Consider the following 71,306-nt stretch of genomic DNA (forward strand, 5'->3'; position numbering starts at 1 on the left):
TCAAGAGCCTTCTTCTTCACTCAAAGGGGAATGTGGCTGCAGTAACAGAACACAGCAGACCAAGGGGCTTCGAACTGCAGGACTGGATCCTCTCCCTGTTCTCCAGGCGGCAGGGGTGGGGTCAGGGTCCACCCGGGCTGGTCCCTTCTGGAGGCCCCAAGGGAGATACATTTGGTGCCTCTGTCCCACTTCTGGGCTGCTGCTAAGCTGGGCGCTCCTGTAGTCCTTGCCGAGGGCTCGCCTGCCTTCCCCTGCCTTCCCCGCTGCGGGTCTGGGTCTCCTTCCTGTGCCTGCAAGGACACCGGTCACGTCGGATCGGGGGTCTGCTCTGGCCCCTGTGACCTCATCTCAACTAACTACATCTGCAAAGACCCTATTTCCAAATAAGCTCACGTTCTGAGGTTCCAGGTGGACCCCAATTTGGGGGGACACTAATCAAGCCAGCACGGGCACCAAGCACCAACAGGGTATGTCTGTCACCTCGCTCTGCATGTGGCAGCAAGACCCGCCCGTGACCACATGCTGGAGAACAGGACACACGTCTGGAAGGTGGGGAGTGTGCTGCCCGTGAGTCCCGGGCGAGGCAGCCCAGGACTTGTCACCCCAGCAACGGACGGAGGACCCTCCAAAGCCTAACCCAGGGCAGTGATTCACACAGCTGCCCGGGGGTTGGCCTTCGGTGCAAAGGCAAGAGTTCTGGGGTTTATGTCAGCCGGCGGCAGAGCCTTCGGGGGTCAGTAACCCCCCCCCCCCATCACGTCAGGAGGGTTCCGTGGGCTTTGGCTTTGAGAACCACACCCGGGGATCCCCTGGGCGTCCCCGGCAGGGGTGAGGCGGGAGCAGTCTGGGCCGCGTCTGGGAGCCGGGACACTCTTGCCCGTCTCAGATCCACAAATACTCGTCCCCGTGAGCTTTGTCTCCCTCGGAAAGTCAGCCGATAGAGCCCGGCATCAGCTGTATTCGGCTCCTCTCCTTCCGGCCTGGGTAGCATTTCCGGGGGTCTGAGGACCCGGGCGCCAGTCCGGACCTCCTTCCCTTTTCCCTCCAGCCTCCAGCGGAGGACTACTGGGCATGCGCGTCATATCCGCCCCTTCGGTCGCTCAGGGCGGGCGTGGCCTCGGGTCCGGGTTTCCGAGGCCCGGGAGGAGCCGTCCGTCCGAAAGGCGGGGAGAGGCATTGCTGGGGACAGAATGGCCCGGGTCCTGCCCCTGAGGCCTCCCCCTTCCCCAGAGGCTGACCCGGGAGGGGGGGGTGCCCCCCTGCACACACAGGAGCTGGGAGCCCCCAGGCCCAGGCGCTGCTCCCAGGAGGAGCCCGCTGTGGGCGGGATGGGTCAGCGGCCAAGGCCGAGCCCTCAACTTGCCGTCCCTGCCGTGGCCCCTGAAGATGTTCGGACGCAGAGGAAAACAACGTCCCCCAGGACCCCCAGGGAGGGGGCAACTGTAATGGACAGTGGGGGGCCCAGAGGGAAGACGTCCTGCAGTCTCAGCAACGAGGAAGCTTGTCAGGTGTGAGCCCGGGGGGGGCCACCTGAACTGCGAGCCACCTCACCTTGTCTGTTCTGCTGGACTCTGACTCTGGACAGAGCACTTCTACTTAAGACAGCATTTGCCATCAGAATTATTACAAACAATAGGATTCTTTCACGTGCAAGTGGCAGAAACTCATCTCAAACTGCTTAAGCCTCAGAGGGGACTCAGCTTAGGTCCTTTATGAGACTAAGACCGAGGCTTCAGGAACAGCTGGATCAAGGGTGCGGGTACCAGGATTTTGTTTCTTGCTGTCTTTCAGCTTTACTGCTTCCTCTACAGGGGAAGGTACCTTAGCTCTCACAGCATCTCCAAAAGGGACGCAATGGCTGTTGGCACCCCCAGATTATAGGACTCTTGGTGCTTGTGATTGATTTCAGCAGGAGAGAAGTCCCCTGTTTCTTAGTGTCTATATTTGTCTGTGGAAAGGGGCTGGGCCTGGGCCGGCTGGGGTCTCATGCCCACCGCTATACTGAGGGGTTGAAGGTCATTCCCATGTTGAGGAGGGCAGTTCCCAGAAGGCAAGAGAAGGGGGCCAGAGATGCTGAGTGAACCAACTGGGTTCACTGCTGGGTGTTTGGAGACCAGCCTCCCACAGGGGGCGAGTTACAGGGGCACCTGCTGAGAGCTCGGAGACAGGGACCAGCGGAGATGGAGGAGGAATATTGAAAGAAAGAAAAAAAAAGAGACTCTCAAAACCCCACACACCAACAACCTCAGAACTCTGACTCTGAAACTTGGAAATGTTACCTAAATTCTGACAAGAAAGGGCTTGTACATCTCTTTGTGTTCAGAATCGGCTGCTGGAGAACACAGAGCTTTCTCGAGGCTGTGCCCTGCAGATTCATTTCGGATTTGACATTTAAGAGAATGTTCCACCCACGGCTTTTCTTTGCGAGACGAGAGTATCTGTGAACTTAATATTCAGGTGGATAAATAGATTGCTTGGAGAAAATGATCCCCTCTGAAATGCTGTCCCCTGGCACTTTTCTTTTTGTTTTGTTTTGTTTTGTTTAGGAGAACTGTGAGGGAAAGAAAGCAAAATGCAGGAATCCTCTCTGACATCCTCACTGCCCACGATGTTCCCAGCTCAGATGAGGCGTGAGTTCTCTCCGTCCCCACCCTGCTGCCTCTGGGTGGCTGTTCACCCGGAGCCCAGAGAAGTGACTCCTCACGGTGCATGGGTGAAGTTGGGGGGGGGGGGAAGCTGTGGTTTTGTTTTCGCCGGCTTTCAACTGAAATGTAGCATTTCCTTTGATTCTTGAGTGGAAGCAAGAACTCAGAGCAGCATTAGCAGGACTGGGGATTTTAGCACCAGCGGGATCACAGGTGTTTCATACCACATGATTACTCTTGTGGAATCTGGAAGTAATGGTTCCTGATCATCTCTGCCCTGAAATTGCAATCATTATTAGACCCGCCACTGGATCTTACTACGAATGCACGAGAAAAGAGCACACACGTTGCTTTTCCACACTTATAATTCTACGCCCATTTTGATATTTGTGGGGCTTTTTTTTTTTTTTTGTCATCCTTCTGAATTTTATTTTACACATTTCAGCATACGATTCTGGGAAGGGGTCCGTAAGCCTCGCTGGCCTGCTGAAGGGAGCCACGGCGTCACCCGGCCACCAGCTCTGTGCTGTGAGTCTGACATGTGTTGTTAGGGGAGCCCTCACACGCACGCTGTGAAGTGGGTATTAACAACCCCCCCCCCCCCACTTAACAGATGGAAAGACCGAGTCTTGAAGGATGGATACCTTCCCCAAGGAATGTATCGGAGCCACCAGCGGCAGAGCTGGAATTCGACTCCAGAACACCTGGCCCCCTCCTCCTGACCACCCCACCCGCTACCCACCTTCAGACACCCAGGAGGCCCCTCTCCTCCCAGAAGCTGCTCTCCCTGAATCACCGGTGAGCGGGGTTTGCCTGAAGTAATTGATTGAACGTTACCCAGAAGCGGAAGCCAACCAAAGAGAGACGAGTAAGTGTTCGGTTCACCATATTTAAAACTTTTCATTTTAGAGAGAGAGAGTGTGCGTGCGTGAGCCAGGGAGAGGGCCAGAGGGAGAGAGAGAGAGAATCTCAGGCAAGGCTCCACGCCCGTCATGGAGCCCGATGCGGGGCTGGATCTCACGACCCTGGGATCACGACCCGAGCCGAAATCAAGAGTCCGATGTTCAACAGACGGAGCCTCTCAGGCGCCCCCAGCTCACCTGATTTTTCAGCGGCAAACACAGAGCGCTACCCTCCTTCTCGTTACTTAGCAAGCACGTTGCAAGTGCTCCCGGGTCAGGGAGAATGTTCGCGTGCGTCCAAGTGCACAGCGCCTGCCTCCCGCTTCATCTGTGCAGGACTGGGTGAGACACTGGGCAGATACGCTGGGGCCGGAAGAGGAGGCGAGGAAGGAAAGGGGGGAGCAGGCCGGGAAAGGAGAGGGCAGAGACGGAGGCAGGAGGCAAATAGACAGACTGTTGTTCATGGGCAAGTCAGAGAAGGAAAGGGGCCCAGACCCGCTCTTCCAGAGACATGGGTTCAAACCCTGCTCTGGCCTCACCAGCTCTGTGAACCGTGTTCATAGACGGAGACCTCGCCCCTGCCTCAGAGATGAGTGCAGGGTTGTCAACTCTGTGTGTAGACACAGAGCGGGGCCTGGCCGTCGGTGGGCGCCCGGTCCGTGGGGACACAGGTGATGAGGGCCTGATGTCACCTGGCATCCTGAGCCATTGCGGGCTTGGGCTTCGGGGACAGAACTTTGGTCAGCGGCTTATCTCAGTCCCGTGTGTTGCCCACCGAAAACCGCTCTCCGTTCTCCACCTGCTCTTTGCTCGGAAACCATCCCCGTCTGGCGTCCCAGGCGCCCGCAGCGGCTGCCACCAGCCAGGCACTGCGGCACCGGGGCCGGCACGATGGTCCAAGAGCGCAGGACCACCCGGCTGTGAGCCAGCACCTTTGCGCCTTAGCACCCGGAGAGGTGATGTGTTGTTCCAGCTCATTCCGCGGGCACGCTCAGCATCCTCAGAGCGACCCCCAAATCGCGGAGGGAGAGTTTCTGCGCCGGTCTTTTGACCCTGGGCTTGAACAACAACTTGGTTTTGCATTTCACAGCCGCGCTGTCCTTTCCAAAAAACCCAGCCCTGTCCGTCCCTGGCTCTCACTTCCCGGCACCCTCACTTGCTCAGCTTAGAAACGGTAAGCAGCATGTTCCTCTTCCAAACATACTTTGGCGAAATATGCATGGCTCTGAAAACAAGGCCCGGCCACCTCCCGGGTGGAGCCCTGGGGAACTTGTCTCCTTGGTCTCCTATTCTTGATAACCCGACCTGGCCACCTGCCCAGGTACAGATTCCCTGCCCTGGGTGTGTGGCCGGTCCTCTAAGCTCCATGCCTGCTGGGGACGAGGGGTGAAGAGCATGCTGTCACCACGAGCTCAGGAGGGAAGGCACACGGTCCCCCAGGCCAGTGGCCGCGGCAGGATGTCTTTCCCGGGTGACTCACCCAGACTCACATGGGTCCCACGGTCCCTGGGCGCCAGCTGGGCCCAGATGGCCAAGAGGGGAGGCAGGGTCTTTACACAGCTTTGCTCAGGATTGATGCTCAAGCCTCAGCTGAGGGACAGGGCGTCCTCGTCAGAAGGCTTGGCAGAGGCTCTCTTTACGAAGGGACTTACCCACGATTGCGGAATGGATGTGGCCTGACATTAAGATGTTTTATGACTCTGATTAAGCAGGAGGGGGGAGCTGGAGAGAGGTGGTGATTAATCCTCCCACGGAGGAGCTGGCCCCCATCATCCCCACTAGACAGAGAGGCTGGACAGCAGGGGATGATTGCCGCTCCCCAAAGAGAAGAAGCCCAGTTTCCACCCGGGGTGTGGGGGGTGAGCCTCGGGCCTGCTGGGCGGGCGCTTTGCGTGTGTTCCTGGGTGGCCCGTGTATGGGCCCTCAGAGGGTCAGACACCTTGTGTAAGACAGAGGACGCCTGTGCCCTGGGACGGCGGTCCCTGAGGGGTCCTGGATGCCCCCTTTGAGACAGGTGCGAGGAGGAATCCCAGGAGGACAGAGCCCATGATGTTCCTCAGGGTCTCTGGTGTGGGCCCCATGGGAAGGCTCTTTGACAGCCAGGCCCCGAGCAAGTCCCTGCTTCTTGCAGGAAGAGTGTTTCCTTCCTGGCCTGGTTCCCCTCTCTGCTTGGCCCAGAAAGCTCAGGACTAAATTTGGAAGTCCGTGTTGTGAGTTCTTGAATTCCCATAACGTACACAGGGCATTCTGGCCCCTCCTCGCCCATCTTTCCATCTTAGCTCTGTGCTCTGATCGCTCAGGCATTCGTGTTTTTGGTTTTCGTCGTAGGGCACACACCTCTGGGTACATCTCCCATCCTCATGGAATGAGGTCAAGGGTAATAATGGGCTTCTCTGTCTGTCTGTCCTTCCTGGCTGGGGATGTCTCTGGTGTGTCCATGCACGGGACTGTCCATATCCTCAGAGGAAACCCTCTCACCGATCCCTCCAGAAGGAGAAAAAGAGGGGTCAGGCACTGGACATGAAATTACAGAGACAACCCACATGCCCACAGGGGCTGGTAAATGGGGTCTTTGTACACAAGACTCTCTTCAGTCTCTCAAAGGAATGAACTAGAGTTGCGACTCTCAACGTGAACAATTCTCCAGAACGGACGACTGAGCCAAAGATCAAGTTCCAGAAGAATATATATGAGATGATATTATTCAAAACCCTTTATAAAAATTTGAAGTGCTTTTCAGCAGTGTTTGTTGGCTTATTTGTTCTTTTTTTTTTTTTTTTTTTTTTTTTTTTTGTTCGATGGCACTCTGGTCACTGAAATGAGGATGTCTGGCTTCTCAGAGGTCAGGACCTGCCTTGAAGGACCCCAGTCCTTCCTACTTTTTCCAGTGGTTCACCTTCATTTGTGGGAATTGAGCACTGGGTCCAGGGGCACAGACTGTGGTCTTTGCCAACACACCAAGTAAAGCCATGTGGGGACACAGGAAAGCCCCCTTTCGGGGTTCCATCAGGAGAGATCCCTCATCCAGGAACAGGGATGGGGCTTCGTCCGGGACCACTCAAGGGAGACTGGGAACTGTGGCCGGGCTTACCTTGGGCAAAGAGGCTGAGAGGGGGCCCACTTCATGCTTGTCTCGAGGGCGATTCTCAGAAAACAAAACCAGAAAGGACCAAGGGTCGGTGAGGATGTGGAGAAATCGGAACACTTGTGCTTTGCTCGTGGGCGTGTAAATGCAGCCACCGTGGCAAACCGTAGGAAGCTTCCTGGAAGAATTAAAGATAGAATGACTGTAGGGTCCAGCGAGTCTGAGTATACACTCCGAGGAACTAAAGGCCGATGCTCAAAACAGATATTTGCACACCGATGTTCATGGCCGCATTATTCGCAACATCCAGAAGGTGGAAACAACCAGAATGCCCACTGATGGGCACGCGGATAAACTAAATGTGGTCTAGCCACACCGTGGGATACTATTCAGGCTGAAAAAAAAAGAACGTAATTGTGACACGCTACAGCAGGGACGAACCTTGGAAACATCGTGCTCAGCAAAACAGGCCAGTCCCCAAGGACAGATGCTGTCTGATTCCGCTCAGTGAGGTGTCTGCAGTAGCCAGGTTGTTAGACACAGAGAGGAGGCCAGAGGTCGCGGGGGGCGGGGTTGCAGTTTGCGAAGACTGAAACTTCTGGCAATGGATGGCGGGGATGATTGGACCGCAACGGGAATGTGCTTAACGCCGCTGAATTTTACACTTAAAAAGTAGGTAAAATGGCAAATCATATATGTATGTTTTGTAATCATAACAAATTTAAGCGATGCCAAAAAATCTCAGTAATCAAGGCAAATATGTGCATTAAGAAGCGGGCGAAGGCATGGCTTTCCTTCCGTGATTTTGCTCGTCCGTTTTTTTCATTTCATTGTTCCATGTGTGATGGCCAGAGGCTTCTTTCGGCTCTGTCATCTGGCCTAATAAACTCTGATGATTAAAGTTTCCCTGACACAGCTGTATTCCCTGGTTCACGGGAAACCGAACCAGAGAGGGACTTTGGCACAGTTTGGGGCGGTGGGGGTCTTCTTCCTCCAGGGAAGGGCCAGGGTCACCACCTGCCTCTTGGTCGGGGTCAGCTCCTTCAGGCTGGGACCTTGTCTGTCCTGTTCAGAGCAGTACCCAAATCTGCCTGGTGCCTGGCACATAGAAGGTGCTTAATAAGTCAGGGCTGAGTGAGTGAGCCAGGCAATGAAGGAATGAAAAATAAAAGTCTAACTAACATGTAACCCTTTAAAAAGTACACACAATCTTTCTCGCAGGTGTCCTTGAAACTTACACTCGGGGTAATTGTTGGATGAAAAGTTGGTGGTTGAAATGGGAAACCATATAGGGTTGTGATGCTTTAAAAACCATACCTTAAGGGGCACTTGGGTTGGTTAAGCCTCTGACTCTTGATTTTGGCTCAGATCATGATCTCACAGTTCATGAGTTCCAGCCCCAAGGTGGGCTCTTCACCGACAGTGTGGTGTCAGCTTGGGATTCTTTCTGCTTTTCTCTCTGCCTCTCCACCGCTCACTCTCTCTCTCTCTCTCTCTCTCTCTCTCTCAAAATAGTTTAAAAATCCTATACCTTAAGTATTTATATTTGTAAATCTTCAGTGGAGGCAGACACAGTCAAATACATTTTCTTTAACCACAAAAGAGGTGAACATATAATTTGTCACCAAGTACTTAGACATAAGATGTATTTGCATTTGATGTGTCCCTTAAATGCACAGATCATTGAGCTGTCAGACATCTGCTCATGGGATAGATGAGCTCATGTGCACGGTCTGAAGGGGTCTGCTTATCTTCAGAGCTAAAGAGTTTTCTTCCTTGCAAAGCTGCTTCTCTGCCTGGTCAGAGTGGTGCCCCCATGGCTGGCTTCCCCGAGAGGCACCTCAAGTTCATTGTGCTCCTCTGAGATGGCCCCTGTAGGATAGGAGCCCCGGACAAGGTAAGGGGAACAGTGTGTGTGTGCACAGAGTATGCATCCATTCTGCCTCCTCCTCCTGCCCTCCCAGCTTTGAGCTTCTGGGCTCCGGAAAGCTAACTACACGACTTGCCTGGCTCACCCAGTCGAGGCTGTTTGGTGCCCTGTGTTTTCGCCTGTGCCCTGTCTTCTGCCGGAAACGCCCCTCCCCCTTCACTTCTTCCCACTCCTACCCCACAGTCACCTAAAGGTCCTTGGCCCTCCATGTCTGGTCCCGGCATCGAGAGCACATGGGGGGAGCGCAGGGTCTCAGCTCCCCCCACCACCTGATGAGTCAGAACCTTCTGTGACAAGGTCTTCAAGTGATTCAGGCGCCCCTTGAAGCGCGGAAGCACCATCAGTGACTCCTGATCGTCAGTGTTCGGCTCAGAGGCCACCTCCTCCAGAGAGCCCTCCCGGCCTGCTCCCCGCCGCCCCCCTCCCCCCACCGGCCTGCAGCAGGGGCAGTTGGAGAGCCGGGGTGGCCCGGCAACGGGCGCACAGGCCACCTTCGCCAGCACTTTGCGTCCCCGAGCGTCTGTCTTCTGTGCCCGTGACCCTGCGGAAGGACGCGTATCGTCTGTCGTGGTTCTACCGGGTTGGTGCTCGGGGGTCTGAGCGCCCGCTTGGGAATCCTCCCCCTGCACTCAGGCCCCTCCTGTAGCCGTGCTTGGGGTCCCTGTTGTGGGAGCCCCTGGGAGGGGAGACCACCTGCTCGCGAGGGCTTCGGGTGCGGTGGGAGCGTGGTGGGAGCCCAGACCTACGTGCCTGCTGCGGACTCCCCTCCTCGGAAAGCTGGCTTCCTGCTGGAACGGTCCGCGCCCTCCTGAGTGTTCAGGGCTCCCCGTAGAGATTCTTCTAAGGGCTCCCCGGGGACATGCCGACAGCCCTCGGGGTTCTCAGGAAAGATGCGAGGCCTTCTTCCTGGCTCTCCTCTGAGCACCCCCAGCTGCCCAGACACAGCCCCAGTCTGTCCTCCCCCATCACCGTGATGAGCACCCAGTGCTCCATGCGGACCCGTGAGCCCCCTCCCCCACACCACGTCCCCTGTCCTCACAGCCTCGGAGATCTGCGTAGGACACACATCACACACGTCCCCAGCGGCCACCCTCTCCCTCCAGGCCTACCCCTGCCCCTGGCATCCCCCCCTGCACCACAGAGACGTCTGTGCAGTTGCCCTGCCCCCCCCATCCCCTTCCCTGTCACCTTTGCCCCAGTTCCCCTGCCCCAGAAGCACAGCCCTCAGGCCTTTATACTCTTGTTCTCTCTGCCTGGAACGTTCTGCCCCCCCCCCCCCCCCCCAGGCTACCTCCTGTTAGCTTTACTCTCAGCCTGAATGTCACCTCTGGGTGTGGTCTCTGACCCTGGTTAGCCATCACCCTATTGGAACCGTCTACAGAGCAGAGATTACCATCCTTTGTCCCTTTGGTCTTTATCACCTGGCCTTGCCCCTCCTACAACGTAAGCTCCGGGGTCCATGGGGTCCACGGGCTCACTGGGGTGTCCTTTCCATCACTGCCTCCCATGCACTGGAACACACATCATAGAAGCTGCACAGACATTTACTAAATAAACAGACGTGAATGAAGGAAGTAACACACACACACACTTTGCATCAAATAGAGTCAAGGGTGCTGGTCCTTCTCCGAATTGCGTCTGGACCCTGTCTGCCTGCTCTGTGCCCGAGGCTGACGCCTCTGCCTGCATTCCCAGCCCCCCGGGGGGCCGTCCCTCTCCAGCAGTCCAAGGGGGACCGGAGGACAGAGGGGGCATTTCCCTGTTCCCTTGACAGCCCCCACTGGGCTCAGCTGAGGCCACATCCCTCTCCTCCCTCCGGACCGAGGTGGGACCAGGTTCCCCTGGTGCTGGTGCCTGGGAGCCCGCCTCCTAGGTCCTGCCCTCATCTGTGCTGGAGCTGGGGACTATCTCCTCGCCTTGTCCTCCTCTGCACCCTGGGGGAGAAGTGCTCCTGGCTGGGACCCTGGCTGATACACAGGGCACCTGCTTTCTGGGGATGAGATCAAGGGGTCTTTCCTCTGTTTACACATCGCACACACACGTTTTTGCTTTTCAGTTATTTATTTATCTAAAAACAATTTTTAAAATTTTCAATTCTATTTTTACATTTTCAGGTACTCAAGAAAGAACTAAAAGCCTAGATTGTGCATCATGGAACTAAAGAGAAAGGTACTCAAGAAAGGTACTCAAGAAAGAACTAAAAGAGCCTAGATTCTACACATGTGCACGTGTGTGTGCCTGTGTGCATGTGTGTGTGTGTGTGTGTGTGTGTGTGTGTGTGTGCACGGGTGCATGTGAGTGTGTGTTTGCCATCGAGAGAAAACTTTTTTTGACTGCATAAAATTTATAAATGGTCAACAGCATCTTAAAACCACAAAGATTCAGAAAAAAATGACAGAACAAGAAAGAAACGGTTGCAAATTCTTAAGTTTTCCCATCTATAAATTTAGGACTAAACTAATCCCATGAATTTAGGACGAAAACATAAATGTAGGGCTAAAATATAAACATGGGACTACGCTAATAACAATTTTGTGCAAGTTTGAGTGGGATGTGGTTTACGTTTTTTTCTCATTGTTTTTAAAACCAACCGAATGTTATTCATGTAAATATTAGGTGACTTCTGCAGATTTGTGACCCTAGTCCTAGGGCGCAGAAGTGGTCTTGTTTTGGACATTTTTATGTCCGACCTTATTCTATGTCAACCTTGGAGAATGTTTGAAGGACGAGTGATGTCAATTTAAATCAAAACCAATACTTCCATGTTTCTAAAGTGTCTGAGGGGGAAATCATGTATTCGTGAGAACATTCACACAGCTCTATTAATATGATGCCGCGGTAAAGCTATGCTGCTCCCCTACGAAGACAAGTATAGCGTGAGCGTAGTGACAGCAGCATAAGGAAAGCGAGGACGATCAGAAATTTGTCGCAGAAATGCGTGCAGGTGTGCGTGGGGGTGTGGGTGTTCAGGGCCCCGCTGCCCTGAGCTGAGTCAATCCCACAGGCGACCCCGGATCTCTGAGCCCTCACAGTGGGGACCCTGGTGACCCGGGGGACCCCCCTGACCCTTCCCGGCCTCTCTGGGCTGCGGGGGGAGCAGCGGGAGCGAAAGGGCCCCTCGGGAAAGGCTGGCAGCTGGACTCCCGGCGGGCCAGCAGCTGCCTGATGTGGTCGTTTTCTGCCCTTAGCGCCTCGAGCTTCCTCTTGGTGGACACAGCTGCCGCCCAGCTCTTCTGGGCTCTGTCCCAGTGGGCAAGGACCTCCTGGTGACAGTAGCGGGAGTTTCTCTCCAGCTCTCGGCCCAAGTCCTGGGCCATCTTCTTGTACAGGTTGCAAAGCTGGTACGTGCAGTTTATGTCTCTATACAGGTTGGCCAGTTTCCTCTTGATTTCCAAGCACCGCGCTTCCTCTCGAAACCATTTCCTGTGACGCTGCAGGATGTGTTCGTCCCGTGCATCCTGCAGGCTCTGAAGTTGGAGCTTCAGCTGCTGAATCTCACTCTCAGGCTGGGAATTTTCACGCTGCAGGGCGGCTTCCTGGGTTCGGAGACTGTTTGCCTGTCCTGTTGGCTCTGCGGTCAGGTGCTGGTCTTCCCGCCGCTGTCTGGCTCTGTCTCGATGCCCCCCTTCGGGACTCCGAGGGGACACAGCGACGCCAGCATCACCAGCGACATCCTTCCGATCACCTGCTGCCCGCTGCAGGGGACGACGGCCGTTCCCCGCCGCCCCCCTGTGCTCGACGTCCCCGCCCCCGGCGGCCCCGCCATCTCCAGGGAGGTCAGGCGAGGGGATGGCCCGCAGCAGGTGCTCAGCCCCAGGCCGTGACGGGCCTGCTTGATCTTTTGGGCCCTGCTCCCCGCGTGCCTTCGCCCGCTCCAGCCTTTCTTCCCCCTCCCTTTCCTGACCTCTCTGCCCCCGTCTCGAAATTTCTTGGTTGAGCGTTTCCAGACTTTCTGGACAGTGAGGGTTTTCGCCCCGATTATGCGTTATTTCCTTCCGACCTTGTTCTCGATCCTTCTCCGATGCCCTCAAGATGGCGTTTTCATCAGTGACTTGGGGAAGTGTAGGAGACTGGCTCTCGTGTGCCTGTTTCAGAAAGCCAACGGAGTCCCGCAGTGAGGCGCTGCTCAGGTGTATGCCCGTCGCCGAGGAGCTCGGGATTTGTGAGGTGAGCGGGGGCGGCCCGAGGGCGTCATCGGCCCGTGAGGCTGGGCCAGGGCTCTCACGGCGTCCTCTGCAGACCTCACCGCAGGCTGGACACCTCTCGCCCAGTGTCTTCGCGCTTCTTGGACTGTGTTTTCTCCTCACTGTCAGCACCAGCACCACAGCACATGCCAGCACGGCCCCGGGAAACACGAGGTGTCTCAGGCTTCCAGAAATCCCCTCCCCGCACCGCACAGGTGCTTCAGGACCAGCTGAAACGCACATCCCGTGGCCGACGGTGGGCCCTGCATGGCTGCGCGGGCCTCCACGGCTTGGCCGCTGACCACAGCACTGCCTCCGAGGGCCAGCGTCCTGTGGTTCCCAACTGACCACTCAGGGGAGAGTTCCGTCTCTAAGGTAAACAAGTGCTCGGCAACCGGGGCACGTCGGTTGGGCTGGGGGGAGGGGAGGCCAATCAGTTTCTAGAAAACAGCTCTGCCTGACTTTGCTGACGTAGAACGTGGTCTCACTTACACAAGCACCGGGGGAGGCGGGAAGGGCGGATCCCAGCCGGGAGCTCGGCCCATCTGGCCCGATGGCAAACCTAGGCGGTCAAAGCAGAGCCAGGCAGGGTCCCTCTCTGTGCACCGGGGAAGTCGGGGCAGAGTGTCAGGTTCCCGGGCAAGGCCCACCGTCCTGACTCGAAGTTTCCCTCTGCTCCAGGGACTCCCGGTCCTGCCCGCAAAGGTCCCAGGGATCTCCCTCCTCGGAGGCTCCCTCCCTCCTTTCTGTGGTCACTGTGAGTGGGCAGGTCACTCTGGGTCTGTCCCCAAAGCTACTAAGGGACCAGGATTCCAATCCTAACAACTGGGGAGAAGTCAGGAACTGGCAGGGTCTTACAATGTCGTGGGTTCTGTGCAGCCAGCCTGTCCTTGTCCAATCCTGGTGCTCCTGCGAGGGGGTAATGCTACTACAGGGTGACTCGGTGGCCGTTTCCCTCGTGTGGCCCTCCATCCACAGCCATGTCTCCCGCGGTGCCTGGGGGAGGGTCCCCAGTCCAGCGAGTCACCTCGGAAGTGGGCCCCTGGAGGGGCCCAGTATCTCTGCGGCAGAGTCCGGCTCCAAGCCCCTCTTCCGTCCCCTGGGACCCTGATGGAAGAGGCCGTTCCCACTCTCCTTGTCTGAGAGGGAAAGAGAGAAGTCAGTAAGGCTGGTCAGGTGTGCTGAGGGGTTCCAGGCTTAGGCTGTGGGGGCCCTCTGGACGGACAGAACAAGTACTCTGAGCAGGTTTGGTGATGAGGGAGGAGGTGGCCCATGGTCTGAAGCGAGAGCTGTTTAAGTAGACTTTTGAAAAATTATTTATTTATTTTGAGAGAGAGAAAGAGAGCATTTGCGCATAATTGGGGAGGGGCAGAGAGAGGGAGAGAGAGAGAGAATCCCAAGCATGTTCTGTGTTGTCAGCACACGGCCTGGCTAGGGGCTGGATGCCACAACCCGTGAGATCTTGAACCGAGCCGAAATCAAGGGTCGGACTCTTAACCAGCTGAGCCACCCAGGTGCCCCTAGATTTTATTTTTTTTAGTTAATTTTATGTTTGAAGAAAAATGGAATGGAACGTATGGAGAGTTCGCATATACCCCCTTGCCTCCCTCGTTAAGAACCCCCTACTCTTGACAACTGGCATTAGTGTAGTATATCCATACTAGTGATGAAGCAGCATTGGTATATTATTATCATCTAAAGTCCGTAACTTACATTAGGAATCACTCTCTGTGTTGTGCATTCTCCGGTGTTCAAAAAATACACTCTGTCATAAGCGTACTGGTCCAGAGTCTACAGAATAGTTTTGCTGCCCTGAAAATCCCCCAGGGCTCCCCCTGTTCGTTCCTCCCTCCCTCCCTCCCTCCCTCCCCCTGAGCCCCTGGTAATTTTCCTTGCTCTGTATTCAGCTTGTGTGACATTAATACAGTGATCCCAGCTTTTTAAAATTACTATCACTGTGGTATACCTTTCTCTATCCCTGTACTCTTAATCTGTGTCTTTATAGTGAAAGTGAGTTTCTTGTAGATAACATAGAGTTGAGTCTTGTTTTGTGTGTGTGTGCGTGTGTGTGTTTATCCATTCAGTCTCTGTCTTTTAATTCATATATTTAGACCATTAACATTTAAAGTGATTATCAATATTTGTGGATTGATACCTATCACATTTCTGACTGTTTTCCTTTGTCACCCTTGTTCTGTTTCTTTTTTTTTAAACTCCTTTTCTGCATTCTGTGGTTTTAGTTGAGCAATTTATAGGATTTTGTTTTATCTTCTCTCTTGGAATCAAACTTCTTTCAAGAATTTGTAGTAGTTGGGGCACCTGGGTGGCTCGGTTGGTTAAGGGTCCAACTCTTGCTCTTGGCTTGGGTCATGACCTCACAGTTTGTAAGTTCAAGCCCCCCATCAGGCTCTGTGCTTATGGTGCAGAGCCTGCTTGGGATTCTGTCTCTCCTTCTCTTTGCCCCTCCCTTGCTTGTGCTCCCTCTCAAGATAAAAATAAATAAACTTTAAAAAATTAAAATAATTTCTAATAGTTGCCCTTGAATTTGTAGTGTACCTCTACCACTGGCCCAAGTCCACGTGCAAGGACCAGTGTCCCCAGGTCTGCTTCTGCTGATCTTAACTTCTTTAGTGTTGGGAGACGTTACGGGTTGAACTATGTTCTTGCAGAATTCAAATATTGAAGTCCTCACCCCCAGGACCTCAGAATGGGACCTTACTTATACATGGAGTCTTTACAAAGGTAATCAAGTTAAAATCACGGGCCCTAATCCCGTGGGACTGTGTCCTCACAGAAGAGGAAACGTGGGCAGGAACGTGTGGGGAGAGAAGGCAATATGGCGACACTGGGGAAGATGGCCAGTGACAAGACAGGGAGCAAGGCCTGGAACAGATCCTCCCTCATAGTCCTCTGAAGGGAATCTTGCCCCCCAACACCTTGCTTGGGGACTTCTGTCCTCCAGAAGTGGGAGATGACAGATTTACCTTGTTTGAGCCTCCCAAGGTGGGTGTTGTGTGACAGCCGCCCCAGGAAGCCGATAGAGAAGAGAAGAGACGTGGTGACCAACAGAAAGAGGGACAGAGACAGAGGCAAGCAGAGGGTGCTGTGTGCGCACGTGTAAGTGTGAGTGTGCATGTGTGTTTGTGCGCACACACGTGTTCAGAGGATCGTCTTATTCCCGGCTGCAGGGTTGAGCTCAGAGACATTTCGGTGAACTTGTGGACCCCCAACACCTACCCCAGCGCCCAGTAAGGTTGATTCCTTGTCACCTCTTGTTGCAATGCCACCGCTGTCACGCACAGCTATTGGAGAAACGCCAGCCACAGGTGCAAGGGTAGCACTGGGACCCAGGCCTTGGTGCTAGATGGAATTCAGCTGCTCTTAACGTCGTTACTCCTGGTTTCCTTCACATAACTGGCTCCTAGAAAAGCATAGAGTATCTGGCTTTCTGTGATCTCTACGTTCCTAGTGGTTGACGTTTAAGAGCTGCTTGTGAATGAATGGTTGGGGGAGGGGTGAATACAAAAATGACTGAATAAAAGTTAACTAAACTGTTGGGGCTCCCCTTGGAGGGTCTTATGGGATTCATACATTGTTTGGGGAAGCAGAAGCCCAGGCTCGTGTAAATTTGATCGAAAATAGTAGTCTGATTGCTCAGGGCCTGAGAGCTCTGACCAAGGTGCTGTGTCCGTGAGATGATGCACTCACTTCATCCCCAGGGCGGAAAGGCTAAGAACACCTGTACCACTGATGGCAATGCCTAGGATGGATGGGGCAGATGAGGGTGACAGTGTTGAGAGCCCGTCCAGCCCCTCGTCTGAGGCGGGGGTGGCTCTGGGCTCCAAGCCCTGGAGGCCTCGACCACCCCCAAGCTGGAGTCCACGGTCAGGACAGATCAGAGGCCACCGCTGAGTCCAAAGAAGCCCCTCCAGTTTGAACGTAGGGCTTTAACCTCTCCAAGCCTCCGTTCCCACATCTATAAAATGAACATAACGAAACCGACCTCCCGGAATCCCAGGGAGATGATGCCAATGCTATTGTATTTCACAATTGTTAATTACACATTTGTGCCGTGATGAAAAATAACCTCTTTGTTAGCCAATTTGATGGAGTTTATGAGCAAATGGCAAAGGTGTTTCTCATGGGCTTTACGTGGAGACGGGCCACAGCTGATGCACAATCTTCTTGCTCGAGACCTCATGTTCTTTGTACCGTTTATTGCCCCAGCATCCCCAGGACACGTCATTTGCCAGCCAATCTGGGCCATGGGCTCCCGTGAATCAGCATTTCCAGCCCCACGCCATGCAAACACACGTGTGCGTTGAGCCCTGGCTGTTTGGAGAGTATGAAACCATAGATATGGAAACTGCTGGTGGGGGTCAGATTTGGCAATCCTGGGCTGTCTTACCACTGAACATGACTTGGGGAGGCAAGGAGGGGACAGTTACTCATAGCACATGGACAAAGGCGATGTCCATTCCAGTTGTGAAGGTGTCATCACCAGCTATGACAAAAATCGTATTTCCCTGAATGTCAGATTTCAAGTAGAATCACATGTTCAAACCCTGCCCAGGCGTTTCAAAAGAATTACACAATAAGGGGTTTCCCCCTTCACTGCATTGAGCCTCACCCTTTTGTGCAGCTTTTTCAGAAAAGACAGATTAACATCTGGCCCCGATTATGGGATTCACGCATCTGCTCAAACTAAACTAGCCGTGACCAGCTGCTGCGTGTATGAGGACTGTGTGTCCTTTGGGTAGAAGGCTCGTGGATAATTTTAAAATTCAAGGGCTGTGCACTGTGTTCAAAACAGAACAGAAGGAGGAACTGGAAGCTTGGGGGAGCCCCTGGGTAGGATTTATAATGATTTAAACAAAACGCAGCGTGGTTATCATGGCAAGAGAACAGCATCTGGAAACGGAAGGCCTAAGTGTGAGTCCTGATTGAATTAAACGCCAGCTTTCTTGCCGAACTCTGCAGCCTGGGTTTCTTCTTATGAAAACAGGGACATGATGGTCAGGAGCTGTATTTTCTTCACAGACCCCTTTGCTCATGACTTAAATGGAGACCCCCAGGTCACTAACTTCCCACAATCTTAAACAAATGATGGATTCATCCACCCACGACCGCCCCGTGACTCCACTTTATGGAGGGGGAACTGAGGCACCGTGTAATGAAGTCACATGCCCAAGGTCATGCAGCAGTGCATAAACAGTTGGGTGAGAACCGTAACCCAAGGGCAGGCCACAGCACGACAAACTCTACTGTCAACTTGCTTGATGTTTCCAAAGAGGTGATGAGAGAGGTTACTGCCCTCCCCACCCACCCTGTTCCGTCTCCACCTGCTCTGGCCCCCACATTCTGTACCTCACTACCTCACCCACCCAATGGAGCAGCCCCTTCAGGCTCCGAATCGTTCTAGCTTTGAGTGTCCACCATTTGCAGATCTGAGGACCTCTGAGGCCTCTGTATGGGGAACAACCAGGACATGGGGTGGGCTGAGTTGTTTGCCCTTCATGACTTCAGTTTTGACTATGTTAAGAAAAATAAACTTTTAAAATGTGAAATACACTACATCCAAAAAAGATTTAGAGAAGAACTTGGGTGGCTTGGCCAGTTAAGTGTTCGACTCTTGGTCTCAGCTTGGGTCATGATCTCGTGGTTTGTGGGTTTGAGCCCCACACTGGGCTCTGCCCTGATGGCATGGAGCCTGGTTGGGATTCTGTCTCTCCTCTCTGCTCCTCCCCTGCTTGTTCTCTCTCTCTCTCTCTCTCTCTCAAGCAAAAAAAGTTAAAAAAAAAAAAAGAGAGAATTGGAGTGACATATGGAAAAGGACAAAGAGTGAAGGACGGTAGGAAAAGGACTTTGAGAATATCCATTTCACCTTATTTCCTTATCAGGTAGAACATTAAATAATTCTTTTTGTTTTACATAAAACTGCTCATCTTAACTGGCTATGAAAGGGTGAGATTGGAAGGATGGACCCTGGATCTGGAAGGAGAAAGGAAAATTCTCTTCACCTGATTCCTGGTCACCTTCTGGTCCCTGTTCCACTCCGTTCTGGGTAAGCTGCTCTGCTTTCCAGAACATTTCTCAAAGTGAGGTCCACAGATATCTGTGGGGCTCTGACACCCTTTCAGATACTTTGCAAAGGCAAAGGTGTGTAAAATTGCTGGGGCCTTAGCATTAACTGTCCCAGCCATCACTGCATTCTTCACCACCATGTACGGGTAGGGGAAAAAAAAAAAAAAAATACCAGTTCCATTTAAAAATGTCCTTGATAAAGGAGTAAAAAGTAATTATATTAATGAGTGAATACACGTTTTTAACTTCTGGGTAACAGTACACACGAGAACTGCTGCATGCTAAGGTAGATTGGTTGTGCCGGGAAATGCATCATGCATTTATGTGAGTTGCAAGCTAAACTAACCATTTTATCCATGGACGCCATTTTTACCTGCAAGAACAACTGACATGTTATGTTTATTCGGACTTGGGTATCTGACAGGTATCTCCTCACAAGCAAATGAAATGAGTATGTCATTTCAAAGAAACTTAAGACTATTTGTTGCTAATGATAAAAATTGAACTTTCAAGTGAAAATCTGAATTTCTGAAAATTTACATTGCCACTGTGAGCTTGATAGATTCTCAGTACTTTCCTGGTGAAATTGGTGATGGTGGTAATTAATGTGATTGTTTGATACTAGACATTGAAATGTGTCAACATTTTGAAGCAATATTTTCCAAATGACTAATGTGTGATGTTACAAAATCACCCCTGGGTAAATGATCCACTCAAAGTGCAAGACAGACCAATGGAATTTACTGTAATCATAGGAAAGTTTATTGATATGGTTTCATATTCCAACTGCAGTGAACCTTTAAATAACTTTCATTTGCCAGGTTAGGTTTAGTATAAAATACACACAATTATCCTAAACATCTCCCAAATACTCCTCTGTTCCAATTACGTATCTGTGTGAGACCTGATTTCCTCCAAAATATATTGCAAGAGACAAAATGCAGAAGAAAATATAAGAACCCAGCTCTCCTTTCAACCAGACATCAGAGAAATTTGGAAACATGTAAAACAATGCTCCCTTTGTTTTTTTGGAAAAGTTATTTTCATAACAATGTTATTTTAAAAAGGAATTGCATTGCAAAATTTGTTCTAATTACTAACATGGTGAACACCGATGCCAGTGGTGTTTTGGTAAATGTTTAACAACCAGCTCCCTGAGGGGCCTTGAAGGGAGCCCTGATTTGTAGTGTCCGCTGATTTCCATGGTATAAATGCTCTCATCACGACCACTTTCAAGGTGCCAATATGTCATTGATGCGAAGTTGGGAAGGGACCTGCTCTCTCTCTAGCCTGTGGTGAGGGGGATCCAGCACATCACTGATTATAACCCACCTCTTTGTTGGCATCCTAACTTGTGTTTTTAGCTTATTGAGAGAGAGAGAGAGAGAGAGAGAGAATACCAAGTAGGCTCCGTGCTGTCAGCACGCTGGGTTCGATCTCACAAACCCATGAGATCATGACCTGAGCCACAATCAAGAGTGAGAGACTTAACAGACTGAGCCACCCAGGTGCCCTATCCTAATTCTGCAGTGTGTTTTGAGAACAGGTGTCCCAGGATCATCACCCCAACCTCAGTCAGCTCAGCAATGTCAGGCACCCTGGAGAAAGTTTTGGAGACTGAAGTTCTTATGTTCCTCACATCAACATCCGTTCCCTCTGCCGACCCCTTGGCAAAGACAAGACACCTGTGTCTTTCCATTCTAACCCCTTCTTAAAAGAATTTTTTTTTTTTGCTTTAAGCAAACACTTTCTCGGGATTCCGTCGGGAAGAGCTCACAGGTGGCTGCGATTTGGTCATGATTTACTAGGTGACCTGTGTGTAAAACCGGTTAAATGGACTTGTGACTCTCAATAGACGGAAAGCTGCTGAGAGGACAATGGATCAGAGCTCAATATCATACCACCTCCCCTCATCCCCTGTCGGGGTGGGAAGAATGAGGACCCTTACCAGGAGGCGTATATATAAACAAAATACTTTATTATTTGCAAGAGAAAAGGCCAGATTACAAAATCTTTATACTTCAGTTCTGTGCATGACCACACCAAAGGTTTATGATGGACTTTGGTTTCTGTAACTTAGGTTGAACCACATGAAACTGCCAACTTTGTAAGTTTCTAAAAAAAGTCAAATATTGGCAATTTCATGTGGTTCAACCCCATTTAAAATGAGCCAAGGGCTAAGATCCCCTTTGGCAGAAAGACATTCCCGGTCACATGTCTGTTGATGTTATAAACAGATGTCTGAGTGATAAACATGTCCCGCTTGAGAAAAACATCCTGTGCTTAAAGACACTGGAAACGGTCTCGGGTAGGTACTGAGACAGAGTCCCCAGCTCTGGTGTTGCTGTTCCCAGCTGCCCCCCGCACCCAGTTTCGTGGTCTCAATACATAGATGGACTCCTCTCCGGGGACGTCAGCCACTCCTCTGAGTGGCCTCTCACATTGCGAGTGAAGTCGGTGAGCCTCCGAAACCAGGTCGACTCGATCATTTACAAGCGTCCTGACTGCACGCGGACCCAGGCGCTCCTTCGAAACAACCACGGGAGTCTCCCGTCGGGCGCAAAACATTTCTGCAAGTCGACCCCTCCAAAGGATTCTCTCTCCCATTTTCTGTGCCCTCTTTGCCTCTGGGCATTCAGCTTCCACGAAAATAGGAACAAAGATCCGTGTCGCTGCGGGCACTGAGCAGAAAGGAACAGCATCGTGCGTGTCCAGACAGCCCACGACCCGACAGGTGAGCCAGGCCAGGGAAAAAATTCGAGTTTCGTTCACGACCAAGAGACTTCGTGAAGGTCCCCCTCCCCTCCCCCCACCGGCCCCAACCTTCAGCTCTGTACAATACGTTTAACTTTACATGGAGTGCAGATAAAAATAAAGCTTTCTTACAAATTGCATTTTTTCCAGTGAATTACTTCTGCAGTAAAAATAGCTGCTACATAAATCCTTCCTGATCTCTGAAAAGGAGCCACATATTTCCAAAAATAGCATTCTTATTTTAATCATACAGAATAATTTGGGGCGCGGAGGTGGACCATGGGAAGGGAATGGCTGGTCAGGGGACGTTAGTCGTCGGGGAAACACGGTCGAACTAAAAAATAAAAGAAGGTTTGCGTATCAACTGGTTTAAAGGCATGCACAGAAATGGAAAACATATGCCATTCGTCAAGAAAAATACTGCTCTATAGCTTTTACGTTACAATTAAGGAGAAAGCGGAGGCTACATGTGCCTCCAGATAATAACATTAAGTGTTTTTATAAAAATTCCCAAATGTACAAAGTCCTTGCCGGATGATAATCCGGGCAAAACAAAACAAAAACAAGGGACTGACCCTCTCAGAACTTACACCTGTAGGCATATTGAATGTAAATAACACACGGCTTCTTAACAGACAACTTCTGCGTCTGGCCGGGCAGACGCGACGTTTGCAGAATGCCGCACGGGCTCTGCGTTCCCGCTCCACGTACGCTTACGGAATTATTTTAAATTACAATGTACAGTTTTCGTTAAATAGGACCATTAGAGGATTCAGACAGCAATGAGGAGATTACAGTCATATATACACAAACCTGACTCCTGAAACGGCACCACAGTCTCCCTGCACCGCCCCTCCGCCTCTCTGAACCGAACAGAACACCCCTGCCTTTGTGATTCCCGGCCGCCAGAGGCGGAAAGAAACTTACGAGAAACAAACAAACAAAAACAAAAAAACCCAAAATGCGCGTGCCCCAGACAGGCTCGCTCCTTTGAGACTCTCCGAGAGCCAGGGCGTTCCGGTCACACAGCCTGCTCGGGGGTGGGGGGCGGCCAGGGCGGCTTCCCAGTGCTTCTTTGTCGGCCGTTCTAACGCTAAGAGCGTCATCAGCAGCGTGTTCCAAGTCGGCAGGCTCTCCGAGCGAGAAACCGTGCTTCCCGGTGGCGGAAAACCCGCGGTTTCGGAGGGAACAAGGCCACTGCTCCGCGGTGACTCTCCGGGACGCGATCAACGCCGCCTGTCAGGGTCCTCGGGGTGGGGGGTGGGGGGGGCCCACGCGGGCGGGGCCGGCTCCGGTCGGGGCCCCGCGGGCCTCAGTCCTCCGTGTCGGGCTGGACGCCCAGGATGGCGTGCAGTTCCTCGGGGGTGAACCCCAGCAGGTGCTGCAGGTCGCACACGAAGCGGTACACGTAGCGCTTGCCCGACGTCTTGTGGATGATGTTCTTGTCGTAATAGTAGCGCAAACCGCGGCTCAGCTTCTCGTAGTTCATCTTGGGCTTGTTTTTCCTCTTCCCCCACCGGCGGGCCACCTGCGGCAGACACGGAGGGAGAGACTTCAACTGGGCAGGTAAAGAAACAGCGGGGGGACCTTCTCCCCCGATGAGGGTGGTCGTGCCCGCTTACCCGGAGAGAACCGGGCCGGCCCTCACGAGCCCTGGGGGTGTGTGCTCTGTTTCAGTGCACCTGCCGGGGCACCGTGTCTCTGAGGACGGAGGGAGGGGCCCCCACCCGCCGCGCCGCCTCCTGCGGCCTGAAGCCGATGGTTCACGGTCAGGCGGCCCCGACACAAGGGAAACGCTGTGTCCCCCCTCTCCCCCCGGGGCTCCTATTCCAGGCACCCCAGCCAACAGCTGCCGGGTGTGGTCCCGAGCCACGGGACGGTATGCATTCCTCGGTGCTTCTTTGCACCTTCCTGCTGCCAGAGATCACGGGCCTCTCTAAGGCCTGCAGGGGAGGGTCTCGGATCTGCCCCCGGCCTCCTCCTGCAGAGGGGAAGCCCCGAGGACCAGCACGGGGCTGCGGGGGGAAAAGGCAAACTCCCCACGGCATTTGCGGGTGGTCGGGAGAGACCCTCAGTTTACCGCTTGTGCCTCTATATCAGAGGAGAGAGCAAGACGGAGAAGCCTGCCCGGTGCCCACGTGCACACCCACGGGACACTAGAGCCGCTCTCGTTAGTAGCCGTGGACGCTGCCGTGTGCCCAGCTGGGCCTAAGGTGAGGAAATCAGGGTTCTGAGCCCAGAGATGGACTTCCCGAGCCCTGGCCGTACCTCATCGGGGTCAGCGAGCTTGAACTCCCATCCGTCCCCGGTCCAGCTGATGAACGGCTGGCAGGACTTGTCCGAGAGTAATTCCAGGAGGAACTGCCACAGCTGAATAGGTCCGCTTCCTGGGGGGGGGGAAGGGGCGGGTTACACGTTTTTACAGATTTACAGTTCGGCAAGGCTTTCGTCCTCCTAGTGACCTCGGCTGCCCGAGCCATGTGAGACCCACCTCCGGACAGGGGGCCAACATGACGACCCGGTTCAAGGTTGGTGACACTTCAACGGCACCAGGCTAGAGACCGAATAGGGCGTCTTCCTCCCCGCCTCCCACTCCAGAAACAAGGGGTCACTGAGCCCTTAAGGATCGCCGAGTTCGGTCTTCTGGAAAAAAACTCAGGGCCACCGACTCTAGACATGAAAATTCCTCAGCTCGAGGGTGCCCGGCTGGCTCGGTCGGGGGAGCGTGCGACTCTTGACCTCGGGGTTGTGAGTTCGAGCCCCACGGTGGGTGCAGAGATGCCTTAAAATCTTTTCAAAAAGATTCCTCATCCTGTTTAATTGTTCCTTATGTAATAAGTTTCAGGGTTTATTTCTAGAGCCACCCAGCAGGACAGGGGCGGGGGTGGCTGAAGGGGCGTTTCCCCACAGAATGAGGCACGCCATTCATGGAATCCTACGCTGCACCTTCCTGACTAGAATGAGGGTGGGTAAATTGCTTAATCCAGGACTCAGTTTACTCAACAGTGACTTGGGCATCTGGGGTTGTATCCATTGCTTCACCACCTCTGGTGAGGGATGCTTTGCTCTTCATATACCTCTCCTGGGTAATATTTAGAACCCCCACCTTGTGAAGAGGGTTATCACTGTATTTTATTTTTTTAAAGTTTACTTATTTTGAGAGAGAGAGAGAGAGAGAGAGAGAGAGACAGAGTGAGTGGGGAAGGGGCAGAGAGAGAGGGAGAAAGAGAATCTGCAGGCTTCCGCACTGTCAGCACAGAGCCTGACACGGGGCTCGAACTCACGAACCGTGAGATCATGACCTGAGCTGAAACCAAGAGGTGGATGCTTAACCGACTGAGCCACCCAGGCGCCCTGTAACACTCTTTTATTTATTTTTAATGTGTTTTTTTTTTTTTTATTTATTTTTGAGAGTGAGAGCAAAAGCATGAGCAGGAGAGGGGCAGAGAGGGAGGGAGACACAGAATCCGAAGCAGGCTCCAGGCTCCGAGCTGTCAGCACCGAGATCGACGCGGGACTCGAACCCACGAACCGTGAGATCATGACCTGAGCCAGAGTCAGAGGCTTAACCGACTGAGCCGCCCTGGCACCCCTGTAACATTGTTTTAAAGAGGAGATGCGCTCAGATGCCAGGTGTCTTGCCCTGAATCACACACCCATCAAAGAGCTGTTCCTCAAGACCCCATGGCCATCGTCAATACGGCTAGAAAACACGAAGGGCAGGAGTTCTGGAAGCAGACACAACCAGGTTACCTATGTGCCCGGAAAGCTGTCTACTTCTGAGCCAACCGCCCCAACCGTAAAGCAGGTTACTGCCCTCACCTGCGCTGGGCTGTCCCAAGGATCGCCAACCCTATTCGCGCCTAGTTAGCTACAAAGAGCTGACAGTTGGCAAATGGTAACGAATCTTAAAATGAAGACCACCATGGCTGTTTATTCTCTCATCAAGCCCATTTCTGTGGACGTTTGGGACGACAGAAAGAAAAAAAAAAAAAAAAAAGGATCCCTCTGTATTCTTATTTTAACCTGTGAGTTGTTTTTCCATAGATATTTTTTTTAATCCAATGGCTCCATATGGTCAAAATATGAAAAAAAAAAAAAAAAAACAAAAACACCCACACACATCTAAGGACCTATGAAGCAATGAAAAAAAAAAATCTTGGTAATTTTGCTCAAGCACTGGAAATATCTGCTTCCAGAAACAGCCTTAATATTTATCCGTTGCCTAAAATAGCTCTCGCCCAAATCTTAAAAATAAGATGGATTTTAGAAACCCGAAAAGGTAAACAGCCCCCCGAGTTATTGCAGGCCGGCTCCTGTCCCTCCCTGGGCTGGCTGACGTTCTTTGGAATTCCTGGAGGGGGTGAGTCAGAGCTAAGGCCTCCGCAGGCCCCGTGCGTGCGCCCCAGCCGTCTCCCCTGCAGGCCGGCCCTGCACACCCCAGGTGAGGGAGCCGCCCCTGGAAGCGCATCCCCGCCACCGAGCTGGGTGTGCGAAAATCCCTGCAACGCTGGCCGTTTTAGAAATCAGGGATGCGGCCTGCCCGATTCGGGATGACGGCCACGCAGGCAACGCGGGGTGTGAATACAATGTGCTCCAACCAGAAACACCCTGGATAAATAATGCGGCGCTGCGGCCGGGCGGGGCCCGGGGAGGTGACGGGGAGACCCGGGCGATGCGCTCACCTGTGAAGCCGGCCAGCACCGCCGCAGGTATGACTGGTTTGCCCTGCTCCACCGGGTCGCTCCGCTCCTGGATGTAGTCCTTGAAGGACATGGTCGGCTTGTTGAGGCACAGGGACTGGCTGCAGTCGTCCTCGAAGCTCTCGAAGGAAGGCACTCGCTGCACGTCCAGCAGCGACGACTGGCTGTTCCAGGACTGCAGCAGCGAGTCTGAGCTCTCGAAGCTGTCCGTGCCGTTCTCGGGGGAGTCACGGTCCCGGGGCTTTCCTGGCAAAGACAACCGGGCACGGACGCTGACTCCCCCGGGGCAGGGGACCGTCCGGTGTTACCGAGCCGCGAGGGACCTCAGGCTGGTCTGGGGCTTTGCAGCAGCATGGACACCAACCCCCCTGGGGACTGCTCACAAAGCTCCTCCACGAGGCACTCGGTCCTGACGACTAATGTGCCATGCAACCTCAGCACCCAGGAGCAGCATGGCTGAACCAAGCGCAGCTCTGCAGGATGGAGTATTACACAGCAATGAAAAGGACAACCGGGGGCGCCTGTTAAGCCTCCGACTTCGGCTCAGGTCATGATCTCCCAGTTCGTGGGTTCGAGCCCCACCTCGGGCTCTGTGCTGACGGCTCGGAGCCTGGAGCCCGCTTCGGATTCTGGGTCTCCCTCTCTCTCTGCCCCTCCCCCACTCACACTTAAAACAAAAAAAAAGAAAGAAAAGGACAACTGTCTGCCACATCCAACCACATGCATGGGTCTCAGACGCGATGAGGAACAAAAGGCACAAGAAAACAGAACGCTAGGGTTCCATTTATATCAAGCTCATGGGCAGGAAAATCTAATCTATGATGACAGCAGTCAAGACAATGGTTTCCTCTTGCTGTGTGGACGCTACCGATAGAAGGCACGTGACGGGGTCTTCTGGGAGGCTGGAAGCTTCTCTATCTCCATCTGGGTGGCTGTTACTTACTCAGGGGCATATATGTAAACAGTCAGCCGGCAGTACAAGCCGAGATTTGTGCGTTGTACGTGTGCACCTCCATAAAAAATCTGTCATATTCCTACGTTTTCTCCCACATGCAGGAATGTCACATTCCTACGTTTTCTCCCAAAATAGCCCACTGAGTGGAGGAATCCAGCTGCGAGAGCAGAGACCATGCCTTGTTTGCTCAATACCCGCGGTGCCCGGCTCGGAGCGTGAAACATAGCGGGAGTCGATGTTTGCGGAGCCCATCTGTCCCCTGCAGCAGTGCCGACAGCACTTGGGACACAGAGGGGACCCGTGCCCTCCTCCAAAGGCTGAATCCAGGCCAAGCTGCGTGAGAAGCTCCCCTCACTGTCCGACTGTCTGAATCAAGCCTGGAGCCCTGACTTACCAGAACCGCCAGCGAGAAGGTTCAAGCTGCCGCCTGGGAAGTCCTGACTGACGGGGCAGTAACTGACGCTGACGGTGTTGAGTCGAGACTTGGGGAGCATCTGAAAGTCCTGCTCAGAACCGAGCGCGCTGGGTGCTGAGGATGATGGACACACGTCCAGGAGGCCGCCTTTGGGGTAATTCTGTGTCTGCACGCCATACGCTGCCTGCTCCACGCCAAAGCCTGCGACACAACGATCGGACGGCAGAATTGTTAGGCAGGAGCGACGTGGTCATCAGAGACCCTCTGTGCCCTCGAACCGAACCGAACACAACCCGTTCTGCGCGCTCTAGCCCTCCACGAAACCGTGGGGGGACGGGGGCTTCGGCAACAGCTCTTCTGAAGCCAGGGAGCCCTTTTCCAAAATTCCCCGGACCGAGATGCGGTGCCTCGATGTCAGCATTTCTACGGCTCTGGTTTATCAAATGCTTTCATCCTGCCTCGGGATGGCAGAGGTCACTGACTCTTTCAGTTTCTAAGGCTCGGAGGGAGTAAGTGATTTGCCACCCAGCGCGTGCCTTGCAAGGGAACATCCCCTCCCTCTGCTGGCTGGAGGGGGGGGGGGGGGGGGCTGGTGGGGGGACCATCTGTAATCCACACTCATCAGTGTCAGTGACCAGAAGGGAAGACCCGAATTCCAGGACACTTCTTTGAACTCCAAAGTTCAGAGCAAATTTAGAATTGCTTTCTACATGCTTCCCGTGCCTGTCACCTCTTACTGGTTACACCAGCTCTGACTACAGCAGTCAGCACCCTTCGCTCTGCCCCTGGGCTCTACGGACTGCCTTAGACGGCACTGGCCAGGCAAAGATCATGCCAGGCACTCAGGCAACGTTAGATTTTCCAGTAGCCGCAACAGCAAACTGAAAATAAACAGGCGAAATTAATTTTAACCTTTTATCTGACTCAATATTACCAATTATCGTTGCAGATGTGTATTATTTACCACACGTCTCAACGTGGACCAGCCACGCATCAAGAGCCACGTGTTTTCACCACATGGGGACAGTGCAGGCCTAGACTGTGCGCCAGGGAGTCCAAATTTATTTTTATTGATTTTTTTTCGTGGGGGTGGAGAGTCCCAATTTAATAGAAAAGCTTGAAACCAAGGTCTTCAGGGCAAGAATCGATTGGACTGACCTAGTGAATTGCTATTAATCCAATGAGGAACCGAGTTGAGGTGTGAATTTTCTTCATACTGCTCTTCTGTCTTTTCTTGGTTTTCTGAAAAACAGATACAGGAGGCATAGGATTGCAAATCAAGGTTAAAAACATTTATTCCCCAATTACTATCGTATGGTTATTTTAGAATATCGAAATGCGTTTACGCTTCACGTTTTTAAAAATTTTTTTTAGCTTCCTGGGGCACCTGGGTGGCTCAGTCGGTTAAGCGTCCGACTTCAGCTCAGGTCATGACCTCACACTCTGAGTTCGAGCCCCGCGTCAGGCTCTGTGCTGATAGCTCAGAGCCTGGAGCCTGCTTCCGATTCTGTGTCTCCCTCTCTCTCCGCCCCTCCCCTGCTCACACTCTGTCTCTGTCTCTCTCTCTCAAAAATAAATAAAAAAAAAAAAAATTAAAAAAAATTTTTTTTTAAAGATTTTTTAAAATTTATTTTTGATAGAGACAGAGAGTGCGAGCGGGGGAGGGGCAGAGAGAGAGGGGAACAGAGGGTCTGACAGGGGCTCTGTGGTGACAGCAGACAGCCCAGTGTGGGACTTGAACTCATAAACCGCGAGATCATGACCTGAGCCAAAGTCAGACGCTCAGCCGACTGAGCCACCCAGGCGCCCCTGTGCTCCACGTTTAATCAGACGGTAATCTGTGTCATTTGGTCTTTTTAAAAAACCGGAGACAGCAACACATTTTCTAATAACTAGAGTGAGTTTTCCGCCATGAACGCTGTCACTGGCCAAGCTAAATGTTCTACTGCATCATTTCAAATATCTAGACCGTGAATTTAATTCCCCCCTGCCGTCAAGAGGTAGTTAGATATTTATGAGGTTCCATCTGTCCCAGGGGCTGGGAACTTTGAAAAGGAAAAGGTTATTAGCATTCTCTGTGTGTGCTTACTCCCTACAAACACACTGAACCACACACACCCACAAATCCAGACCCACACAGACTCACACCCTGAGTGACGGTAAGACAGGCCCAACCCGCCAGTGAGCAGATTCACCAGAAACTTGTCAAATCAGACTTGTCCAAGTTCAGGAAGGATTTGGGGGTCTTCACAAATAAGCTTCCTTGGCCCCCAGAAGTCACAGCCTAAAAGAAATGGTGGCTGAAACCTAAGGTCTTCCAAAGATCCTGGGTCTGTAAAAGGTGTTGAAACACAGTGTTTAAAATCAAGTGAATGAGGACTATTTCTCTGAACTCTACCAATGAACTGATTTTCTTATATTTATAACTTGATCCTTTCCTATAATTTTTTTTTTCTTTTTAGCTAGATGTGTTGTTAACATTGCTGCCAACACTCTTATAAGGTCTAAATCAAGACTTTCTGGGGGCGTCTGGGTGGCTCAGCCGGTTAAGCGTCCGACTTCGATTCGGGTCATGATCTCACAGTTCACAAGTTCGAGCCCCACGTCGAGGTCTGTGCTGACAGCTCGGAGCCCAGAGCCTGCTTGGGATTCTGTGTGTCCCTGCCTCTCTGCCCCTCCCTTGCTCACGCTCTGCCTCTCTCTCTCTCAAAAATAAACATTAAAAAAAAATTAAAGACTTTCTCTCTGATGAGAGTTCTTTTTGTCCAATGGCCAGTTTCTGCAGAACATGTCAGCATGTAAACATATATCAATCACTTCTGCATTTGTTTAAATAGATAAAACCAGAGGAAATTCTCGTTGTTGCATTCCATTGGGTCTTAGGAAAACTTACTGTAAAATTCACGGAGTGTGTCTGAATAAAAGCTCCCTTTCACTCAGGGCAACTTGCTCCTTCGGGTTCTCTAAGATGCGCCCCAGCACCTGGGAATTCTGCTGGCCTCCATATCTGAGCCAACACGCACTCCTCTGACACATGCCGTCTGACCACGGTCAACGAGTTAGTGACTCAGGTCACTGCCTCGTGGCTATGCTCCATTCCACACACACACACACACACACACACACACACACACACACTTCAGTGGATTAAAAACCCTCTAATCACGGCCACACATCTGACTCACTCCGGTGGCATTTTCAGGCACTTTACGTAATTCGGAACCCCAACCATACGATTACAGAGCACCGCTCCCCCTTCCATCCCTCTGCCCTGCCACGGCTCTCCTCGGCGAGCAGGAGCCAGGCCCCCCAGCGGGTACCTTTGATCATCTGCTCCAGATGCTCCCAGAGAATGTCGCCCACAAAGTCAGGTGCCAGCTCCAGAAAACGCTCCTTGCCCAGGTTGCATAACACGTGGCCATTCATGCCGAACCTCTGGAGATTGACGTTGACCAGGCTGAACTCGCTGGTGGCCCAGAGGAGCCACTGGCATACTTGCTGCTCGGTCCACAGCCAGGGGTCTGTCCGGGGGAGGGAAGGACAGACAGACACACACAGGGAGAAAACGGGAGGGAGGCAGTGAGAGCAGCGTCGTTCCTGATCTGCCCGCAAAGTCCAGATGTGTGCCAGAGACCGGGCAGAGGGGAAAGACACCCAGTAAACTCTAAGACAGTAACAACGGTGCCGGACTGAGTGTTCGGCCGGTTGAGGGGTTTGAAACCATCGCTGGCTCGGGTTACGCATACCCCTGCCAGCCTGCAAGCTGCTTGGGGAAGAACCAGCCGTCATCCCAAGCAATCCCAAGCAACGACGGTCAGATTCGTTCTTCCAGTACAACCCAGACTCAGAGAAACTCCTGGAAAAAGTGGCCCTTACTCTTTGGGATGCCAAGACGGTGCTGCTCCTTCTTGAAGCCGCTGAAGGTAGCTTTTAAGGCTTGACTCATCACGGCCTTGCTGCACGGCGTTAACAGAGGTAACTCACAGCTGGATGCATCTAGAAAGAAACCCCATGGGGACATGAGGACTGGAAGCTGGCACGACCAGATACTGAATTTAGGGGAGAAAGTTTTCAGGAAAGAACAATTTTGATCTCAAACCTTGACGTAATTCTGTAAGAGAGTATAAATATTATCAAAAATTTGGGCAGGGAGGGGTAGAAATTCAGAAAATATCCTACATCTCACAGCTACTCTTATGAAAATAAAATGCAAGTTTTATTTTATTTTGCAAATTATTTTGCCATTATCCTTAGGTGAAATTTCTATCTAAATCTCTTTTAAAATTTTTAAACAATGAAAGACAGTAAGTGGTTTTGGTCAAAGGTTTTAAGGGACGGTAAATGTATAATTTGCCACTTAAAAGAATTTTTTAAAAAATGTTTATTCATTTTTGAAGGAGAGAGAGACAGAGCCCGACGTGGGGCTCGAACTCACGAGCTGTGAGATCATGACCTGAGCCGAAGTGGGACGCTTAACTGACTGGGCCACCCAGGTGCCCCTGTAAATGTACAATCTGAAGTTACCTCCATTAAAATAAGCAGCAGGCAAAGGGCCTTCTGGTGTAATGCGAACACACAGCATTTAGCCCCCGTCACGTCAGCGCACCTGCAACTTTTATTGAAAACCAATCTTCTCCGGGTTCCCTCAGCAATTTCATGAATGATAAACGACTGCATGATGGTATACTTATGCAGGCATCTGTGTTTTAATTAGTTTTCTGGGCTGTATTTTCCAGCACCTACTTCGTATGACAAAGTAATCTCTGGAATGTTTCCAACGAATAACCCTATCCCAGTAATTGTACAGGCATTATCTGACTGCTGTCCCTTTAAAAACAATAAGCCATGACATTAAGAACTACAGAAATAAATACATACGGGCGGGCGGATATTAGCAAGTGTCATTTGTTGCCCCAAGACTCCGGGGTGGGGTGGATGATCTAACTAATGAGGAGACCCCAGACAGAGAAGCCGGGGTGCATTTTAATCATCGGCTTTGCAGGTGCGCCTGGGAGACCGGACCCAGGCTGGCTACAGTGTTGCAAACATCCCAGTGGAAATCTCAGGGGCTCCCCTACAGGTTGGTCCCAGCAGGGCATTTGCTCTGGCTGGGGGGCGCCTGGCAGTGGAAGACACCAGAGCCAGCATGTTCATAGTGAGAAAACTGTCTCCTCCCAGGTCCAGAGTCACTGACTTTGCATGCCAAAGACTGAAGACACCAACCGTGGCCGCTTACAAATGGTCGCCTCTTTAGTAACCGAACTAGGGAAGGAAACCAGGCACACTTTGTCAAGTCTGAGTAGCAAATTACCATGAGAAATTGAATCCAAGCCTGTGGGCACTTCCTGGAGTGTCTGCTCTTCATTTAGAGAGGGGAAAACAGCAAACAGGGACCCATCGAAGGTGTCCAAAGCTGGCTGGCGCTGGGAAACAGATGGAGAAGAAAACTGAAATTAATATTTCAACCCATTTAATTACCTGTTTTAAAAGTGGTCCATGGGTAATCGTCCCGACATAGCCTGACGAAACTGGCAATTATAAAGCCACCAATGGACCAGACCACTCAGCGCTCTCAGACCAGACTTACGAGACAGTCAAAGTGATGGGGAGGGTTCCATTCTACTTGGGATCATTTCACTGACCTCTCAGAGTCAGGATAACCCAGGAATTTATTTTTAATGGCTTAATAATTAACTTCAACGAAGAAACGAAGTAAACAAACCTAAAAATAATGGAACTTTGGAAGAACAGGACCGGACGGGACTAAGAGACCCACCTGGTCCAAACACCTGGTCCCTCCACTACATCAGAGGGAAATTCAGTCAGACTGGGCACAAAAGCAAAAAGTACCCTCAGTCGGGCAGTTTTAGCTCATTGCCGTTAAAGGGAAGATGAATGACTGAATGAAGACTGAGAAGCAAACAGTGAAATAAATTACTTTATTTGTGGAAGCAGTTATCTTTATGTTTAACCATGAAACACTTTAATTGAAAGTAGGTGTTTTTTTTTTTTTCACTCATCAACTCCAATGGTCCAGAAAATAGTAATAGATATGAAAAAAACACCTTAAGGTTTACTTTTATAAAAGTTAAGGTGTTGAAAAGACCTCTACCCCACATCATCTACTAAGGAGAAAGATTTCCAAAGGAAAAAGGTTTCAAGTTCAACTATCTATAGCTTAGGGGAAAAAGAGAATGGCGACACAGAGAAAGATAAACCCCACACTGTGTCGATCTAAGATAATTTCATCTAACAGTTATGAAAGTAGCCTTTAATGGAAGACTTGTTTATAAGTAACAGATAAAGTCTTGATTCATCACTGCCTGACTTGCTGAGTAACAATGTAAAAGATGCTTATGTTTTTCCAACATACACTGGAAATCCCGTGTTATGTGTAATACAATGAACCATCTGTTGAGTCATCAATTTAAAAAATGTGTAACACATTTACAAATAAAATCGGTTTGTGTGCTTTCTTTCTAGAAATGCGGAACAATGAATGATGCATTACGTAAGAGGGCAGGCAGAAGTTGGACCGCAGCCTAAAACACTCAACACAGCGATGTCCCAACGATATGGGAGCCCAGCCCCCCAAAACCCGAGACTCTAATGTCTGACTGCCAGAAACCTAAGGGAATAAACAATCAAGTAAGTTCGAAATCCTCATCTGGATTTATAAACTATACCACAGGACCAATTTCAGTGAAATAGCCAATTAATTTTTTTTTTTTTTTTTTTTTTTTTTTTAATTCCCAGTAACATTTCCCCAGGTGACCAAGAAATGCCTTTCCTTTCCTGGCTGGAAGTTCTTTTTTTAAAGTCAGGAAGCCAAAAGACAATACAAATTCCCACTGAGTGTACCAACACATCAATGTCAGCAACGACTGTTTCTTCTCCGAACCCAGAGATCACATGAGCATCATCAGGTTCTTTTAACGTCTGGAAGAATTTTCCTCTCTAGGGGTGTGGTTTCAAACCTAACACCACGATTTCTTATACAGCCTCTGCCACGTGGAAAACATCTCACCAAATCAAACGAGCAAACTCACTGGCTGGAAGTTTCCTGACCTTCCTAATACGCAAGAAAAGCCTGGGCCCATTTTTGGCCGTCGGGGACTCTCCCGGACAAATCACCTCCTAAGGATACACAAACGATCATGCAACACGACGAAGCTCCATCACCGTACGAAACACTAAGCTTGGTGGAGGCCAATCGAAAAATCCCTGCTTCTACAGGCGTTTACTGCGCGAGGCTAAAAAAACAATCAGGTCTCACTGTCACGTTTGAAGAAAGCAAACGGGAAATTATCAGTTTCTGCTACTTCAGAATGTTCCCCAAAGGGACGAAGGTAGAAGCTGCATGGAATTTGGCTCTTAGACACCAGAAAAGCCTCCTTCGTCTTTCACCTGTGTTTTGGTTTACGCAGAGAGGCGTGCCTTTCTGTGGCCGTGTGGCAGCAGGCTGCCAGCAGCCCGGTGGGCACAGACCCTTCGGAAGGAAGGACCCCCCCCCCATGGGAGGCGGGCCTTCCTCCTCTCCGCTCTTCCCTGGTCAGTTCTTTTTTTTTTTTTTTTTTTTAATTTTTTTTTTTTAACATTTATTTATTTTTGAGACAGAGAGAGACACAGCATGAACAGGGGAGGGGCAGAGAGAGAGGGAGACACAGAATCTGAAGCAGGCTCCAGGCTCCGAGCCATCAGCCCAGAGCCCGACACGGGGCTCGAACTCACGGACCGCGAGATTGTGACCTGAGCTGAAGTCGGACGCTTAACCGACTGAGCCACCCAGGCGCCCCCCTGGTCAGTTCTTAAACAACCCAGCCCGTGACCCCAGGAAATGCACAGGTGAACAGAACCGCAGTAGAGACAGCTTCTCCAGCACTGTCCCACTGAGAATCACAGGATTTTTCAGCTGGTAGGAGTCTCAGAAATAAACCACAAAGGCCTCACCATCTGCAAATTAAATGGTTTCCTAGCGTGGAAGACAAGCAGAAACAAGCATCAGGATACCCATTTTATAGACTAGAAAACTGAGGTCCAGAGAGACTAAGCAAACAATCCAGAGTCACACAGCCTGTATATTAAAAGGCCGGGGCTAAAGCCAGTCTTCTGGGACCCGGCGCATCGTTTTACGATCCTAGAGATTGAGTTTTCCAATATTTTTTTTTTAAAAAACACGTTTAAATTAAGACTTAGCTCACTCACCTTGAGTGTCCCTCTGTAACTGTTAGACACAGGGGCTACCTGGTCCATGTTCTTGACTCCAAAATCATTCATCTTAAAAAAAAAAAAAAAAAAAAAGGAAAAGAAATAAAGTCAGGGGCAACAAACATCACATTTTTAAGAAGTCTTTACTGGCTAGGTCAACCCTAATTCTGGTGGAGTCTGTCAACGTCTACAGCACAACCAGTCATTCAAAACTGAAGGCCAGTTCTTACTTAAAAGGCCTTTCTCGCAAAGGGTATGCTATTTAAGCAATTAAATAATAATGCTGATTCTCCACCGAATCCACTTAGATTCCAGGCACACAGATGAAGGCACTTTCTGGCTGGCTGGTCAGGGCCTCCCAAGGGAGCCTGGTTCAGGGAGCTGAGCAAGGACTATAGGACAGGTGGGGGTAAGCTGCTTTCCACGGTCATGTCCCCGGGGCAGTCAGCTCCACTTGGGAGCTAAGGGCCAGCCCCCTGCTCCCACACCCAGGCGGCTCCTGGTGGACCCAGACCAGCATGCTGGAAGGAGCCTAGGAGGCTCTTTCTCCTGCCTAAGCTACGAGCGAACACTCCCAGGTAGGACGTAAAAGGTTCCCAGAACCACTGCTTCAGTCCAAAGCCCCGGATCCCTCCAGTATTGTCTACACACACTGAAAACGTGTCTGCTGTGTGTGTAGCTCAGCTGTGTTTCTTCCAGGGGGAGTAATGCTGGGTACGCATTGGTCTTACTGGCTCTGATAAGAGTCTGGGCTTTACCAGGCGGACCTGTGCTGACCACTGTGCTATAGCCACCAGCCCTGCGTGGACTGCCAAGTGCTTGGCATGGGCTGGGATGGGCTGAGCTGAGCTCTGCATGGCAAACACACAAGATTTCAAAGGTTCTGTAGAAAAAAGTGAAGTATCTCAGTAACGACTGTGGACTGACGGCACGTTTGTATAATATTCTGAAGGTATTCAGTGACTTGGAACATGGAAATTAACTTCATTTACTTGCCTATATTTAATGTGGCTGTTAGAAAATTTATAGTTGCTTACGTGGCCTGCAAGGGGACAGTGATGTAGGCTGAAAACTTATTTGGAGCCCTAACATATAATTGGTGGAGTAAGTTCTATATTAATAGGCGAGAAAGGTACCAAGATCATGCCACCAGAGGGGTAGATAAACATACAGAGCGACTAAAACTCATTTTCAAAGAAGCTGGGTTAGCACCAATAATAGCAACGGGCAAGCCTCACTCACCCCCGCCCCCGCCCCCCAGCTTACAGGCTATGGAACTGAAGGTCTATAGGAAGCTTTACAAGGTACCCCGAATCGTCCTCCCCCCACGATCTCCCCGGGGGGTGCTCCCACCTGTTACAACCAGGAACTCTGAGTAATTAAAGTGTTGCGCAATTGATAGGGCTTATTGGAGGTGGAGAGTAGGACATTTCCCCGTGACTACTTTGAGTTTGTACTTTGTTTCCTCTTATGATCAACATTATGGCTAAACCACACCTCCCAGCTACTAGACACGTACCTGTGCATGAACGCACGCGGACACACACACACACACACACACACACACACCCTGGGCTAGAGAGGTAGCGTGGGAGGAGAAGTCTATGCCACAGAGCAGGCAAGAGACACTGGAGAGGGCTGTTAAAACCCTCAGAGTGCGAGTAATTATCATGGTGGCCAGTGGAGGCTGGAAAACATTATCATGGTGGCCAGTGGAGGCTGGAAAACACAGACAATAAATTAATAGTCCTATGGAGGAGAAGGGAGCAGAGGAAGGATTGTCCGGGATCAAACGTGGCCACAGTGGCTCAGAATCTCCACTTAGTGGCTCAGGTGCTCAAGAATCAATATTCCCTACTAATGATCCCTGCACTGACACCATCCTAGTCACAAGAGCCAAGCCCAAGCTGGGGGACCACACATTCTCACTTCACTGAATCTTCCCTACGTTTCTGAGAGGCGGATGTTGTAACATTTTACAGCGATGTTGCATCTTACAGGGCAACCGAGGCCCAGAGACCTCCAATGACTTGCCCAGGACCACACAGCTACAGCACGACTACAGTCCAGATCAGTCCTTGGGTGGGTAACCCGAATGATGAGGCCTGGGCCTTTCCCACCACATCACTGTGGAGCCTAGAGAGCATACAAATATTATTAGACCAGGGCCCTGCTCACTCCTCTTTACCGCAGGAAATGCTCCTTCACTCAGAGCTTTATGTTATTTATCTGGATAAACTAAATGCTGTTACCTGTCGATTAAATCAAGCAACCTCAAACAGAAGACCTAAACGAAAAGACGCCTTAACTGTTACCAATTCTCTCTCCCGAGCCCACTGGGCCAAGCACTTTTTCTAAGTCTCATTTGCAGACAACTTGCTGACTTTATTGTACATTTTTTTTTCCCAGCCTCCAGGGATGGACAGAGAACTGGTATGGAAGGCGATAGAAAAAGCTCGCCTGGTTTGGGGTACAAATATCAGGAGAAAAGGCAGCCTACCATCCCCTCAGAAAAAGCTCTGATTACTAGCTACAGAATAGAATTCTTTTGTTGTCCGGCATTTCATCTGTTTTGTAAGAACCACGTAGAATCAAAGTGTCCCTCCAATGGTTTCAGGCAGACACATAACTAATGGAATTTAAATTCGCTTATTTTACTCCACAAGGCTTCTTAAGGTGGCATTAAGGTCAAGTTTCTTCACCTGAATCAATTTCAAATTTAGGTCCCTTTCAGGTTGCCCTATTGATGGCTGCTTTTGAACAAAAAAAGGAAAAAAAAAAAAGGCAGAAATGGAAGATCAGAGAACAATAAAATTTTAAAACAAAGAGAATTTGCCTAAGGACAGTACCCTTACGGGAACAAGATCAGAGCACAGGTCGGTATTGAGGTAAATTTGAAAAACAAAAGCCAAAACAGACCCATAGGCTACTTTTGAAGGCTGGTTTTGCCTTTTCTTTTGAAAGTTATCAATTTAGAGAGAGAGAGGAATGACTAATCCCAGAAATGAGTGAATATTTCCCTGCAGGGCCCATGGTGCTAACTATAACTATACTGTGATATTACTCAGAATTTTAATAAACCTTAACTTGGAGATTTATCTCCCTGATTGGAGGTGGTGTGGACAGGCCGAGGGCGCACGGGCGCTTCCATTGTCCAGGACAAATATAATCTCTTACCGGTGAATTAAAATAAATCACCTCTATGTCCAAAGGGGGGACTGCTCACTTCTTTACTTTCTGAATAAGTAGCACGTCACTTAGCAGTTTAAGCTTACCCCGAAACCGAATACAGGCCAACATCTTAAAAGTCTCCTGGGCTCGAAACCAAAGCAAACAACCCACACACGCACAAACGGCAACCTTTCATTCAAAATCCTTTAAGAACGCGAAAATAAAGGCAGCCCTGCGCACCCACACCCGCGTTTCCGACAGGCTCCCACGCTCGCCTGCCGGCACCGAGGGCCCAGATCCAGAAGTCCCGGGGCGCCCGCGGGGGGCTCGCCCTCCCGGGCGCCTCCCTCGCCCACCGCCCCCGATCGGGCCCCGGAGCGGCGGAGCAGGTGAGCCGGTGCTGGGCACGTTTTCGGGGGCGCGGGGGGGGGGGGGGAGGCGGGTGCAGCCGCCAGGTGTTTCGGGCGCCCGCGATCCCACCGGGCCCGGTGCGCTCGGGTAAGTCACCCGCAAAGCCGGGCGCGCCGGGGCCGCCCCGACACCCTCCGCTGTGTCCCACTCCCCCCTCACCCTCCGCGAAATCGGCCCGCGGGGGCGCCCTGCGGCAGAAGCCCCCCCACCAGACCCGCGTTTCCTCTTAAAAACAAAAGCAAGTGAAGCAAGCGGGCGCGCCCCGCCCGGCGGCTCGGCCGCCGGGGGCCGCGGCCCAAGTTCGCGGCCGGCTCGGAGCGTCACGGCCGGGCCCACCCGCGCCCTGCCCGGGCCCCCGCGCCCCCCCACCTCCCCGAGCCGCCCCGGCCCCGGGAGCGAGCCCGAAGCCGGGGAGCAGTCGCCGCCCCGCCGCGCTTGGGGATCCGGACCTCGGGGCTACCCGCGTCCCCCCGCCCGCGGTCCGGGGCCCCGGGAGAGAAGCCGCGCCGGAGGGCGCTGTCCTGGACCCCGCTCTTACCGCGCCGCTTCGGGCAGGGCCGGCGGCGGCTCGGGGCCGGGCTCCGCGGTGCGCGTCGGACGCGGGCGAGGGCGACGGGGCGGGGGTCCGAGCCGCGGGCACCGGGGCCGGGGGCCGGGACGCTGACCGGACGCGGGCGGGCGGCTCCGGGCGCTCGAGGCTGGGGACGCACTGCGCTCCGTGCCGCCACCGGAGGAAGTAACCGGCCAGTCCCCTTCGCGGCGCGCTCTTCAGAGCCGGGAGGGAGGAGGGAGGAGGGAGGGGGGAGGAGGAGGGGGGAAGACGACAGAGGGGAGGGGAGGGGAGGAGGGACAAGGGGGAGGGGAAAGAGAGTAGGGGAGGAGACAGGAGGAGAGAGGGGAGGGGAGGAGGCGGGGGGAGGGGCGGAGAGGGAGGAAGACGGGAGGAGGGAGGGGGGAGAAAGGAGGGGTGGGGGAGGGGAGGAAAGGGGTGGGGTGAGAACAGAGGAGGGTGGGGGAGGGAGGGGAGCGGAGGAGTGGGAGGGAAGAGGGGAGGGGTGAGGACTCGACGGGAGGGGAGCGGGGGCGGAGCTGGCTCCTTCCGGCTGGGACCTCGCTCCGCGCCCGCTGTCACCCGGCTGCGTCCCTCGCCTGCGGTTCTGGGACCGCGGTGGGCCGGGGACTCGAGCCCGGGGAGGTCAGGGGGAGGGCCTCCCCTTGGCGGATCCGGTTTCCTCCCCTCGTCCCGAGGCCTCCACACCAAGCGTGCCTCTGGAAGTGGGCAGGAGCGGGGTGGTGGCACCGAGGGGCTGCGACACTTGGGTAGTGAGGGACTCACTCAGGCCGCATTCCTGGATCTCCTCCCGGCCTCGGGAGTTCTCATCATTCTGGCACGAAGAGTCTCTAAAAATGCGCCTGAGATGCTACACGTCCGAACTGGGCCCCTGGCTGGGTCGCCGAGTCTGCCCTGCTCCGGGGAGCCCCCAGCCTCCGGCCTCGTGTGAGGGGCGCCCCCTAGAGTTGAGCGGTGCCTGGATGGTAACCAGCCTTGGCTGAGTGGCTCCGGGTGAGGGCTCACCATCCTCCGAAGCATCGTTGTCCCCGCTTGACAGTGTGCGGCAATTGAACCTTGGGGAAATAACTTGCGGGGCCATAAAACATATGAATGGGAAATTCACGCTGAAACTCAAGTTTATCTGACTCCCAATCCCGGTCACAACCGTCACCCCTACTGCCGGTTTCTGTTGCTAACGAAATACTTGAGTCCATGCCTAGAAATGCGCGCATTTCCTACTCGGGCTCTCAATATTTTGGAGGAAAATTTAGACTCCTGAAGGTGGTATAAAATAAAACAGCCCAGCTTAGGGAAGGCCAAGGGACTGAAAGTTGGCGCATCTCGGGGACTGCAGTGCTGTGAAGAGACAGGAACCATCTCACTCTCGGTTACCAAGGTTCCCGGTTTCCATGGCAACCCTAAATCTGGCGTTACCCGGATAATTGAGATACTATTGCACTTTAATGTTGCCACCGGCCCCTGAGGCTCTTCCAGCATCACCCCTGCATGGGTCAGAGGCAGAGTCTACACCGCTGAAACACCCCCACTCCCACCCCCCCATGCAGAGGGTGTTGATATTTCGAGGAGACTGATTGGATTCTGATGGCTTCTCAGTTTATATTCAATCCTGGATCAGAAATCACAGATAGGTCAAGAAGGAGTTTCATAAATGGAATGCAGATCCATAGTAAGTTACCATGGAGATGTGAACAGTATGCTACTTTTTTTTTTTTTTTTTTTTTTAACTGTAGCAGAAAATACTGACTCATGGGTGCTGCAGTTTCAGCGAATAGAGGGACTTTTCCCCCAGGCTACTCATCCAGCCCTTGATGGAGCCTGAGAAGTGTGATGTCTACAGCTGTTGCATTAAGTTCAGTCGCCCAAAGTGGGGCTCCCGTGACCACGGGTGTTCGGTCCAAGCTCAGAGGCTCCCCGAGTCATTGATGTCCACTGATGCTTTGGGAAGCCATCTTCCCTCCTGCAGGGGCGGATCCAGGCTGGGGGCCAGAGGGGACCTTTGGTCATGCTGGGCTGTTTGACCACCTATCTGAGCAGAAAGATGTCAGAAGAGGGGCATGGGAGATAATCCGTTCCTGACAACTATTTTCTTCTGCTCTGACTTGTGAAGGAGGTTCTTGCCTCTACAGAAGAAAAGGTGATTATAGAACCTACGTCGTCAGGCTGTGATGAGCAGTCTACACAGAACCAAACGGGTAAAGAACTTATCAGGGCCTTGAGCACGTGGTAGAGAGAATCTCAAAATGATACATTGATTCAGTGTCTTTTTCCAAGCTCTTCTCTTTTCATTTTATGAAAAACCCTTTGCAAAAAACGCCATATATGTGGAAAAGAAAAAAAGAAGGGAATTATCCCTACCCTCTCAAATATACTGGGTGAAACCCTATTGAAAATAATCTGGCCAGAGGCACAAATGGCAGAGCTGAAAGAGGTGTGGGAAGCCGGGGGAGAGATAGTGAGGTCACATGCCAGCCCCGAATCTGGACTCTAATCAAGCCCCTGTCACCCCCTGCTTTCCCTTCCAGGGAGCCCTGGGCCCATCCAAACAGCCCCCTTGCCCCGGGTCCTGTGCCATGGCTGATCCCCCTGTCCGCTTGGACAGTCATGTGCAAATGATAAAATGGCTTGATCCTAGCTCTGGGGCGATAGCAGGGTTCCTAACATTTTTTAACCTTCCTGTTACTAGTCGGTTTCCTAGTTACTCAGCAGAACGAAAACCTGGCTGACTGAATGAAGCCTGTGATTATTCACTGTTATGGCTTGATTCACAGGGAACACTGAGCTTTACAGTAAATTAAACCTAATAAAAGGACAGCCCTTGTGCTTCAAGATCAAAAGTCGAACGTGTTAGAAGGAAATTAAAAGTCAGAAGGCACGCGGGGTGAAATGATCAGATGCACTATGTCAAACTGAGTTTAAAAGCTATCTTGACTCTTTGCTCTCCAGAAAGAGGGACACTCACGGAAGAGAAGAGGAAAGGAATATTACAGGAGAACATGTGTGTTTAAATACCAAATGTCTAGAGACTGAAATGCAGTCAGGAGTTTTTTAGAATCCAGACATAATTATTAAAAATGATTAGCTTCCCAAGTCATTCTGTAAAAAAAAAAAAAAAAAAAAAAAAAAAAAAAAAAAAAAACCCTGAGAAAAAACCAAACACGTTTCCTTAGAAACATGTCTGTATTTACCTTGAAATCCAAATCAATAGTCAACATACAGTACGTGTGGTTTCTAGTTGTAATCACAAAAGATGTCATTTGGTCGGAAGTGTATCATTTACCCAGTCAGCAAACACAGTGTCAGCTGCTGAGAAGACAGAGACCAATGAAGCCTAGTCCCTGCCCTTAAAGACATAAAAATGAGTCCACAGCACTGTAAAAATCACACAGAAACAGGAAACTCTGGAGATCCTGGGGGCAGGGGCAGGATGGGGGAGGGGAAACGCACTTACAGATGGGCGTCGCGGAACTCACGCGTATTCTGGCACTTGAATTTCCTCTGTTGGCTATTTATTTACCTTGCAGTCACGGAGTGGGCGGGGTCTGGCAGCAGCAGGGACCCCACGGATGTATGTTGGGGTCAAGGAAAGGACGAAGTGAGGGTTCATAACCCGCACCTCTCCCCACCTCCGTGTGCTCAGACACCACATTCGCGATCCAAGCGGCTCTCCGTTGTTGCCCATTTGCAGGCTGGCATCAGTTACCAGGAAGCTGGGGCGACTTGGGGTCGTGGGGCAGCCTCCCAGCCTCCTGACAGGGTGGTCCCAAGCTACGTAAGAGCAGGCGGTATCTATACTCTTGGGGAAGAGTGTCTACAATAGCCAACACGGGACATCCTGGAGGTCGGCGACTTTTCCTGATGGCCCGTTGTTGTTTCTTCTGCTTCGTGGCAGCCTCATTTATTGGTTGGGTTCCCCGTGGGTACAAAGGCATTAAAAACTAGATACAGCCTGTGATCTGAACCTCCGAAGGGTAACTTGTAGGGTAAGACTCCCTGGGTCAAAACCCAGTTCAGTCTTTTTCACTAGGCATCCAGTGGGGCCCTCGGAAGGTATTACTTTACCTCTCCGAGCCTCGGTTTCCTTCTCGGTCAAGTTTGCATGGCAGCGATGCTGATGTTTCTCCAAAGGCCGCCTTGGGATGAAATGAGTTAGTGTTTCTTATGCACGGCCACACAGTGCCAAGTCCAAGCCCAAGTGTGTGATAAACCGGCAGCAGATCCTCCGACCATCCCTTCCAGCCTTCTGATGGCCGCTTTGCTCTACACTCTGAGCAGGACTTTGGGTCACAACAAGGAATAAAGTCAAGACAATAGGAGCCTACGGTTTCCTTCACCATAATTCGCTTGTCCTCGGTGGTGGAATGAAAACACTGAATTTTAAAACTGGAAAAAACTTCAGAGATCTGATAAGTGAGATCAGCTCCTGTTTTTATAAGGAAACTGAGGCCCAAGGAGGATCAATCCCTTACCTGCGGTCATGCGGCTATTTCCTGGCAGGGCTGGGGCTGGGGGTTATTTCCAGGCCGACTGGCCCTTGCTGGCATTTTCCCTTATAAGGTATTACTCTCGGCGTATATAAAACACCTTCAAAATCCGCCGTGGTATTAAACTGCATGATGCCATGCTTTAGGCAAGTCTGAACAACAAAAATAGCAAAAGACCCTTTGTATGCTGTAAAATCGATAATCCCTAAATAAATGTGTCTGCAGTGTGAGTCAGACCGGTACAGATATATGATTTTGGAGTTGCGTGTGCTTTTTTTTTTCTGAATCACAGAATGATTCCCACAGTATGCACTCAACTGGATAATGCTCAGCTCATCAGCCTGACTGTCTGCCTTGCAAACCCAACACTGAGCCACACTAGGCCTCGCACAAGCGAAGAGTTAGTCACTGCTGTGGCGGTCAGCCTAGCAAGTGATTAAGTAAAGGTTAATTCACCTGCCGCTTCGGTGGCAAATGAAACCTGGATTAATGCTTTAAAGCTAAATAATGCAACACCCTCAAGCAGGCATGTGAATCAATCGCAAAGATGTTGGGATATTCGGGGGGTGTCCATTCTTTTGAAGAATGGTTTTCCAATTGCTGCAAGGTTTCCCCGGCTCCTTGGCACTTAGGAATTTTGGTCTCTTTGTCTATTTCAGACCCACTCAGCTATTAGTACCTCTTGTTTTGTAGCTGTTATGTAAATCACACCTCCTCATGTCCTTTGCTCCCAGCTAATGCTTTCTTTTACCTCTTAAATGCCAAAAATTTCACCACTGCACTTGAACATGCCTTTTGGGTCGGGTGGAGGACAAGGAGGAAAGCGATTCTCCACACTTAGCTGTCAAGGGAGAGAAACACCAGCACCCATCTTTTGGAAGAGTCTCACAGAATGCTGTTGGAGTCCCCTGTTTTTTGGCGAAGAAATACCCTTTCGTCAAAACGAAGCAGAGCTGACAGGCAGGTTCATGCGGTAAGAACAGCCCCCGCCCCCATGGCTGGAGAAAAGGACAGGGTTCCACTTGGCGTCTTGAAATTCTGAGTAACTGTCTGCAACAAGAGGTCCGTTTTCATTTTGCAATGGGCCCTCCAAATGATATAGTTGGTCCCGGGGGGGCGTCTGTCCCGGGCTTTCTCCACCTTCAGGGCCCCATTAGCCACGTCACAGGCAGAGACTGGGTCATCTCGGTCGATCTCTTCAAACTATCCTTTCCTGTGTGACAACAGAGGTTCAAAATGCACTTTTAATAGGCTCTTCTGGGGGTGCCTGGGAGGTTCAGTTGGTTGAGCGTCTGACTCTTGATTCTGGCTCAGGTTATGATGCCGGGGTCTTGGGATTGAGCCCCGCGTTGGGCACTGAGCACTGAGAGTGGAGCCTGCTTGAGATTCTTTCTCTCCCCTGCTCATGCTCTCTCTCTCTCTAAAAAAAAAAAATAATAATAATAAAATTTTCTTTAAAAAGTCTCTCTCCTGGCTGGGCATAAATACTTCCATTAGGGATTATTAACATTTTTTAGAAGTCACGAAAAAACCTTGTGTTTGTGTGTGTGTGTAGGTATGTATATGTGCACACACACACACACACACACACATACACACACACACACACTCTATTGAGATCTAATTCACATACCATAAAACCGACCCACTTAAAGTACACAATTCAATCGTTTTTATTTTAGACTTTTCATGGAGCTGTACAACTACTATGCAGTCAATTTTAGAACATCTCATCACCTTATAAAGAAAACCTGTTTCCGTTAGCTATCACCCTATTGTCCCTAAGTCCCAAGTAACCACCAATCTGATTTTGTCTCTAGAATTGCCTCTTGTGGACTCTCTGCATGAATGAGATTGTACAGTATGTGGTGTTTTGTGATGGGTTTCTGTCACTCAGCATCATGTCCTCAAGGGACATCCATGTTATAGCATGTGTCAGTATTCTGTTCCTTTCGTGATGTAAATGTATATATATATATGATATACACTTCTCCTATAGCCAGTGTCCAGTCTCCATTTGCAGGTACCTGGGGAACTGTTGGGCTGCACAATGAAACTCACCGCATCTTTGGACCTCAAGCTGTATTACAAAGCTGTAATCATCAAGACAGTATGGTACTGGCCCCAAAACAGACACTCAGATCAATGGAACAGAATTGAGAACCCAGAAATAGACCCAGAAATGAAACGTGTGGCCAACTAATCTTTGACAAAGCAGGAAAGAATATCCAATGGAATAAGACAGTCTCTTCAGCAAGTGTTGCTGGGAAAGCTGGACAACAACATGCAGAAAAATGAACCTGGACCACTTTCTGACACCAGACACAAAAATAAACTCAAAATGGATGAAAGACCTAAACGTAAGACAGGAAGCCATCAAAATCCTCGAGGAGAAAGCAGGCAAAAACCTCTTTGACCTTGGCTGCAGCAACTTCTTACTCAACACATCTCCGGAGGCAAGGGAAACAAAAGCAAAAATGAACTACTGGGATCTCATCAAAATAAAAATCTTCTGCAGAGTGAAGGAAACAATCAGCAAAACTAAAAGGCAACCGAAGGAATGGAAGAAGATATTTACAAACGACATATCAGATAAAGGGTTAGTATCCAAAATCTATAAAGAACTTATCAAACTCAACACCCAGAAAACAAATAATCCAGTGAAGAAATGGGCGAAAGAGGTGAATAGACACTTCTCCAAAGAAGACATCCAGATGGCCAATCGACACATGAAACAATGCTCAACATGAGTCATCATCAGGGAAATACAGATCAAAACCACAACGAGATACCACCTCACACCTGTCAGAATGGCTGACATTAACAACTCAGGCAACAACAGATGTTGGCGAGGATGCGGAGAAAGAGGATCTCTTCTGCCTTGTTGGTAGGAAAGCAAGCTGGTGCAGCCACTCTGGAAAACAGTATGGAAGTTCCTCAAAAACTTAAAAATAGAACTACCCTATGACCCAGCAATTGCACTACTAGGTATTTATCCAAGGGACACAGGTCTGCTGTTGCAAAGGGACACATGCACCCCAATGTTTATATGTTTATAGCAGCACTATCAACAATAGCCAAAGTATGGAAAGAGCCCAAATGTCCATCGATGGATGAACGGATAAAGAAGATGTGGTACATATATAAAATGGAGTATTACTCGGCAATCAAAAAGAAGGAAATCTTGCCATTTGCAAGTATGTGGATGGAACTGGAGGGTATTATGCTAAGCGAAATGAGTCAGAGAAAGACAAGTCTCATAGGACTTCACTCATATGAGGACTTTAAGAGACAAAACAGATGAACACAAGGGAAGGGAAGCAAATATAATATAAAAACAGGGAGGGGGACAAAAACATAAGAGACTCTTAAATATGAAGAACCAACAGGGTTACTGGAGGGGTTGTGGGAGGGGGGATGGGCTAAATGGGTAAAGGGCTTAAGGAATCTACTCCTGAAATCATTGTTGCACTATATGCTGACTAACTTGGATGTAAATTAAAAAAATAAAATAAAAATACAAAAAAAAAAAAAAAAGAATTCCAGGAAAAAAACAAGGTTGATTTTGGTTTTGGTAGAAAGATTTCCAAGACATACAGCCAAGTGAAGAAGGCGATTGGCTAAATAATCTGGACAGTATGATCCTATTCATGTGAAAATGATAAATATCCACACTAACCTCCAAAAATAAATAAATAAAAAGAAAAAAGAAATTTATGGCATCTTCCACCCCCAGAGTGGGCTAACGCCTCATGTTCTCTTCCTGGACCAGCCTGAGCAGGGGAGGAAGACACAAAGTCAGGCAGGATCAGGCTGGGTTTCACCTGACCGCCCACCTGGCCTTCCGCAGCGCTGTGGGAGGAAGACCAGGGAAACCCGTCTCCTTCTCAGCTTGGGCGCCGCTAGTTTGAGCTTGGGGAGCAAGAAGATTGTTGACTAAATGTGGTGAGTGGTGCCTTCCTGTTTCTTTATTTTCACCCTGTACTTTGGCATTTGTATAGCAAAATGAGTAGACTGTTTCTCTGCAAGAACCATTTGCTATCGTCTAGGAAAAACAACCATTCTACATCTATCTATCTAGCTAGCATCTAGCATCTACTTATCACTTATTCCATTCAGTTTTATTAAGATACAATGACGTCATTCGACAATTTTCAATGACTTGCAGTATAACTTGTGAATTGAAATACTTATGCTTGTTTCTAAAGACTTCTAGATGTCTATTCTCACAGGCATGCTGTTGAAACATCTGTCATCCTGTCCTTCCCCAGCAGAAACCATCCAATGGCCCATGTGGCTTGGACGAAAAGCTCAAGAGCCCGCCAGGCCCCTCAATGCCTTGTGACCTGGCCTCCTTCCATGTCCGTGATCTGTCCTCTGTCCTCCATCCTGCACTCCTGCCGGGCACCAGCCTCTGGCCTCCCCCAGATGCCAGGCAGGCTCCTTCTTCTCCTGGGAGAGTTCTTTCCCTTACTGCCTCTGATTTTCCCTAAATAGTCACCTGTGCTGTGACCTTCCCTGGCTACCCCACCAACATTTCAACCACTCCCATCAGACCCGCATGATTTTTTTTTCTTGAGTACATATCATTATTGAATATTCTTTACATCTTTTTTTTTTTTTTTCCCCAATTCATTCTCTATCTCTCCAGCCCAAGTTCTGCTCCATTAGGGCAGGGACTGTACCCGTTTTGTTCACTACTTTTCTGCAAAGCTCAGAACAATTCCTGATACATAAGACTCAACACATATCTGTTGGGTCAATGACGCTAATGAGTTCCATGGGTGAATTTTTATCGCCTTTCCAGCGAACATGTAGAATGTTGGATAGTAAGTATGGACGCATATGTTAAAAGTTTTATCCATAAAAAGATGTAACTACATTATGCAATGTCTTTTATAAGTCTTCGCTGAAGTAGGAAAAACCGTAATCATGGTAGCATCTGGCATTTATGTAGTACTCTGTACCTTTCCTAGACTTGCCTTCTATGACATTCCTTATTTTGGATCGCATTCCTATCTCCACTTCAAGTGACTTGCCCAAAGTCACAGGATGAACTTCTAAGGGATGCAAGACTGAAATCTTTTGAAATTTTCACTGAAGAGTGTTTTTCCCCTGACGCAAACAGAAGGGCACGCCGCTTGTGTGGGTCTAACCCTTCACACTTTGCAGACTGTTTCGCAGACATCAGCTGCCCTGCCCCTGCCCTGTGATAAGCAGAACACGCCCTGTTAGCCCCGAGTCCCTGGTGAACCAGTGAGGAAACTGTGACTCAGCCTGGCCAGCGTCTTGCCACCCCCCTCCACCCCCCTCCAGCTGGCTAAGCTGAGGGTCCACACCAGGCATCTGCTCTTTGTGTGGACTTGACTGCCAATGACGAACAATGACATTGACTTCCTTGTTCTTTGCTGAACAAGGTACAGCTTGACCTTTGGTATTTGAGGCTGTCCTATCAGTCAGTTCCGTCATCTGAGAGCAGCCCGAAGCCCCGTGGTGGGCTGTGTATGAAACTTGGCTGAAACACGTCTCAGTCGCTGCAGCCACATGGCCAGCAAGGGAGCCTCACCCACCTTTCAGCTTCTGTTTCACCTTCATGTGGGTGGGCTCCCCTTCTCTCGGCCTTTGCAGTAACTCTCCCCCAGGGATGACAGCTGGGTTCCTGAAGTGGGTTGAAAGGTAGTTCCCTCCCCCCAAAAGATGTCTACTTCCTAACCCTTGCAACCTCACGAATGGGACCTTGTTTGGATAAAATGTTTTTGCAGAAGGTAGTAAGTGGAGATCTGCAAGATGAAGTCATCCTGGGTTACCCCCGGCAAGCCCTAAATTGATGACAAATGTCCAGGAGGGACACAGGGAGAAGAGAAGACGGTCATGTGCAGACCAAGGCAGAGCTAAGCACCACCTGGAGCGACCAGGAAGGAGGAGGCAAAGAAGGACCCTCACCCAGAGCCTCAGAGGGGCCCGGCCCTGCTGACCTTGACTTTGAACGTGTGGCCTCCAGATTGTGAGAGAGTAAATTTCCGTTGCTCTAAGCCATGAGTTTGCAGTGATCTGTTATAGCAGCTACAGGAAACTCAGACAACCTCCTTGGGAGCAATGACCCTGAGAGGAGGGCCAGGAAATGGGCATGAGGGATGGAAGTCAAGACTCAAAGCTTTCTCAGAAAGCAAGGGATCCCTTCTGTCCGCATGGATTTGCCTGTTCTGGAAATTTCGTATAAATGGAACCAGACACTTCAAAAAGAAAGAAAGAAAGCGAGGGATCTTTGCCCGAGTAAGAAAGTTTTGAGTGAATTAAAAATGCAGGAAGGAATCAAAAGTTGAATTAGGCGGTGACTTGGGTCTTTGACATTCTCTACAAGAAGGCGAAAGGAAGGGATTAATGAAACCACGGTGGGGGACATCGCAGCCAGTGAGGGCGATGTGCACTTCAAGGTGGCAGTTACGTGTGGGGATGTTAAGTACAATCTGAGGGCTGAGTCACCATTTACAACACAGGTGGGGGGAAAAATTTATAAAGATAAAAGACTAAGAACTTGTGGATGCAGGGCAATTACTTGTTAACCATAGTGTGAAGTGGTTGATGACCAGAAGATTAGAAGGAACCAGAAGGTCATCTTTGGCCCTCCCGCTCCTGTTCTTTCCTAGCTTCTAGCTGGGTTCTCTGGGGCCCCTTGACTTTGGATCTGATCCAATACCCATTCTGGAGTTGGTAAGAAAACTGGGCTGGTCCTGTGGACCTCTGGACTGGGATCACAGTCCACCAGCCACCAGCCCCGTGGTCTGGCAGGGGGCGGACTGAGTCTCGGCCAGCCCAGAGCCACGGCGGGGTCCCGAGCATCGGGACCTCCTCGTTCCCTCACTTCTGGTCTCTTGAGATGGGGTTTCCGCCTGGGTGTTATTTCTTCAATGCAGACTTCTCCGCCTGGCGCCCTCAGCCCCTCCCTGGGCAGAAGCCACGTCCGTGTTCTGCCACACAAGGACAGTCCCACACGGGGAGCACCTGTCTGCCTGTCTGCTTGCTGTGCATGAGACACTGGGCTTTCCTCGCAGCCCATCTGTTAGCAGTGAGAGTGTTGTGCAACACGATCCAGCGTAGACCGTGGGGACCAGAGTCGTGGAAGCAGGGGAGCCGGACAGGGGACCACAGTGGGGGTAACACGTAGGTGAGGAGGGTGGCTTGGACCCGAAAAGGGTTTCACATCTCGGGATCCAGCAGGCACTCAGAGGCCCTGGGAGTCATCCTTGGTTTCCAGTCTTCCCTCAGCCCCTAAGACATCAGCAAGTCCTGTGAACTCTACTTCCAGAACATCTTTCAAATCCGATCGCTCCTCGCTCTTTCTGCTTCCATACCCTTGTCGCCATGTCACTCACCTTGACGATGCATCCGTCTCCTAACTGTCAGGCACCCCTCTGCTCCAGACTTCCTACAATCCACCCTCCACGCGGCAGCCAACACAGTCTTTCAGAAAATAAATCCCGTGATGCCACTGCTCTCCTCGGAATCCTCCAAAAGCTTCTCACCCACGTAGAATAGAATCCCACTCCTTCCAGCCCCTGGAAGACCTGCCCTGCCTCGTCTCCCATCCCATCATCCTCTCCTTGCTCCTCACACTCCAGCACACAAGCTTCCATCTTCTCCCGGAATGCCCGAATGTGCTCCTACCTCAGGGCCTTTGCACTTGCTGCTCTGCGGACCGCTCTTTCCCCTGTCTCTGCAAGGCTGCTCTTTCTCATCCTCTAGGATAAATGTCATTCAAGGTAGTCCTTTCTGACCTTTGGTCAGGAGATGCCTCACCTTCCAGTCACTATCACCGCATGCCGATAACGCTCTTCCTTGCATTTACCGCTACAAAATTACCGTGTTATCCTGTTAATTTATCTGTTCATTTGATTTTGTTGTCTTTCCCCAGCGTACTAAAACGCAAGCTCAGAGAGAGCAGAACGCTTGTCTATCTTGTTCATTGCTGTGTCCCAGCACCTTTAGCAGCATCTGGCATGTTCTAGCTGTCGATGAATATCCCCTCAGTGAATGAATGAATGAGTGAATGAATGAGTGAATGAATGAGTGAGCAAATGAATGAATCTGGCTAGATTCAGTGCATCACAGTGTCTCCGATCTTTATGACTCCTGAGTTTTCTTATCCAAAGTATCTTTCATTACTAACTGCTCTGGTAACCTATAACCTTGCTAAGCAAGCCATTGAACAAATAGTGACTAATGCAAAGCATGTCACTAGGACTCTTCCTCTGGGTGACAGTTACTGACGCCTGGTTAGCTCTTTTTGTAGAAGTACCCTCGAAGATACACGACTCTGTGTGAAATATCCCGCTTTGGAACGGGTGACATCTGTCACATTCGCCTTATCTGCTTCTCCAACCAGCCTGGCAGGTCACACCCACACAACTGGTTTTTATGAAATCCTGGTGACCCCGAGGCCTTCACTCAGTTGGGTGTGTTTCCTGGCTGGGTCCCACCAGAGCAGATGTGAAGGGTCCGTTACTGTCCAGATGCATGCCGCAGACCTGTCTGCACACAGACAGTGGCCTCTGTCCCTGGGTGGGGATGCTTCACGGGTGGCTTTCCATGCCACGAGTCAGTGCAGAGCCTGAGGACAGAGAGCCAGTGGCTCTGAGAGCCCTCAGTGCAGAGACACAGTCCCTCAACCTCCCAGTCACTTAAAATACAACAAAAGCAAACGGGTCTCCCCGCGTGCAGAATGACACTTGCACATACATGTCAGTGACAAGATTCCAAAAATACAGGGGCTTAAGTGACAGAGAATTTGATCATTCCCTAGTATAACACCTGGGGAAGGTGGTCTGAGGCTGGTTTGGTGGCTCAGTGACCTTGGGACCTAGGCCCCTCCCATCTCGTTCTGCCCTTTGTCCCCTGACTGAAGATGGCTCACTACTGCCTCCCTGTTCCTCCCCGGCAAAGAAAGGAAGGGACTTCCCTTTAAGGTCACTATTCAGAATGGCACATGGTGGTCCTGCTCATTCTTATTGGTCTGGATTTAGTCACATGACTTCATCCAGCGGCAAGGGAGGCTGGGAAGTGTAATCTTTAGATAGATGAGTCGGTGCTAAGAACGGATACCTGCAGGAGAAGCAGAAGTCTCCAGGGCATCCGTCCCTGAAATGTGCCCCTCCTCCCAGGTTATGTCCCGGTGGACCAGGGGCAATCCTCACAGACTCTACTCTCTCTTGCCCAACCCAAGTCAACCTGGAACCAGGGCCTGTGGATTCTGGCTCTTCAATTTCTCTAGCAATCAATCTCTTCTTTCTGTCTCCACGAATCTGAGAGGGACGGCACAATAGGGTCAGGTCGTCACTTTCCAATCAGACGTTCTCCTTCTGGTAGCTTCCTCTCAATCAATACTACACTGACCAGGCAGATAGGCTTCCCGATGTATTGCTCTGATTAGGTTATTCCCCTGCTCAAAAGCATTCGGTGCGTCCGTGCTGTGAAAATCTAAACAGCTTGGTGTGGCTTTCATGTGCGTGGCCAGCTTGGCCTCCCACACCCCCACCAGCCTCACCGTGAGCCTCAAGGTCCAGCCAAGAGGAAGGCAAGGGATTGAGGAGAAAAAAAAAAAACAGAGATTTATTGGCCTGTTGTAACGATCATCGCTACGGTCTGAATGTTTGTGCGGCTTCCAAATGCATGTATTGAAATCTAACCCCAACGTGAGGGTATTTGGAGGTGGGGTCTTTGGGAAATGACTGGGTCACAAGCACAGAGCCCTCATGAACGGGACTGGTGCCCTTAGAAAGGCAGCTGGAGAAAGCTCTCTTGTCCCTTGCCCTGTTGGGGACACAGTGAGAAGCCAGCCAGTTATGCACCAGGAGCTGGGCTCTCACCCGACCTTGACCCTGCCAGCATCTTGGTCTTGGACTTCCCAGCCTCCAGAACTGTGAGGAATAAGTTTCTGTTGTTTATAAGGCACCCAGTCTGTGCTATGTTGTTACAGTGACTCAAATGGGCTAGGGCAAGCGTGACTTAAACGTACTGGGTGCCCACCGAGGACCAGGCCCTATTTCGCACCTGGTCCTTACAGTAGCCTCACTGGCTGTCCGAGGTCACCCCTGGGTCTTACCTCCTGGGCGGTGACAGTTTCGCCAGAGTTTCTTCCCAGAGACCGTAAGCTTCCTTAGGGCCCGGAAGATTGTCCTTTCACCTAGGCCCTGAGTGTTCACGGACGAAGGAATCACCTTTCAGAGGAGTTGGTAGGGGGTCATTCCCAGGCGGGGGAGGCTGACAGAGAGGTGAACTCAGTGGGGTGCCTGGCTGGCTGATCGAATCTCTTCATTCCCAGAGATTTCCAGAAGAGGCAGCACGGCCTGGTCTGTGGTTGTGGTTACTTAATCATGGACTTATCAGGAGCAAAAGTGATGGGTGGCCCTCAGAGGCACACCTGACGTAGCTGGAATGTTCCAGGTCTGGTAAACGGGGCCTGACCTGTGCCACCAGGGTGAACTCGGAAGGCTTTCAATGGATTCCAAAGCCTGTGTCTGTTCACAGACTCGGGGCTCCTGCACCACCTGTGTGGGTCTGAGTTTCCTGCTCAGACCCTGCGAAGGCCTCTGAAGAACCTGTGCACTGGGGAAGGGCTGTCCCCGCCCCTTTCAGGGTCACCTGGACGTTGGCTGTCTACATATTCCAGTTCCGGCGGGCTTGAATGCCCTTGGGATCTACGGGAAAAGGCACTGCCTTACGGGGGTTGGATGATAGAGTCATGTGACTAAGACAGCTGTGACGGGGAGTTCCGGCTTTGCCCCCTACCACGCGATCTTGCAGGGCCCTTCATTTCCAATGCATCCGTTTCTCCCATAAAACAGAGGTAAGACACCTTGGTCTGTCGATTATTCAGATAGCAGGAGAGCTACACACCTTCCTCTCTCCCCGCTACCCATCCGCCAGTATTCACCAAGCACCTGCCGTTCTGGGCAGCCTGGTGTACATTAACACACAAAAGGACACATACGTCAGCCCTCCTGGAGTTTACACAAACGTGGGGGAACATGCATGACAGGTGATAAGCATAATAACTAAGTATTCTGGGGCGCCCGGGTGGCTCAGTCGGTTGAGCGTCGGACTTCAGCTCAGGTCATGATCTCGCGGTTCATGAGTTCAAGCTCCGCATCAGGCTCGTTGCTGTCAGTGCAGAACCCGCTTTGGATCCTCGGTCCCCCCTTTCTCTCTCTGCCCCTCCCCTGCTCCCAGTCTCTCTCAAAAATAAATGAACATTAGAAAAAATAACTACTCAGTAATTAAAATGGAAATAAGTGCATGATGGGGACAAAGGGGGAAAAAAAACCAAGAACAAGGCGAGGGGGAACCAAATTACAGAATGGCAAAGGACCCTAAAAATGACGTAGGGCAATGATTGCCAAGCATTTTGGTCTCAGGATTCCTTACATTGTTAATGTGTCTTGGGTCTGTGGTTTCTACCAATTTTTACCGTATTGGAAATCAGAAGTGAATAGTGTTTAAAATATTTATTTAAAAATAATTACAATGAAACTATTACGTGTTCACATGAATAACATTTTTTTTTTTTTTTTAATGAAAGGGGAACGATGTTGTAAAACAACAGACAATTAGTGTGGAGCCTGGCATTGCTTTACATTTTTGTAAATCTTAATGCCTGGCTTGACAGAAGGCAGTCGGATTCTCACCTCTGCCTCTGAAGTCAATCCGTCGTATCACACGGCATAAAGCCTCTGGAACACTCCGTGTGCACCGTGGAGCAAGAGTGGACAAGGCAAATGACTCTTATGAAACGACTTCTGACCCCACAGGGCCCCAGAAAGTGGCTCAGGGACCCCCCCCCCCCCACCAGGGGTTCCTAGGCCACACCTTGAGAGCTGCTCTGCTGTATTCTGATCTCATTTTTCAAGGTCCTGAAGGGGATGGTGTGTTTCTGAGGTCTCCCAGCATGAACCAAGGACCAGACCCGCAACTTTCCACCTTAGCCCGGGATTCCCTCCCCAGTATGATGTTTGTTCGCAGCTGGATTATTTTAATGCAGAGCAAATGCCCAGATATTTAATTATGATCACGAGGAAGTTGCAGCTTTTGAAATAAATACAGTACAAGCCCAATGGCCACACACACACACACACACACACATACACTAAGGTAAGTTGCAGGGGCCCCGGAGCACAGCTGCTAATCGTATGTTTATTACCCCGTCTAGTTCACTGGCTCATGTTTGCACAATGGCCCCTTTGTGTGCTTTGACAGCCTGTGTGTTTTAGGTGTGGCCTTGTGTACGGTAAGAGGAGTCAGTACAATAACAGTAAATATTCCCTTTGATGGCTGGAACAAAGGTGATTTAAACTGAATCTCGATGGGAGGAGGGGAGGTCACGAGCTGCCCTGTGCCAGCCGGTCACACTCCGAAGATCATGCTATCTTCTGGGGGGTGACTATCATACGCCTTGACCTCCAGTCCCGGGAGGCACTGACTTGGATTCATCAGAGCCAACGAGTGAGACTAGACCGACTCCTCTGGTTTAGGGTCCATGGGGGACATAGCTGCCAGTGGTCACCACCAACTTCTGGATTCTATTGGAATGAGTGTGCTCTGAACAAACAGCGCCTTCTCGGAGCTCGCCAGGTGTCGTAGGCATTAGTCATCCAGATGTTATCAAGACGTAGAAAGTTCTGACAGGGCTGGGGATGAGTCACCGGACCCATCAGAGACCCATGAGATAAACAGAACGTAGAAGAATCTATACGCTGCGCTTTGCTCGATGGGCCTGGCTGGGATTGCACAAGCAGAGGTTTCGCCACCCAGAAGGTGACGTCCCGGTGGCCCCCAGCCTGGCACCCCAGCCTTCGGGGCCCGTGGAATTGGTGGGTGTCGCTGAGTCTGTGATGGTAGCCCACTGTTGGTTCGCCAGTCTCTCATAGTAGATCTGCTTTGGGAATGTGAACGTGTCAAACCAGCCAATGGGCTTCTGGAAAGGAGTAAAGGGAAGGAGGCATCTTCCAGAGACGGGAATGCTACTGGAAATAAGGTCAACTCCAGAGAGTTTAAAGTTTATTCTTTTAACAAACAGCTTTGACTAAGAACCTGTATTTTCCGATTTTATTTAGGTATTTTTTAGACATCTTATTTTTTTTTTTAGACGTTTTTGACGTGATAAAACAATTTGGTTGATAAAGCTTTTACGGCCATTGTAAATTTGAATTCTTCACTATTTACCATGTTTATGGAGACTCTGGAGTAGCCTTAAAAAGACATTTAATGCGCTCTCTTCGATAAAATAAAAAATTAATTTTCCACGTCTCCCTTTCAAATTCTCAACTCTTTAACTGATTTTGTTCATAAAGCAACATTATAACTAAGCATAGATGGGAAAAATCTGAGCCTATAAATACTGTCTCATGCTAGCGTTCCATGCTAATGTCCATTTAAAAAAAGTTGGTGCTTTAGAACTTAGAGGAATTATATAGACCAAAGTTAGAATAATATGAATAGTTTTGCACCATATTTAATGCTGATATTGAATAGTTTAAAGAACATGGGCTTATTTCGATTGAAATGACATTTGAATATCCTTCTCTCTCTCACAATAAGAACTTGACATCCTTGTTAGTGACATTCGGTCCTAGAACATCACTTATGATTACTGATAAACTAGATGTTAATTTTAGGCTCTCTGCTTTGGGTCACTATCGTGGGTCTAAGATGAGAAGTTTTGCTTTTGTGTTCGCTTGACCAAGTCATTGCTTCTCTTTTCCTGTATCATGAGGACTTGGCCCCGTTGCGTAATTTATCATATTCATAAGAACATTCTAGATCTACCTGAATCAGATGCCCCGTTTTCCCCAGTGGTATAACATAGCGAGGGTGAACACGCAGGCCTCTTAGTGATACACATTCTTGGTTCTCCCTTACACCATTCACTCAGCAGGTAGTAGGGGCTCGGTAGATATTTGCTGAGTGAAAGCCACGCACAGTTTGCAGAAGGAGCAATAACATTTGTTATGATGTCATTAAACCATAAATTTTACGAAAAAAAAATCCCCATCTTGCTAGAGGACACCTTTCATAAAATAGTTACTTTGTAGTAGCATCAGGCTTACCAGGAAATGCGGGAATTTCAGGAGCAACCTGGAAAAAGTCAGGGGAGATACAGATACAGAGGCTGAACCCCAGCAGTGCTCTCAGCCTTTTTCAGCACGGCCCTCAAGGAAGAAGGTCATACAAGGCCCCCGGAACCACCATCGCCCTGGCCTGGAGGGCCAAAGTGGTCACTAAACTCTGCGGCTTTTGGTATCGTCGAAGTCAGTTCTCGACCGGAAAGAGCTTCTCTTGCCCAGAGACCATGTGTTTGGCAAACCCAAACAGATAACTTCCAGGTTCCTGTAAATGCCCTGCTTGCCCAGAAATGCAATGTACCCAGTCAGCCAATCCCCAAACACCAAGCCAACTCTGGGCTCTGCACTTTACTTCCTTATTTCTTATTCCTTATTCTTTATGCTATAAAAGCTTTCTGACATCTGCCTCATTTCCCAGTTCCGCGTGATGGAGACAGACTGTCCTCTTGATAAAGTGTTAACGTTTGTATCACCTCACTTGTCTTCTTTAACCATTTAACAACAAATATCTTCGGGTCCTGTTAACAGATACATGGAGGGATATTAAAAATGTTGAGTTTATCTGAGCAGAACTCTGGATTGGGCAGTGCTAAACTGGAAGCTGTAATGTGTCCCCCACCACCCTCTCCCTCCCCGACCCACAGGCCCCAGGGGAGAGAGGGTGTGGGAGCAAAGACGGGAATTTGTTGATTGCCTATCACTTAAAGCATGGTTGGCTGTTTGTGACTGGTCATCCTTAGGCTTCTATTTTATACATTTGAGGCATTTCCAGGTTTAAATTTTGTTTTGCTACCTAAGCCGCCAGGGTATTAGAGCCCCTGCAATCTAGTGGCTTCTTTGTTTAACTTAACAGGCTAAGCTGCCAAGTTTGGGACTGGAAACCTGTGAAAACTTAATTTTCGAACTCAACCTTAAGAGAAAGAGGTGAAAAGCAGCCACATTTGGACCCATATATAGATCTTCCTCAACTTAACGACGGGGACACATCCCGATAAACCCATCACAACTTGAAAATATAAGTCAAAAATGCATTCCTACGCCTACCTACCTAACGTCGTGGCTTAGCTGAGCCTGTCTTAGACACGCTTAAATGAGAATGCTTAATGTTAGCCCAAAGTTGGGCAAAATTATCTGACATAAAACTTATAATAAAGTGTTGAATTATGTCGGGTAATTTTGAAGCAGCATCATGAGAGAGTATGTGCTCATCGCTAGCCTGGAAAAGATCAAGATTCAAACTGCAAAATCGGGTTCCTCCTGAACACACATCCCTTTCACACCATCACAAAGTCATAGAGTTGTGAGTAGACCCATTGTTAAGTTGGTGGCCATCTGTACAGTAGGCAGAACTTTGATTTATTTTTGTTTTTCTACAACTGGATATTTTCCTTTTTTTTTTTTATGTTTGCTTATTTTTGAGAGGGAGAGAGAGAGAGACAGAGCCTGAGTGGGGGAGGGGGAGAGAGAGAGGGAGACACAGAATCCGAAGGAGGCTCCAGGCTCTGAGCTGTCAGCACAGAGCCCAATGTGGGGCTCGAACCTGTGAACTGCGAGATCACGACCTGAGTCAAAGTCGGATGCTTAACCAACTGAGTCACCCAGGCGCCCCTACAACTGTAATTTCCGTCAGTGGTACACTAGAATGTAATTCAATTCGGCAGGAACCAGCGGTATTAAAAGCTTTGTTCTGTTTCAGATGTATTTTGATAGGCGGCCAGACAGCATAGATTAGATCCCGGGTCAGATCTTGTCTCTGTCAACTCAGTCGTTGTGTGACCTCAGCTGGGGGCTGACCCTCTCTGGGCCTCAGATGTGATATGGGAAGCACAGCATCTACCTCAGTGGTGTTGGGAGACTCAGTGGCCATACTGATGGTCAATGGCTCTGTCTGTCTGAGTATCTATTTATCATCTGTGTATTTGAAAGAGTGCTTCACCTACCTCCATTTTGACCTCAGTCTATTCTTCTAAGTTCTTCCTTCCAGCTTATCTTTGCTGATTCAAAATGAACAGAACTTTTAGAATTGCTAAAAGAAAGAAAGAGAGTTTTCTCTGAGCCCAAGTTGGGACGGCTGTCCGGGAACCATGCTCTTTACGGGGAAGAAAGTGCTTCGGAGAACGAACAGATTTTACAGAGGTATGTGCTTTTTTTACATCTTGTAACAGCTCAAAAGATTATAGATTAGCATATAGGCAGGAATTGTGAGTTTTAACATCAAGGAATGCAGAAAGCAGGAGCCCCGATGGATATCTCTAGAACAAGATGGTTGTCCTTTCGGCTGCTCATTCACAAAGCAGGTGTACAGTCCGTCGGGGGGGGGGGGGAGGGGGGGGTGGATCATAAACCAGGCTCTGGGTTTGAACAAAGTTTACGTACGGTCACGCTGATTTAGAAAGAAATCTAAAATGGTTTCCCTTATATATCAGACTTTTAGAGCGCTTTTCTCTCGTCATTTCTTAACTCGGGCAAAGGACCCAGCGGGCAAAGCATCCCTTGATGGAAACCGAAATTACCCCCTCAAGCCACAGGGAGCTGCCCTGAGCCTGCAAGCCCCCACGTGATTGACCTCAAGATAATGATCCACCTGACCTTGGCTGTCCAGCTGCATGTACCCACCGACCCTTGTCCCACATTTCCCTTGTATAAACCTGGAAGTGTTTTCGGTACTTTGGAGACAACCCCTGAGATGTTAGTCAGCTGTCTTTCCAGTGTTGGCGTCCCTGAAATAAATTCCTTTCTGTGTCGCCACCAAACGTCTCTCTGCCTTTGGATTTTGTCAGCGGAAAGTGGCCGAACCTGATCTCTTTGGGATTCCTGCAGCTAGGTGTTCTTATATCCTTGGGCCCCAGTTACATTATCCATCTATCTATCTATCTATCTATCTATCATCTATCTATCATCTATCTGTCGCATAGTCTATAGACCAGGCCACACGTACAGCGTTTTGGCACAATCTATGCTGGAAACCCACGTATGGCCATTGGCCACACTGTATCCCCAAATGACGGGATGCTATGCTTTTGTATAAAGTAGCATTGTTTACACGCCTCTAATTTGAGAGCCTAGTCAATTGTTGGAAATTTGAGAATCTGGTAGAACGTAGTTAAAGTGAAAAACCGAGAAGAAACCGAAGACATTATTTTCTTGTCTGTGTTCTGTCCCACTGCTGGTAATAGAATAGGAGTGACTTTCCAAAGTTCAGTTTAATTATGTCAGACAAAGGAATGAATCAACTTACTACGGTAAGGAGGGGCATACGACTTGGACTGTTAACAGCCTGTTTCTTTCTTAGGAAGTGGGTCTGGAGTCCTGGACGTCCCTGCAGGGCTGTGCCTGGATTAAGGAGACAATGTTTGCTCCGAGCTGAGCTGGGCAGGAGCTAATACTTCAGCAAAGCCTATTTCCCACTTCTCCAAAGACCTTCTTTAAATTATGTAAATAAGAATTATTTTGATTTAAATGGAATCTGATGCTTAGTTAACAATGATTTTTCTGGGGGCACCTGGGTGGCTCAGTTAGTTGGGTGTCCAACTTCGGCTCAGGTCAGGATCTCACGGTTAGTGGGTTTGAGCTCCGCGTCGGGCTCTGTGCTGACCGCTCAGAGCCTGGAGCCAGCTTCGGATTCTGTGTCTCCCTCTCTCTCTGCCCCTCCCCTGCTCATGCTCTCTCTCTCAAAAATAAATAAAATGTTAAAAAAAAAATTTAAAAAAAAAACAATGATTTTTCTGGCAAACTCAAAGTAAACCAATGGGTGAAAATGAATTACAGTCTTGAAAACCTTCCTCTCTGATAAGGACTTTATCAGTATGACAACCATCAATGAGAGAGGTACACGGTCCCCCCACCCCCTTTCCCCCACAGAACTTTATTTGACTAATGCATACTAGATTTAGGATGCTGAATTAACCCCTTGCTTGTAAAAGGCTTCTATCTATGATTCCAGATTCCTGCAGCCATCCGTAGCCAGCGCAGCTGAAATTCTGAGCGAGGATTTTTGTTTCTGAGATCCTTCCTGCAGGTCTCAGTCTAAATGTCACTTTTCAGGAAGGGTTTTCCTGACCTCAGTCCTGTTCAAATCAGAGCCGAGTGACCCAGAAGGCTTCTAGCAGTGGCTTGATAGGACAGGTGCTCCGGCATGCTCCAAGAGCAGAAAGAAATTTTTGCAAAGTTCAAGGTCGTCCCTCCCCGCCCCCCCCTTCTCTTTCCTCCCCCGCTATTATAAGTGTCACAGAGGTTTTGGGTTCCACTTAGTTATTTCCTTTATAGGCAGGACCTTCATGCCTGCTTTGTCCTCAGGTGCACGAGCGATGCCCACGGATAGGCCACCTCCCCACAAAGGTCTGGTTTGTGTTACAGAACATCTTTCTGTTACGCAACATCTTTCTTCTGGCACAGTGAAGTCAGACCGAGAGCCAGGAACGCAGGTCCGAATTCCAGCCCTTTACGTGGCGCTGCATTCCTGGTACAGACATTAACCACAAGTTGTTACATGGAATGACAAGAGAATTCTGTTAATTTCACCATATCTGAGTATCCCCCCCATTCTCATGAGGAATTAATTTGAGAGTAATACACCCAACACAATGAACTGGGATCTTAGCGATTATCTCCTGAATAGACCACAGGAGGGGTTGAAGGTAGTGGTGGATCCGGGTAGTGAGGTGAGCGGAACTGCATTCTGGAAGCATCTTTCTGGCCACCGTGTGAAGAACCAAGGCAGCAGAGAAGCCTGTCGGTGTGAGGCTCGGGTAGGGAAGGGAAGTGGACAAGGGAGCATTGCTGAGTCCGTGTTGAGGGCCAAGTCTGTATTCTGGAAATTTGTGAGAAAGGAACAAAACAGACCCACCAATTGACAAGTACCAGACCACATTACAGGCTAAGGAACAACTGAAAGTGATGGTTAAAATAATCCAAATAACTAAACGAAATAAACAAAGTCTACCCAAATGGGAGAAGCCAAGGCTGTTTACTCTGAGGCGGCCATGACGGGGGAGTCGGCCACCATCACCCTGTCTTGAAAGAGCCACAGAGGTGGGCGGAGGAGAGGGAAAGCTTCGTAGTGGAGGAAAGAGAAGGCTCCGGGGGCGCCCTGATGGAGGCTATCTGCCCGGGGAAGCTTCAGGTTGCTGCCTAGAAGCGGGGTGTCTCCTGTGATGGGTGACAGGCGCCTGTTTAGCTTTCTGGGGTGTGCTGGGCCTAAATCGGAAGGAAGGACGGGAAAAGGGTCAGTTATTAATGAGGCGCTGGCCCCTTTGGGCTGCTCGTTACAGAGATTGTTGCCTGCCTTCCCGGGTTGTCGGTGGAGAAAGTGGTTTTCCCTCTTGCAGCAGGCTGGCTACCTTGGCTGATTTCTTTAGGTAAGGGGTTGTTTTTCTGGGCAGATGGTTGCAGATTGTGGGTCGTTCTGCTTTTGTACTTGGCGTGGCCCTTCTCCCTTTGTATTTTTAGTGTCTTACGTCCCGAATGAGAGACTTTTTAAGGAATCCCTTGACGTGCATCCACAAGCTAGCCGAAGCTCTGGAAGATGTGCACGAGAGGCTGGTTGAAGTCGGGCACTTGCAGGTGGGGGCAGGGTGTGCTGAGCCGGGCGCGGTCTTCACCTTGAGAGTAAAGCAGGTGAACTGGGGCATCCACTCCTGCAACTCTGGGAGCGGGAAGAGAGCTGGAAGCGAAGCCTGGTGCCATCAAAGGTAGGGAGTCCAGCAGGAGGCCCCTGCCACCACGTGAGGCTCCCAACTGGCTGCACCCGTTGCATCTACACGACTCCTGAAACAGAATGCTACGGGCACCAGTGACAGTCACAACAAAGTTTATTGTCACGAGAGGTAAGGCAAACCGATCGACCGGGACCGGAGCTCTTGACCAGAGTGCGGTCTCGAACAGCTGGGGTACAGAGTTTTTATAGCCGACCACATCGTCTTATCACCTGGGAACAGAACAAAGGAATAGTTCCCAGGGAGAAACAGTTCAAACAGGCCCTTGCCCCAATCCAATCAGGCGCTAATCCATCCCTTGATTGATAGGATAAGGCTGTTATCTCTTAACCTATAGTGTTAAAACAAAGCTGTTATTTCTTAAGGCTACAGGTAAGCCCTACCCTTACACACCCTCAGTGCGCAGGTGAGCTAGAAGTGTCACCCATCACAACCACCGGGGAACCACCGGGAAAACAGCCTCTCTCGAGCCCCCCGCTTGGCCCCACAGATGTATAAGGATGATGGAACCATGACTATAGAATTCACCTTCCCGTGACGCACACAAAGAATATTTACCCACGTCGTGCAACACGTCCCGGGCTAAAAGACAAGCCCCATGAATTTCAAATGACTAAGTCACACACCACAGTCTCTAGCCACGAGGCTATTAAGTTAGAAATCAATAACCAAAGGTAACCGGAAGAGAACCACGTGGTGGCGGTTTAAGAAACACAGTTGTACCTCATTCACGAGTGTTCTGGTCAAACACATGGCCTTTGCTAGGGCCGCCAGACCAGGCACTGCAGACGGGGCAGCTTCAACAACATCAACAACAGAATTTACCCGTTCCTACACCCTGCCATTCATTGGCTACTTTTCTCCACATACAGTTTATTTATTTTCTTTTAGAACATAATTTTATGCGTTCGCTTGACTGATCTTGCCTAGATGCTGATAAGACGTTATTTCTGGGTGTGTCTGCGAGGGTGTTTCCAGAAGAGGTTAGCCTTTGGTTCGGGAGACTAAGAGAAGAGAGTTGCCTTACACATGGGGATGGGCTTCATCGAAACTGTTAAGGGCCCAAAGAAAAGAAAAAGAAGAAAGGCAAAGTCTCTTGATTTCTCTTTTTGAGCTAGAACACCCAACTCTCCTGCCCTTGGACATCAGACCTCCCAGACTTTATTTTGGGGGGCGCCTGGGTGGCTCAGTCGATTGGGTGTCTGTCTGGCTCAGATCATGATCTCGCAGTTCGTGGGTTCGAGCCCCGCGTTGGGCTCTGTGCTGACAGCTCAGAGCCTGGACCCTGCTTCCGACTCTGTGACTCCCGCTCTGTCTGCCCCTCCCCCACTTGCACTCTGTCTCTGTCTCTCTCAAAAATAAACATTAAAAAATGTTTAATAAAATAAAAAAATCTTTTTATTTTTATTTTTGACAGAGAGAGAGAGAGAGAGAGAGAAGAGAATGAGCAGGAGAGGAATGGAGGGAGAAAGAGAGAATCTTAAGCAGGCTTCATACCCAGCAGGGAGCCCAACTTGGAGCTTGATCCTATGATGCTGGGATCATGACCTGAATGGAAATCAAGAGTCCAACACTTAACCAACTGAGCCATGCAGGCATGCCCTCTGTTAAAATTTTTTGGTAACAGCTTTATTGAGCTGTAACTCACATACCGTACAGCTCACTCAGTGGTTTCTACTATATTCACAAAGTTATGCAACCATCACCCCAATCAAGTTTAGAATATTTTCACTACTGCACAGAGAACCCCTGTCCCTTTTAGCTATCCTCTTTTTTTTTAATTTTATTTATTTATTTTGAGAGAGAGAGAAAGAGCAAGCGAAGCCAGAGAGGGGCAGAGAGAGGGAGAGAGAATCCCAAGTAGGCTCTGCACTGTCAGCGTAGAGCCCGACGCAGGGCTTGAACCCACCCGCCATGAGATCATGACCTGAGCCGAAATCAAGAGTCAGATGCTTAACGGACTGAGCCCCCCAGACACCTCTTCTTCAGTTTTCTTCTACTTCAGACCCCCTGCTGCCCTCCCCTAGACCTAAGCGATCACCCATCATCTACCTTCTGTCTCTATAAAGATGACTCTTCTGGGGATCCTGGGATCACACCGTAGGCTTTTCTGGTTCCCCAGCTTGCAGACGGTGTCTTGTGGGACTTGTCACCTCCATACTGCGTGAGCCCCTTTCCATTTCCCACCCTCTCTCATGCATCATACATCTCCTATTGTTTCTGGGGAGCCCCGACTACTACACATACTTATCTATTTCGCCTGAGATGCCAGAGTTGGTTTTGATACTTGGAATCCTCAAACCCCAACTAACTTGGACTTGCATCTCTGCTCTACCACTGAACAGCCATACGACCCAGTGTGAGTAACTTAACCTGTCAGAACTTTAAGTCCTTCACCGGCAAAGGAAGCATAATAATGAAAACTAAAAATGCAAAAATGCCGAGGAGATTAAATCGGATAAAACATATAAATGGAATATCCATCATTGTCTCAGAAGGGATCCATAGCTCCCCTAAACAGAGGCACCATTATTATTTAGAATGAGCACCATGATTTAGGCTAGATTTTGTACGGATTATTAACCAAAACAGTTGGCTGTGCTCTCTTTCAGAATTGCCAGAGGGGGGAGACTACAACTTCTCTTGGCATACCTTCCAGGAATTCCATCATTTCTTCCTATAAGCTAGATCTTCTAACCCTCTTGCTGTGACCTGATTCTGAGGAAGAACAAAGCCATTAGTCACCCCTACTGCTCAGTCAAAATCCTGAATATATTTGAGTACATGGGAAAAAAAAAATCTTTGCCTTACCACACACATGGCCAGCTCTTTTTTAAAAAAAATAATGTTTATTTATTTATTTTGAGTCAGGGAGGAGGGGCAGAGAGACAAGGAGAGAGAGAATCCCAAGCAGGCTCTGCTCCCAACATGAGAGCTGGATCTCATGAACCCACGAATTGTGAGATCACCACCTGAGCTGAAATCAAGAGTTGGATGCTTAACCGACCGACCCACCCAGGCTCCCCTGTCAGGTCTTTTTAAACTTTTCTCATGGGCATTACTCTCACGTGGGCCATCTTGGTTAGTGGTTTTCTTTGTTCACTATCCAGGTCAAGCCTCTTGACCAGGTCAAGCCTCAGCCAAGAGGCTGACCTCCTATCCATCCCTGCCAAGATACCACATGAGGGAGGTTGTCCTCCAGACCAGCCCATCTATCTGAATAATTGAATATCACCAGTCACCTGGGCCAGCTCTTAGGGGAGCAAAAGAATCATCCAGCTGAAAGTTGCACAAATTCATGACCCATAAAATCACGAGAGAAAAGAAGATATTATTTTAAGCTTCTAGTTATTTCTTTTTCAATGCTGCAATAGATAACCAAACCAGAAGCTCAAGGAAGAAATCATAATGGAATTAGAAAATAGATATGGGGTGCCTGGGTGGCTTCAGTCAGTTAAGCGTCCAACTCTTGATTTTGGCTCAGGTCATGATCTCATGGTTAGTGAATGTGAGCCCCACACTGTCAGCGCAGAGCCTGCTTGGGATCCTTTCTCTCTCCCTCTTTCTCTGCCCCTCCCCTTCTCCCTCTCTCTCCCTCTCTCTCTCATTAAAAATAAATAAATAAACTTAAATAAAAAGAAAATATTTACAACTGCGTGATTAAGAAAATACCAAACTAGGGAAATGCAGCTAAAGCAGAACTTAGAAGCACATTTATAGCTTTAATATTTATATTGGGGGAAAGAGCTAAAAAGGAATGGGCCAAATATCCATCTTAATATACAAGAGAGACAAGAGCAAAATAAATAAACTTGAGATCCAAGCCTGCAGATTAGATCTTCGAGAAGTCTGTGGGACTCCTGAAATTGCAAAATTCTGTGTGCCTGTGATAAAAGGATCTCAATAGATTTACAGCATTTTTATGTACTGGTTCTTCTGACTTCTCTATTTAATTGTGTGAATTGCTGCAGCCACTGTGGCTGTGGCTACAGAGGTTACTGTTGCTTCTTGTATGCGTGTCTGTGTTTGCACCTGTTGTTCATTTCTCTTCCCTGCTAAAAGGTGGGGAGCCTTTCAATTTAACCATAAAAGTCATGCAGAAAGTGCACAGCACTGTTCATTTTCTCAGCTCTGTGCTCCAGAATGGGTTCTTTCACCTGGCCCACTCTGGGCCACCACTTTTACCTGAGTACGTAAAGGGCCTTAATGGTCCTCAACCCCCATCCACTGTGGGCTATCTGACTTGGGCTGTCATCCCGACATTGAGTGCCCTCTAGGATCTGGCCCCCATCCGCCTTCACAGCCTTCTATTCAGAATGACCTGGGGACAATCTTACACTTGCTAGCTTTTACTTCCTGTCATGCCCTGCACATACCCATCAGCTCCCTCCTCTCCCCAACCCCCACCACTCTCTGTCTCATATGTGCTGATAGGAAGGAGTCTCAAGGAGGTAGAAGGGCAGGGACTCTAGGGTAAGACTGGCCTGAATGTAAATTATGGCTTTACCTCTTACTGGAAGTCACCTTGGGTGCATGATCATACCTAGTTCAAATTCCGTTTCTGTGCTACTATGAAGATGAAAGGAGACTACTTCTCAAAAAGTGAAGCATCGAGTTACCATCTTAATGAGAAATTTCACTCCTAGGGATGTATCCAAGGGACATGAACATGCATGTCCATAGAGAGACTTGTACACGAGCATTCACAACAGTAATATTCATAAGGGCCCCAAATAGAAACAACCGAGATGCCCATCAACAGATGACTGTCTTGTGATATACACACAATAAATTGTGATATATACATGCAGCGGGACATCATGCAGTTGTAAAGGATGTGAATAAATCCTGAAAATGTTGTGCTAAGTGAAAGAAGCCAGCCACAAAAACCACATAGTGTATAATTCCATTTATATGAAGTGTCCAGAATAGGCAATTACATGGGGACAGAAAGTAGGTTAGTGGTTGCTTGGGACTGAGGCTGGATAGATAATAGGATGACCGCTCTTAGGAATGGGGTGTCTTTTTGAGGTGATGGAAATATTCTAAGAAAGAAACCAGACACAAAAGGTCACATATTGCATGATTCCGTTCATTTGAAATGCCTGGAGGGGCCCATTCATAGAGACAGAAAGCAGATGAGTGGTTACGGGAGGAAGGAAGAGGAGAATAAGGAGTTCCTCTTTGAGGGGTAAGGGGTACTTTGCCAGGGTGATGAAAAAGATTTAAAACTGGAGAGAGCTGGGAGTTGCACAACATCGTGGATGTACTAAATGCCACGGAAGCGTGCACGCTAAAGTGACTAACTGTATGTTATGTGAGTTTCACCCCAATTAACAAAAAAGATGAAAGGAATCAGTGGCACATGGTAAGTGTTCAATGGCTATTAACTGCCGTTGTTTTTGTCTTATTTATCATCCTTCCCACTCTGTCCCTGCATTCATGTCAAAAGTCCAATGGAGTCCCGCTCCATTCCCAGAGGACCAGCCGTTCTGGGGCTGGGCAAGCTATAATCTCTCTTTTGGAGCAACCACGACATTTTACATCACCCAGATTAAAGTGTACCCACTTTCCATCTTCAATGTTTTCTTTAAATGTAAAATAATTTGAGAACATTAAAAAAAAAACCCACTGCTTTCAAAATTAGCTTACTACAAGTAGCTGGTTGAATCTGTTGCAGTGTGCATATTTGAGAATTCGGAATTCTGGTGGATTGAGAAAAACCAAGCTTTGCGGTTGTTTTCAAATGTAGTGGGCTTTGTGTGTATTCAAGTTCAACAGTCAATGCGTAGAGATGTTGTTACAGCTTGGAGACGTTTGATGAGACAATTTTACCTTCATAATTTTCCATTCTCATCCAGGATTTCAAACATTGTTGTGGCCTCTCCCAGGGTTGTAGGCTGAATTGAACTCTTAATTTTCTTCGGCAGTTGTTTTTTCCATTGATATTGTGTTATTCTCCAATAGAGGATTCTTCTGCCACCTCTAATTCATGAAACTCCATTTCCTTGCTGTTTCCACCTTCTAGAGGCCACCTGCTGGCTCGTGCCCCCTTGCTTTGTCTCCAAAGCTACTCATGGTGGGTTGAGTCTTTCCCACATTGCATCAGTCTGACCCTGACTCCCCAGTTTCCTCTTCTGCATTTAAGGACCCTGGGGTTTACACTGGTCCTACTTGTATAATCCAGGAAAATCTCCCCATTAAAAAAAATTTTTTTTAATGTTTATTTATTTCTCGAGACAGAGAGAGACAGAGTGTGAGTGGAGGAGGGGCAGAGAGAGAGGGAGACACAGAATCCGAAGCAGGCTCCAGGCTCCGAGCTGTCAGCACAGAGCCTGGACGTGGGGCTAGAACCCACAAACCATGAGATCATGACCTGAGCCGAAGTTGGACGTTTAACCAATTGAGCCACCCAGGCGCCTAATGATCTCCCCATTTTGGAATAAACTGATTAGTCATCTCAAACCCATCTGTTACTCTAATTCCTCTTTGTCCTAAAATGTTACATGTTCACAGGTTCCTGGCATGAGGACGTGGGCATCTTCGAGTGATCTTTATTCTGCCTTCTACGAGAGTGGAGCCGGAAGTGGCACATTTGGCTGGGTGTTTAACGTTTGTTCGCCCCGAATACTTGCAACCCGCTGGTAAGGCAAAGCTGAGTTCACTGTTCACCACAGTAAGGGGCATCCCCCTCTCCACAGAGCCCAAGAGGTGTTTTTGATGCTTAAGGCAAAGTTGGGACATTTATAGGGTTTCAGAAGCTTAGCAGTTTGGGGAGGACGCTTGACAGGGTTTGGGGAAGGATCAGGATATCACGGTTTAGGATTAGCGTGGACAGTAAGGTGAGGCTTTTAAGGCAGGACTCTCAAGAGTCCTGGAAAATAGACAACCCTCAAGACTATCTGTTGAAAGAGTTGAATGGTTCGATATTCATTTAGGTGGATTTTTTTCTGGGAAGTTCCCGAGATTAAAGAGA

The 71,306-nt window shown here is 49.8% G+C and overlaps 1 protein-coding gene across 1 annotated transcript; it reads right to left on the reverse strand.

The window, feature by feature from the left end:
• Nucleotides 1-20,787: 20,787 nt before the first annotated feature.
• ETS2 (ETS proto-oncogene 2, transcription factor) lies at nucleotides 20,788-40,218 on the reverse strand. The gene is made up of 10 exons (XM_060640888.3): nucleotides 39,986-40,218; nucleotides 35,863-35,934; nucleotides 32,969-33,080; nucleotides 31,534-31,653; nucleotides 30,978-31,178; nucleotides 28,816-28,899; nucleotides 27,637-27,858; nucleotides 26,270-26,533; nucleotides 23,853-23,971; nucleotides 20,788-23,112 (listed from the first exon to the last, which is right to left on the reverse strand). Exons 2-10 carry the CDS (start codon nucleotides 35,932-35,934, stop codon nucleotides 22,897-22,899), a joined length of 1,410 nt encoding a protein of 469 aa, XP_060496871.1. The 5' UTR covers nucleotides 39,986-40,218; the 3' UTR covers nucleotides 20,788-22,896.
• Nucleotides 40,219-71,306: the final 31,088 nt, after the last annotated feature.

Source organism: Panthera onca, chromosome C2 (assembly GCF_046562875.1).
Source record: "Panthera onca isolate mPanOnc1 chromosome C2, mPanOnc1 haplotype 2, whole genome shotgun sequence".
Classification (NCBI taxonomy): domain Eukaryota; kingdom Metazoa; phylum Chordata; class Mammalia; order Carnivora; family Felidae; genus Panthera; species Panthera onca.

Excerpts from the sequence above, each read along its gene's own strand:
- ETS2 (XM_060640888.3), bottom strand. The coding sequence starts at position 35,934 with ATGAATGATTTTGGAGTCAAGAACATGGACCAGGTAGCCCCTGTGTCT. Across the intron at positions 31,179-31,533 it reads CCGTCTTGGCATCCCAAAGA|ACCCCTGGCTGTGGACCGAG; the intron begins GTAAGGGCCACT and ends TCCCCCGGACAG. Across the intron at positions 27,859-28,815 it reads GATTAATAGCAATTCACTAG|GCTTTGGCGTGGAGCAGGCA; the intron begins GTCAGTCCAATC and ends GTTGTGTCGCAG.